The 58,013-nt window shown below is 43.9% G+C and overlaps 2 protein-coding genes across 3 annotated transcripts; both read right to left on the bottom strand.

Annotated features, from left to right (window-relative positions):
* Positions 1 to 1,693: 1,693 nt before the first annotated feature.
* LOC144108318 (uncharacterized) lies at positions 1,694 to 32,117 on the bottom strand. Its single transcript, XM_077641582.1, has 8 exons — positions 31,824 to 32,117; positions 27,108 to 27,217; positions 24,763 to 27,034; positions 22,942 to 23,355; positions 18,362 to 18,775; positions 9,743 to 10,214; positions 8,422 to 8,558; positions 1,694 to 3,720 (listed from the first exon to the last, which is right to left on the bottom strand). Exons 3-6 carry the CDS (start codon positions 24,830 to 24,832, stop codon positions 9,823 to 9,825), a joined length of 1,290 nt encoding a protein of 429 aa, XP_077497708.1. The 5' UTR covers positions 24,833 to 27,034; positions 27,108 to 27,217; positions 31,824 to 32,117; the 3' UTR covers positions 1,694 to 3,720; positions 8,422 to 8,558; positions 9,743 to 9,822.
* A 6,453-nt stretch (positions 32,118 to 38,570) lies between these two features.
* Positions 38,571 to 54,529, bottom strand: LOC144107031 (uncharacterized). 2 transcript variants are annotated; one of them, XM_077640013.1, is made up of 5 exons: positions 54,446 to 54,529; positions 52,145 to 52,620; positions 51,257 to 51,467; positions 45,783 to 45,881; positions 38,571 to 39,624 (listed from the first exon to the last, which is right to left on the bottom strand). In XM_077640013.1, the coding sequence occupies exons 2-5, from the start codon at positions 52,618 to 52,620 to the stop codon at positions 39,244 to 39,246; spliced, it is 1,167 nt and encodes a 388-aa protein (XP_077496139.1). In that variant the 5' UTR covers positions 54,446 to 54,529; the 3' UTR covers positions 38,571 to 39,243. The 2 variants fall into 2 exon arrangements, with proteins under 2 accessions (XP_077496139.1, XP_077496140.1); XM_077640014.1 differs by lacking the exon at positions 45,783 to 45,881.
* Between the last annotated feature and the right edge of the window lie 3,484 nt (positions 54,530 to 58,013).

Raw genomic sequence — 58,013 nt, 5'->3', positions numbered from 1 at the left:
ATAAGTAGTGAACATGAGGAATACTAAGACAAAAGAAAATAGAAATTTAATAGGCACCCCACCAACATCAACACAGCATCTCAATTTAGGCTGCTGTTATTCAGTAACAAGTGGACACCAAGAGCGGAAGGAATAACCTTCACAACCTCGTTTAGAATGATAAAGTCGTGATTGTAGCCCGCGAATTGTGCATGCTGCATGCAGATGTGTGATGATGTGAAAGCCAAAGAAGATTTCGTTTCCAAACCGTCCTTTCCGGTAAGGACGTCACGAGTCTGAGTCTAATGGTTGGAAGATTTTTTAATGCAATTTTTTTGGCTATAAATGTGTCTTTTATTGCTGGACAAACACCAACACAGCCAGGAAGAGTTAATTATTACTTAGAACAATAATTGCAGGGAGTTGTGCTGAATTGTCCTCCCTTTGAAAACTAGCCAAAAGGGCACCTTGAGCTAAAGGGTTTCCACAAATGCTAGGGTAATATAGAAGCCAAGAAATAGGCACAGCTCTGTCAAACGCATGGTACGACAGGTGAAGACTGGCAAATAACCGGAGTATATCTGCATACATTTCTTATCAAGCTTTAATTCCAGGTGGTTGAAGGCAATCTTTATGCCATGCTTGATACCCCAAGTCTTGCTGTGGTTTTTTTGCAGATAACGTGCATACAAGTCAATATGAACGATATTGAGAACTTGGAAATGAATGCATGATGATGCACATTGGAGATGTATTCCTGTGTGTACACACACACATACACACAGTCAAAAATGCAACAGGCAAGAAATCAGTCGCAAGGTGAAAAACGATTTCAGGCACAGAAAACGAAAGTAAATGCATTTACTCACAAAGTGCAGAAGATTTGACTTGTTGCTGTCACAGTTTGTGTTTCACAATGGTCCGAAATTTTGTACAAATTCTTTGAACATAAAGGTGATATGATCTGCCTTTAATTTTTTTTTTTTAAGGAAATAAGTTGATAGTGGCTTTCTAAGTTCCAGATACAATCTTCTACGCATAAGAGCAGCATTATGTATTCTTTTCATGAGAACTAAAGATGTCAATCAGACATGCAAGCTTGATCTCAATTGAAGACAGATTCATTTTTACCCTTCAGTGAATGGCATTGGCAAAGATGTAAAATGGTTAGTCATGAAAGGAGATAAAAAAAAAAGCAGTAGCAGTGCATATTAACTGCTAACATTTCATGTCATCATAGTGTCCCAATTTAGCAAATGTTAATATAGCAATGATTAGCCAAGAATCACAAGTGAGCATACAAGAAATGAACAAACAGGCCAGTTACATACTGAATTCACCACCACAAAACGTGCTTGCCTGTGAACGACTGCCAGTTTATCATGCAAGACTGCTCGACACCTAGGGGCCCTATAAATTTCTAAACGTAAGCAACAGAGACCCACTGTGGCAGCAAAAGATAGCTGCACTGAATTTACTAGCAACAACACATTGTCCTTACTACCCACCTCCTTTATTCAGCACGTGCTAGGGTCAACAGGTGGTGTAATAGATGCAGCTTGAAGAATATACCTGAATACTGTCTTTCAGACTTGAAGCCATGACTACAATAAGATACAAGATACTTCTTACTGTCAAACTTTCGGACAAGGCCCAGTTCAGGGTGCAGGGAAAAGAGAGAAAATCTAGATATTAATAAGGCACATAAGTTAGCTTCAGTGTATGCGTAAACTTTATTTTTTATTGAAATTAGACAAAACAAGAGCCTGGTGCAAAATTAGCTCTATTGTTCTTCAGTTATCAGAACGTGTATGACAGTTCACTATAGCACACAACACAAAAATGGAGGAAAACATGACAGCATAACACCTTAACAACATCAAGGAAATGGCAGAAGCAACCATCCTTAATGTGCATGCTAGAACAGCAGTCTCCACATGAATGAACACACGAGTAATGAGAGTCAAAATTTACTTCATTTCTGAGTGTTTGCAGCCTCACCTGTTCTTTGCTACATAGTTTATAACTCCAAAAGAGATCACATGCGAGCAGAAATACCATACCATGGATCACGACATGAGACTGGCGACATATGTGATGAGAGTTATCAAACACAACAGCTTCTTGCTGATAGATTTTCGTCAGCCACACGAAATTATGAATTTTAACTGTCACTGCAACTTGACATTGGTTATGTGGCCTGACAGTTGTTTCCCGCTAGCACGTGTGCTGCCTGCGTTACTGAAGAAACAATACTCTTTCATGACATGAAATTGTGCCAGGATTATTGTGCACCTAATAATAAACATGGGTCATTGTAGACAGATAAGTCACCCCACTGCTTATTGCATCTTTCTGTCCACCACCACATACATTAAAATGAGCATAAGGATCAATGCAGTTTGTGCAACAAAACAGGGGCGGTAGAGCTTAAAATTCATGTCTGTATTTCTATGCATTGCACAGAAACAATTACTACAAAGGCCTTGGATAAGAGTTTAGAAGCTGTTGCAAACTTAATTTACATCCATCTAGCAATGAATTCAATAAGCATGGAATAAATGCCATCCTTGTTGTCATGTAAAAATATGTGACAGCTAAACTATAGCACTCCTTTACTGAAGGCTGCAAATGAACAAGCAATGACCAGTAAATAATCAATCAATCAGTGACCACTAATGAATGAGTACTAAGTTTAAAACAGTAAGCAGAGCAGAGAGAACACAGCTCAGTCAAGAGCAGCACATTTCATCCACTACATCCGGTAACAAACTTGGTTACAAAAAATAATAGCAAGAAGCAGTTAAATACAAGATTAAAAATCAAATATGCTTAGTACCAAACCAAGTCTTTTTTTTTTATTTGAAGTGCATTCACAACACGCCTATAGTGTGAACTCTGAAGAGAATGCTTTAAGGCCATTCTCTCAAGTGACATGGCACAATGGTGGGAAGGGAACTGTAGCGAAATTCACATTCTAGACATGTATTTAATATGAAATAATGAAAAGTGACCATAAAAACCAGGACTGTCCTCATAATCCTTTCAACAAAGATTGACAACATGTAATGCCAATAAAAATTTATAGCACACAATGTTGTTTTTTTCAAGTTGCTTAAAATGTAGCACATAAAAAGACCTTTGCCTTTGCCTGCACATAATAATAAGAGAGTAAAAAAATGACAAACAGACACAAAGCCCAAGTAGTTAGCCAAAGCATCTCTCCATGGCCAGCACACTCTTGCAACAAGTAACAATCACAGCTCACAAGGTTAACAGCAAGTCTACTGACAAGAATTCAGTCAGAAAGCCTTCTACAAGTTTGTGTTTGTTCTTGGTCAAAACAGCATCAGAAAGTACCATGCTTCCACAGCACCTGACAAACAGCACCTGCTGGCAATGCCTATTGTTACTGAACATCAAGGCATGCAACCCCTACATGAGCCATTGGGCAAAGGCGACATTGGAACGAAATTACACCCGCAAATGTTCCTCTCATTCACACAGTTGACACCGCAACCTTTCTCGCCAGTGCGGTACTAGGGTTGCTCCATTACATGAGGCCCATCTAGCAGTGGCCCTACTTGTGAGGGCGCCCAGTAGTGTGCATCGTCAGGTGGTTCTTCATGCTGCTCATGAGATTCGTGGTGTAGCTGCACTTGGGGCACCGCAGCAGCAGCCTTCCGGGGCGAGAATTTTTTCCCACTGTCAAGCTGCCTCTGCTGCCCGCACTGGCAGCGCCTGGACCATGGAAGACATTGCATTTTCATCGACAAATTTATGGTTTGCACCTGACAAACCTGTTGAGCTCGGCAAGGTGACAACATCATAAAAGCATGGGCTCACCTATTTCTGAGCTGGACAAAGGAAGCTTGAAATCAGACACTCATCAAGAAAGGAAACTAGAGTCAAACACTACTCACAACTTATTTATTTTGATAACTGAGCCATCAATATTCAGGTTACAGAAACATGCACAGATGCACCCCTCCGTGATTTTTGAAAGCCCATACTGTATCGACTGGCCCGCTGTTGTACAAGTTAGTTGCGAGCAGTGCATGTCTATGGATTGTATACTTTGAGTGTCTGAATTTCACGCTTTCTTTGTCTATCAAGTACTACCAACTAGCCACACCAAAGAAGACCTCCTAATACCTCTCAGCATGTATACTAATGGCAAACATACTTTTGTTATAGGCTTGCACTCATCACTAGCTAGGAGGCTTGCATCAAAAATGAAACAGTAAGCAAATAAACAAAGAGTTTCAGAATGAGAAGCATTTCAGAGGGTCACAATGATGTCATGTCAACCCCTTGGGTCACTACAGCTCACGATCAAGATACTCTGACTAATTTATAAACCTGACCAAAGCTCAATACCAGTGCACCACTGAATCACTTTAGGTTAGTGTATTACTTGCTCAAGAAGAGGTGGGCACAATACACTTCTCGTGTTATAGCACGAGGTCAGGCCTATACCTCATAAAGCAGTTTGACGATAAGCTCCTGTGAAGGAAAGTAAATAAACCTAAGAGAAAAACAAAGCACGATAACTACTAAAAAAAGATGAGGAGCAAAGCAAAGTACAATTATAACTATCAATGACTGATGGGATTACAACGTCATAAACAAGTGCATGTAGCAGCAATAAGTCACGGAGGAAAAAAAACCTAAAGAGCAAACAAGCACTCTGTGAACTGAATCATTCATAAAAAGAATCATATCAATAATGCCAGTGTGTGCCTCTTGTTCGCACCTTATGTTAAATATACAAGCAGCCCAACAAGTCTCTGTTCTAAAGCAGTACATGATATAAAGCAAAAAGAAAAAAATAGAACAACAATTTATTTACTTGCTCATTTATTCAATATACAGTAGAACCTTGTATTACTAAACTCACATATAGTAAAAATACAGGCATATTAAAGTAAACTGCAATCCCATTTCACCTTCCACTGCAAATTTTTTTTCATTTTATTATAAATACATCTTTAATAAAGAAACAGTTATAGTAAAGAGCGTTCGACCATCGCAACCAAAATCCCGTGAAATAGTGACGCCGTGGCACAAGATCAGTCTAGGACATCTCAGATCAACAAACACATAAAGGCGCATTACACACAAAAATACAAAAAAGAGGCAAGAACAATGCAGCAATAAAATTAAAGCGACTGCTAGTGAATGTACATTATTATGCAGGAAAAAGAGCCAAAAAACAGACAATACACTGTGAAAAAAAAGAGCACAAAATTAACACATGATGAAAGACGATAGGAAGCAGGTGTTTTCGCCTGTTTTCCCTTTTTTGTACTGGTATTTCTTTTTAAACAATGTTTAACAAACCCAAGCTCGTTATTTTGTCAACAGTGATTCCTAATTATGCAACTTAGCTCACTTAACATGCGCACAACATTCATGGTACTCTGCAGCAGCATTGCATTACAAACTTCCCCCGTTTTAAAAAAACAAGTATACCACAAACATGCATATGCATGTACGCTTCAATTGCTGGGTTCAAAAAGATCAGCTTCACTTACACTGACACACCACTTACAAACGGTGCCCCCAGAAGTGTCAGTGACCAGCTGTCAATTAGCAACATTAACTAAGTTGATTTTGAGGTAATTATGCATCCTGTGCCCAGGCCAGGTGAAAAAGTTTAATTATAATGTTCTTCTAGTTGAAAGTCACGGTTACTGCCTGAACGTCAAAAATAAATTCCAGACAAATACTTGTTCCAGTATGAGGCTGTGTTTTCTTTCTATTTGGATGGCAACAGTTGTCTGTAAACTGCACAGATTTCTGCATGGACCCTGGAAGCTGTGCTCATACAAGACTCCAATATAACTAACTGGCTTATAAGTTTAATGTTGCTGATAATTATGTTCGGAACGTGAGCATTAAATCAGCAAAAAGGTAAAAGCAGCAGAATGATTTTAGGAATTAAAACCAGAGGTTATCATGAGGCACACTGCTTTGGCATGCTAAGCTACACTGATAACCAGAGAAGGTAGAGATTAATCTATGTAAAAGACTGCCACGACATCACTAGCAGCAGTCAAAACATGCTTAAATCAAGCCTAGTAAGGAATGCATAACAGCGAAGAGTAGCAAGCCAGCGTACAGTCTCAATAAGGGGACTATGCCAGCTAGCTACTTTGCCAGTGAGATTCTTTTTTAACCATGGCATCGGCAACACCATTTTGCAGCAGTCTACAATGCCCAGGGATCCACCACTCGTAAAATAAAGGTCAGTCAGCTCCACAAAATTGCTCATCAGCTACCCACAATTCAAGTCACTTATGAAAAGTGAGTAACTGCTTCGAAATGCGCCATATGAGAAGAAGGTGAATAAATTTTATTACCTTCTGCACACAAAATGGAAGATTGGGAAATTTGCTTTGCCAGTAAACCTTAATAGCTTGGACTGATTCGAAAATGCACTCGAATGCTTAGATCAAACATGTTGTGTCAGTAGCATTAAAAACTCTGGGGTTACTAGAACTCCCCCTGGTTACTAGAAATCATCTAGTCACTGACATGTGCAGCCACCCTCCATGCTTCAAGCATATGTGACAGAATGCAAGCAGATGTACTGAGCTGTTGATGCATGCAAAAGTCTCTGGCTGCAACAGCAGTGAAAAGAAAAAAAAGCTGCAGTTGTTTGCCTGACAAGAAGCACCCAGCGCTGCTTTATTTACACTGGTAATACAACTTAAAAAAACAACAGACAAGCAGAAAGGAACATACAAGATGAGTGCTCGTATTCTAGTATGAATCTTTACCCAACTTGCCGAACTCGATGTTTAGCATTGCTTTATTCTTTTTCAGAAAATTCCAAGACAACAAGGTAACTGATGTTGAACTCTATAATCTCGATTATCAATGAGGTGCGTGAAATAAATAGCATGTTGCACGCATGCAATTCTTTTAAGGCTCTCACATGAGGCACAATACATTCTGCAGTAAATGGACTGAAAATTTAAGAAAAAAAAAGAACAATGCATAAAAATTCAAAGATATGATCACAAGAGAAACAGAACACATATAACATATAATGCGACCTGCCCCCAGGAAGAACTCAAAAGTATAACGGAACACCATCAAAGGGAGTAGACAAAGAAAATAGCAAAGCAGCAGCGACAAAAGTTAATACAGGACAGACCAGTGCCAGAAAGCACGCTGAATTTCATGTGTCCTATGCTATTAGGACAGGTCAGTGCTTCACATTTATAACAGCCCTATATTGTAAATCCTCTCAGTAATGTAGGCAGCATGGAGTTTTAATTGGCATCATGTGGGAGCGGACATAACAAATAGTAAATGAGTGAACAAGCAAAGCCATCAGAAAAACTTCCGAAATCAGCCTCTCACATTAGTCTATCTCTGGTTTTCTATCACTCACACAAAAAACAGGACCACCTCAGTCATTGCAGCTTGGTGCGGTAATAAAGTTACAATAACCCAGAAAAATGTGACATCACTATCAAAGAAATATTGTGACCATGAACTCTTATGTACCAATGGGAAAAAGTCGAATGTGACGTACTTGAGCAGAACGGAAAGATTTTTGTTTGTCACAGTAGTCGATTAAAGCAACATTTAGAAAGTGGTCCCTCCATTCTGCACCATTCTCAATTAGGTTAGGATCGTAACTATCCAGGCAATTCAGATACATACTATCTCCTCGATGAGCAATATACCACGAGCACACCTACGATTCGGCTCAGTACACATGCTCCACCGCCACTATCTGCTAGTGACAGTACCAACTGTTCTTGCGGTCTTCTAAACAAATACTCTCATAAAATAGATGTAGTTGTCAGCCAACTTCCCCAGCTCACCCAAGAACATCTGCTCTCACTTCCGTTTATTATGCTCTCTATGATACCTGTGTAACGAATGATGCTACAGAGACACATTAAGAGCACCTTGTCGAGCTCACATAGGCACCACTACAGGGCACATTACACCACATGCTCATTGTTGAAGAGCGTGCTCTTAAACATCTCAGAGAACAAAGTGGCGTTACACAAAAGCTCACGAGCATTCGTGAATGTCTTTTGGTGTCCCCTACTCCGTCTCTCGTCCGTTTTTTTTGCGCTGCCTTCTAAATAACATGCATAACCAACTATCCCGGCAGCTTGCTCTTCTAAGATGTCAGCAGTCTACAGAAGAGGCTGCATGGTGCCTCTTTTCGTGGGACTTCATATTCGTCTTGCGAGCAAATGCCTTGGGGCAGAAGCGGCATTGGAACGGTCTTTCCCCCGTGTGCGTTCGCATGTGCTCGACAAGGGTAACCTTCTGTGTGAAGGCCATAGAACACCAGTTGCACCTGAATGGCTTTTCGCCTGTGTGGATGCGAACGTGTGTCACCAGGTGGGACTTCCCCAAAAAGCCCTTGCCACAGTAGCTGCACTTGTATCGGCTTCGTTCGCTCACGTGCATCCTCCAATGACACAGCATGCGGCTCTGATGAGTTGTGGAGTAGTTGCACACACTGCAGCGCAACAGCTCCCCTGTGCCTGGGCTTCTTTCTCCGAGTGGCAAGCCACGCTCGCCACACACGGCAGCACAACCTGCACCATTAAAGTAGTGCACATTAACTCAGAAATGAGGTGTACATCTCTCAGCAACACTGGAAGCTAATTTTGCCCTCAAGAAACAAATCAGTAAATGCCGCTGAAGTACACAGCAAAACACACTGCTAGGTGAGGCACATTTGCACAAAACATTTGGAAAACTAGCTCCAGAAAGATTCAGTCCTGTCATGCTCCTTGTCTGCAGATTTTTATTCTTAGGGTAGAGATTCATTCTTAAAAGGCTTATTGATTGAACGAGCTGGCACACCACTCACACCCACCACAATGCTCGCTTATGCAGAAACTGGCTGAAAGCCTAAAAAATAGTCTTGACTGGCATTCTGCTTTTGAGCTAGCCACGAGCTCAACTGCACATGTCAGCCTCTATATGCGAGTCGTTATCGGCTTTGCGATCAGTGCATGTCACAGAGCTATCAAAAACTTTTATCTCACCATTAGGACACTGCTGCTATATGCACTAGCTTGATAAAGAACCGACAATATGTAACCAAGAATGTAGGTTATGAAACCTGAAAGTAAAGCCAAGTTTGGTGGGGGGGGTCACCTATGTATTTAAAACACTGAACAAAGGCCAGAGAAAAAATACAGGAAAACAATGCAACAAAACAGGGGCAAATGAGGACAAAAATATTTGAGCTACAACAATAGCAATGCTGCCTTCGAATGCATAAGAATACCAACTCCAAGGCATACCAGTTCCAAACAACCACAGATGGCACACCTTCAACAGTGCTTGCACCTGTGACTCACTAGGATGCTATTTTCACAGGCCACCTGGTGAACATGTCAATTTCGAGTTGTTTGCAGTTATAAGATTTCAGCATAAAAAATACAAGCCTATATTGTTTCAACCCAAACTACAACATAAAAGTAGACCAAGTATCTTGTGCACGATAAAAAAAATATGCTTAAATGTAAACATCTGCCCCACATAAACATTCCATCTAACTGCAATGCCCTTCCATTTTGTCATGCAAGTGCTGCATGGAAGCTGAGGCACAGGCTACCCATTATACCATGTAAGATGTAAGAACTCGCCTCATGGCTTGCATTTGCCCTCACTCACACAGGCACAAGACAGCATAGGCCTAGGATACTGACACAAGCTGCTGTAAGGCAAAAGACAAAGACACCAGACAGCATGGGCCAAGTATACTGACACAAGTTGCTGGAAGCCCGTGCCGTTGCTGTATGTTGGCAGTTTCCTGAAGCAGCGTCTGTCCTTGCATTCCTCTTCATTTCATTGCCCTACAGTCGGCACCCACGTGCCTGAGCAAAAGTGAAACCCAATTCTTTTGCCGGCATGTGCTTGCAAATGTCTCACTAAGCTCGCCTTCTGGGTGAAAGACACGGGACACAGCTGACATTGGAACTGTTTCTCGCCGGTGTGGATGCGGATGTGTTTTTTCAGATGTCCAGTCTGTCTGAATCTCTTGCCACAGTAGCTGCACTGGAAAGGGCGCTCGCCGGTGTGCGTCCTCAGGTGCATCTTCATGTTGCCGCTGAAAGGCGTGAAGTAGTTGCACACGGGGCAGTGTAAAAGTTGCCCTTTGCCAGCCGTGTTTTCTGCGAGTGGCAAGTCGTGGTCATGACGCGTAGCATCCAAGCCTGCGCCATGAAAGACAGCATACTCTTACCCACATATGAGGTATATGTCTCTTAGTAATGGCAGATGCTAGCACTGCTGTTCAGGATATGAATCAATCAACACCGAAGATGCTCTTACACTACTCATGTCCATCACGACATTAGAAGATGCAGCACTGGCTGAACTCTGTCAAGGAAAACACAGCCTTTTTTTATTAAAATTACGCTCAAGTGGACATATCAAATTCTAAATTTTAACCACTATGCACTCTATGGTCAGTGTTTTGTCATATGAAAGGCAAAAGTAGAGAACATATAATATAACTCGCTTTGCATCATAAGGGTTTTGTCATTTAGAAGTCTTTCCTGCACAAATACCTATAAAATGTGATAATTAGCAACTTAGAAAATAACCAATAAAATGTAGGAGCAAAACCAAGTGCAAAACAAATTAAAGGGTTGGTACATATCATCCAAGAGTCGGCTAAATAGAGTCAAAGAACTGATTGACGACAACATAAAAGTTTACCAAAAAGTGGTAATAGAAAAGGCAGACATCAAACAGCTATGAAATATGATGGCTTAGTGTCACGAAAATTTCGGGTCACTTTTATGTCTCACACATTGTAAGTTAGCACTAGGCAAATAAGCACACAAGAAATGAATGATTATACAAGAGTGGCTATCAAACAATGAAGGAATGACAAGAATGTAATAGTAGCACAACAGCCCTGTGACTTGAAGACGTTAACACTTCCACTTCAAGCAAGTGCACTGCTACAAACGATTGTGCTAGGAATTTATGTCAGCCTATAATTTTAAAATATTATTGCAAGTACAATGGGTTGCTTCACACAATCCTCAGCACCATAATGCAACGTGCAATCCCCGAAATGGGCATTCGTTCTGCCCAAGTGGCCAAACTCACCTACCTATTCATAAGGGCACCATTTCACTTAGTAAACTGCAGCTGCAATAGACCAGTCTCATGACTTCGGTGCGCGTACACGCAGTTCTTGTGGCAATCATGCTTGTAGTTGTCAGTCGCAACCAGCCTGTACTGGGCTATACACATCTAACACAACACTTACTGAATGTCAGGTACTTTTATCGTAAATCTACGAAGCACCTCTATCATTGAAATTACTGGTTTACAAAATGCTCGTTCAAACCAAGGTAGACAATGCTGCATTATTACAGGACCAAGCCAATTTCTTTTGATGTTTTTAGTAAACTGACACAGAACAACCCTGTTTGTTTCATACTTTCAAATTATAATAAAACTGCAAGTATAACTGCTATGAAAGCAAGCCTTGAACCGCCACCACTCACAAACTACTTCGACGCAGCATTTTGTATGCTATATTCTGTGACCATCAAGCTTCACAATTGTCTCAGTTCATCTCCTCTTGAACAGACTTCACTCAAAAAGTTGGAATTCCTTTGTGCAATGCTAATCATTTATAACAGTCATTTTTGCCAAGAACATCAGAAGAGTGGAATCACTCTCCCACACAAACTGTTGTCAGCATACATACAAACGCATAGTTACAAGATTTCAACATCAAAAACACAAGTATACATTGTTGCAATGTGAAGCAGACAGAGTAAATAAACTGCACGCTATGAAAAAAATATATGTATATTGAAACGTTCACTGCCTATACAATAAAACTCATGATTAGAGCAAAGCGTTCTCTCATTTACTTAGAAGCATATCACAAAGAATGAAATGCTCAATGTACAAAGGGTGACACATGCAACATTTATTAAATATCAGTGACTTGGTGCTGAAAATTTGCTCTATAGAGTGAAATCGAACTAAACACACATCTGCTGCCTTAAAACATGATGCATACAATATAAATGGTCAGACTAATGGAAAGCAAACAATGTTCACACTCAGGGCTGTATTCTGGAAGTGTCTGAACATGTCAATAGGTTTGGCTTAAACTGGGCACATTCCCTTGCTTCAAAGAGGAGAAACGTTGCCACCGCCTTGCGACACATTGGCTGCGCTGAACCTTCCACTGCTCTTAAAGCTGAATGTTTTTGCTTTCGACCACTTTATTAAAAATCGTATTTATTGCACTTGCATCAACTGCTCTTGTAATGTTCGCTTTGCATGACAACTATTCACGCAAAGGCAAGTGCAGTTTCAGCCGAGATAACACAACAGGAAAGACGGACCACCTGTCATCCCGTGGTCCTCCCCTCCGCAACATATGGGGCTCCAACCAATAGGCGCTGAACAAAGTAGACATTCCCAGAATACAGGCCTCAGACACATTTGTAAATGGCTATGCAAAATTTAAATTGCCAAGAACAAGAATATTTCCTTTCTAACAGTCAACGTAATAGCATTGAAACGCACCTCTTATACCAATAAGGAAGCTTACAAAGCTAGAAAAAGCAAAAATTCTAACATATTTCAAACATGAGTGTACTTTGGACTTGCACCTTAATATGAGCACTAACTAGTATTACACGCTTGAAATAGAGGGAAACACAGTACTGCTTTCAGGCAGTTTTTGCTTCACCAATGTCATGTATTCTTTGCAGTCTCTCATCACAGCATGGAAAAGCCAAGATTTCTAAACTATTCCAGACTGAGGAGCAAAACGTAACGTGCAACTGCACAGTTTCCCAGAGAACTCAGGTACAAGCTTGAAACAATCAAAACACAAAATGTTCATTGGCCAGATTACGAATGCTGCAGGACAAAGGCTCTTCCCAACTAGTTCCAATTATCCTTGTCCTGTACCAGTTGCGGCCGCCTCTTATATCGGTGAGCGTCCTAATCACATCTCTCTGCTCGACTTCCAACTGTTTTCTTTCTCATGGTATCTATTCTGTTACCGCAACCCTTTCAGACACACATTATGTTCTACTATCGAGAGAAGTCTGAAAATTCGTGTGTGTATACTATTTAGAACCCCTTATTTATCAAAATCAACATGAATAGCGCAAGTACTTTAGGTATTCATCCATTCTGAACACTTCCACACTCATGGAATTGCAGCACTGATCTTCCATCAAATATTTTTCTTAACACTCGAAGCTATTTCCATAAGGAAACTCAGCTATAGTGTCCTTTAATAAAACATTCTACTGTGTAAGAGAAGAAAGGAGTGACAGCACCAGAGAGCACTTCATAGGCACGCTGCAGAACTTCGTGCCGTCCATCTTTATTTCTTGTTTTTCGAAAAGATTCTTTCTTCTGGACATGAAATGACCCTGGCATTCTGTCCAGCAGGGATCTGAAATGCAGCCAGCATCACAGATTTCATGAAAGTAGCGATAGACACTTTGAAAAAAATTTTGCAAAGTGGCATGCACAACTGCATTAGCTGTGCCGCAAAGGGATAACAGAGAATCAGTTAACCTTTCACTGCATTAGTTAGTCCCCCCCAAAGTTATGTTTTCCTTTAAACTTCTGCTGGGATATTTAACTTGCGGCTGTTCCCTAATCCATGTTGCATTTCAGTCTCCGAAGGTAGTTTGCTTTGATTAGCTTGCTGCATCATACTCAATTTTTTTCAGTGTTCATTGAAAGAATGGTTAGGCTCATGGCAATATCCATTGTGCTTCCAACAATCAAACTTTTTACTACAATGATACGAATCAAAAGTGCATGCCACTTTGCAGCGAAAAATGTAACAAACCAAAACAAGGGCGAAGTGCCCCACCAGACACTTTCATCCAATGGTGTTGCTCTTCCATGCTGTTACTTGCCTTCGGAGAAAGCCAAGGTACAAGACTTCTATTTTCTCCCCAGTAACCCTTCTTATGACCTGTATTTTCCACAAAGGCACTGGATAGCATGTACAAAGTAAACTGCCACAGGTTACTATTGCAGTTTTAGTCACTGAACCTTCATAACTACCCAAAAGCAAATGTTAGTGGGCATAGGTTAAAGCCATGTAGAATTGCTGGCATTGAAACAGCTTCTCGCCAGAATGGATGCCATTAGCTTTCCTCAGCTGTCCAGTCTGGCTGAATCTCTACTTGGCACAGTGGCTGCACTGGAAGGAAGTCACGAGTGTATGCCATCAGATGTAGCTGCAAAGCAGCAAGTTTCATGTGCAATTTTACAGCGAGGAGCATTTATTCTGCCAAACAGACACTATGCAAAAAAACAAGCCACAGTGGATGGCTTTGTTTTTGATCACCTGTCAGTCTGTTCTGTGCAGCAAGGCCATAATTGAATATGCACAGATAGCCTAACCACTGGTACACAAAGCCATTCTATATGCTGAAATCTATCTATTTGGCATGATGCACACAGATACGCTTCGATTGGAAAAGAAATCGGCAGTGACCTGCCTCGCAAGAAGCCCTCAGCAGTGCTTTATTATTAGACGTTAGGATCTCAAGGTGACTTGGCCACACACGGTGCCTTTAGAATCTAGGTCATCGCCGATGAGGCTTGTGAAATAAGTGAAATGCTGCATGGATGTCATTCTGTAAAGATTTCAGATGAGGCACAGTACAAATCAGCAACAAGCTGCAGTGAAAATCTGAGAAGAGAATGATGCACATATGTAAGAGATTCATTTCCCAGCATAAAGGGATTAAATATGTCATCACAAACTGAAAAGACAGGAGCCATAATGTTAACTCATTGATTTTTATTTATCAGAACGTATAATGCTGCTACCATCACCGACAACTCCCAAGTTGAACAGAACGCACAAGGCCACCACATGCAGAAGACGAAGATTCAAGTAGGAGCTGTGATCACATTAAAGTCCACATCAGCAAACACACCACAGATTAGTCATATGAGTGAATACAGGAAGTACTTGTAAAGTCAAAGCTTGAAATTTCGAACTCTAAGGGAATATGCAATCTGTTTCAATAATGGTGAGTTTAAATGAAAAAAAAAAAAAAGAGCATGATCAAACAAGCTGCTGATACTCTGCGTAGCAGTGGTAACTGCAATTGGAGATGTGTCAGTACACACTAAGCCTCTCTCACACATACACAGCTACCCAGCACTGAGGGCAAGTGATGAACCTGTGGTGGCTGCTATGTGCACTGGCACATGTCAGTGCCAGTTTGTCATGGTTGTCATAATTACGTAGTCCTCTGCCACAACAGATATGTTGGAAAGGAGGGAGAGGTGGGGGAGAAAGGAGCGGAGTGGCGGACACTAAGACAAGTGGCCTTACTTACTATGAAATTGATAGGGCAACGTGACCGCAGGCAACAATATGCACCATGTGCTGACTGCAGGTGGTTATGACCGATAATGCGAGACCGTACATGCATGCAGCACCAGCAGCATTGTAGTAACCGTACACAGCAGGCAGCCTCGTGATCAGTCATGACTACTGGTGTGAAACCACTCGCACCGAGCTAGAGGCAAGTCATTGCACTGTCCTGCTTTGCCAGCTGGGGCAGTTCAGCTACGCACCTCATTCGAATTAACCACTGCACAGGCTCACGCATTCAAATAACCAGGCAATTTCTGTGTGCAATACACGTGATTATGATGAGACCAAAGCATCATTGAATAAACCAGACCGTCTAATCAAGCTACTTTGGATTAATGAGGCTTCACTGCCACAAAACAAGTTGCTTTTTTCACAGACTTTCTCATTGTAAGGACAGGCCAGAGCTTGCATATTCGAAGCAACCCTGCGTTAAGATTTTTTTCTAATGTAGGCCAACGACACCACATGAGGGTAAAGACAGCACACAGCAAATACAAGAGAAAAGACATGGATACAATTTCCAATATTTTGGAAACAATAGTCTACATTAATATATACTGGTATTACTATAATAGTATACACAAGTCACATTACTCTATACTCCATTTTCCACTGTCCATTCAAAGAAAAAGTGAATCGTATTAGGGCGCACTGATACAAGCACACCTCTTCAGGGCAAATACATCCATTTTTAAGTCCAAAGGTGTCACTTTTGAGCCTATAGACTGTGCACACCTGTGATATAGACCTGAAGTTTTTTTATTTTTACTTGAAATAATACTTCCAATGTTCAGAAGCAATATTCTCTAGAGCCTTTGCCCATAGGCGCCAAAATATGGCCACTAGCGATAATATCACAGTGGCTGCAACGAAAATGCCGCAGACGGCCCCTACCCTATATGAAAGGCGGTAGCACATGGCATCACAGTACCTTCATTTCAGCAATCGACGCATGAGATGGTAATAGCTGTGGTACCCAGAAAAATATGCTACCTTGTATTAGTAATGCACATCTGAAGAACTCAGTAGTTCTAACAACAAATCTGCCACTGCATGCGCACAGGAGGGATACAGAACACAGTAAAGAAACGGGTATAGCTAGCGTAAGCAAACAGCAGTTTTGACATCAGAGACTACATTGCACTTGCACCGCCCTTTCTCGAACTTCTGCAGTGCACGATCCCAATGACAAAATTGTGCAAGACTTTACGTAGAAACTCATCACAACTTGCAACTAAGTTTATCCACTTTTGATCAGCGCATGTGCCAAGCACTAGGAGCAGCTGGTGAAAAAAATCTGTGCAGTGTTCTTCCCCGCCATAGAGGTAGCCAGCATACAAGAACCCATGAAAGCAACCATGACAATGATACATACAGATGTACAGTTACTATTCGACAAAGCATTTTCCTATGTGAGCATAGTACCAACCACAGGTGCAGGTTATGTTGCCATAACGGAAAGGCATAGCACTGCAAATGAAATATAAACAGATGCCTTGCAAAACAAATGAAGACCACCTGCAATGCTTGCATCCTTTGCTTGTTCACCTAAACACAAAGCATGGGTTATAGAATGTAGCCTGCACACTAAATCAGCCCTAATGTGCTCAGCCTTTGCACCTTGTTCTAACGGCACTGCAAGTCCTCTGTAAAGCCCATTAATTCCATTACATTTCAAGCAGACCTGAAACCACGACATGGGCAGCAATTCTGTTCTTATTATTCTTTTGAATAAGGTTAGAGCTTAAGGCATACATAAGGCCCCTAACTTTCTGTGGAGGAAAATTCCGAATTCAGCAGATGCAGAGTTAAGAATTCGCAAGATTGTGCGGAAAGCATAAGATGCATGAAATAAATATGCAACTTTAATTTTTGAGCACATTCCTTGCATGCAGCAGCGGTCCCTCTACTAAAATTGAAGGTGGCTGTTGCAACAAAGCATAGTAATGTTTTGTGATATCCGTACTTAGGGACTGGCACTTGTTTGATAAAAGATCTCCATAACGACAGCAATGAAACAGTGTTGTGGTCACTTTTTCAATTCCAGCCCAGAAAACAGAACATTGAAACTTTCACCTTGTTCATCTTGCTTAGTAAGAAACAGTGCAAGGTTTCTGTACCTGGATTTAATTTCTCGAGAAGTTTTCAGATACACTTGCCACTCAGCACCTAGGACAGATGGCTCTGGACAAAGAACAAGCACGCTTGCAAACTCCCAACGTTTTATCTGATAGAAACCTGACCTGCAGCGGATCCTCCGTCAGCTATGGTTGGCCTGCACAGTTTCGAATGGATTTTGTCATAATCGTAATAATGTTTCTTTTAAAGCTTTCCCGAGGTCTCGCACTCCCCACATGTTGTATTCATGCAAATAAGGTAATTTATTCATTTTCCCATCGCTCTGTAATTCCTATTGACATGCGTACAACAACTGTATAAAAAAATTAGAATTTGGCTGCCAACACCATATTCAGTGAAAAATGCTTAAATACGCGACTTTTCGCGGAATCGCGGACTCGCGGGAAACTACGGGCCTTAGGCATACATCTGTTTTCCCTTCCAACCCCACTAGCTATGCCTATAAAACGCCATAGTTAACATACCTCTTTCGCATTATCCACTAAGCAGTCCATCAAATCCTACAGTACCCCAATGGCTCCCCTTACATTACACACACTTACGGCCATCTTATACACCCCTGCAGGTTTTTCTTACCATGACACCTGCACGCAGATACCATAGACCAACGTAACAAACCAGCTTGTCTTTCGCAAAAGTGCGCTACCACAGGCCGCACTACAAATACATGATCCTTGCCAAATAGCACACTCTTGAGCACCCTGGTAGCCACCCTAGTTTGAGGCAGTCTCCACGTAGACAAACTGGTGAACCCATTCCTCGTACAAAACCTGCTGGCAATACCAATCACTGCCAAATGCTGGCAGAATATGCCAGCAGTTTATGGAGCAGTGCTCCTTCCTCCATGGTCCCTCACTTCATGGTACCTCATTTTTGATCTCAGGGCAAATGCCTTGGGACAAAAGTGGCACCGGAAAGGCTTATCGCCCGTGTGCGCTCGCAGGTGTGCAACAAGGGTTATCTTCTGCGTGAAGGCCATGGGGCACATGTGGCACTTGTATGGCTTCTCGCCTGTGTGAATCCGGAGGTGCGTCACCAGGTGGCACTTCTTCACAAAGCCCTTGTTGCAGTAGCTGCACAGGTGAGGGCGTTCACCCGTGTGCGCCCTCTGGTGGTACTGCATGTGACTACGGCGCGCTGTGGTGTAGTTGCACACGGCACAGTGCAGCAGCTGCCCTTGGCCAGACCTGCCTTCTCCGAGTGGCATGCCATCTTTGTCGTGCACAGCAAAGAAGCCTGCACCGTAAGAGGTGGTACATGTTCACTCAAATAAGCAGCATACACTTATCGGCAAGTCAACCACACCCTCTGAAGACACGTCAGTAAATGCTGCTGAAAATACTTAGCAAAATGTCCTGCAACACAAATTGGGGCTTGCGCAAGTCATTAAAAAAAATGGGCACTAAAAAGGCACAGTCCTGTGTCTCTCTTGTCAGCAATGTAACTTTGCAGAGCATTAATGCCCATCATGATGCCAAAATAAACAACATGTCAAAACCTATTAGCCTTTCACAGCTTTCTGTTTTGAGTTTGGCACCTATCTCCACGAACATATCAGCATATTTACATCTGCCACTGTGCGATCTGTAAGCCATGTACATCATGCAGATAACAAAAGTACTGCATGTTACATTTTATCTGACATCACACCACCATTGTTTATACACATAACTGAAAAAGACAAGTGAGAATAAGCCGCTGAGACAATAAGGAACAAGGCTTGAAAGTAAAGAAGTTAGACAGTCACCTCTGTTTGTTTGAAACGCTGAATACAGATAACAGAAAAATATTCGAAAGCCAAGTAAAGAAAGATATGCATGAAGACAAAGATACAATAGCTTTGAAATTCCCTCACGCTTGTTTTATTCCGGTGAGATAAAATTATGGCTACAGTCATGCCGCTCCCACTGCACAAGAATGCAGACTTCAAGGGCCAAATGAATTCACCTATGTGGAACACATCAGAGCTGGCACATTCTCAACAGCTCTTAGCAATAGGATATCACTTTTGCTTGCTGGCTAAAGAACGTGGCAGCTTTAAACAGCTTTGCCATACAGCATACATCACCTCAACCTCAGGGAAATTCCCCAATGCAACTATTGCGCTGAAACACTCTGGCTTATTGTGACCAAGATCTCAAGTCAGTATCATACTATCTGCAACATCGACAGCCCCAAGTTCAGGTTTAGGTTAAGGGGGTTTAATATCCCAAATCAACTCAAGCTATGAGAGGTGCCATAGTGAAGGGCACCGGAAATTTTGATCGCCTGGGGTTCTTTACCAAGCACTGACATCGCACAGTACACGGGCTTCTAGCATTTTGCCTCCACCGAAATTCAACTGCTGCGGACGGTTCACACGAGTGGGGAGAAGTTTTGACATATGTCATTCGTTCGCAGTTGCCAACTTTGTTCGAGAGCTTGAGCTTTTGTGTTGCTGTAAGTTATGTGAAAATATTGTAAATAGCCACGATTTTTCATACGAGCAGTTTTTTTGAGACAATAAATGTTCTTTACGAATCAAGTCCTTGGAGTCCTGCATTCACTCTTATATTTTTAAGCAGATGTTACAGTGAATGAAACAACTAACCCTTCGGCTATATAAAGCAGAAAAATAAGATATAGTTTAGGCGCAGGCTCCCTATTTTTTAACTGGCGGCATATTACATCCCATAAAAAATATTTATGGCTACGCCACTGCAGTGCACATTACAGAACCTGTGACGGTAGAAACTTATCCCAAGTCCTTCCCTATGACACCTCTTTCCCCCTCTCTTCCCTTCTTTCACTCCCACTTTCATCCCTTCCCCCACAGTGTGGTTGAGGCAGCCACCAAGAAGAGTTACCAAGTCTTTCCTTTCCTGAAAGCAAATTTTCAAGTTTTCATAAAAGCTTTTCTTTTATGAGATCATGCTTTTATCCCAAAGCAATGAACCAATCGAATTTTGCTTCACAAACTCAGCATTATTTGAAAACATGAGCGCGTGGATTCAGCCAAGTCTTTTTGTTCACCTACGTAGCCAAGCGACAAGATTTGTGATCAACACTGCTGTCCAGAGTTAGGTCACAGCACAAAAAGTGCCCTCAAGTTTCATTCTCAAAAACACGCTTATATCTAGTATACTGACTATACAATTTCATTGACAAGATGCAAGCTAAACTATAGTAGCCAATTCTGCCAGTCAAGGTGTTTCAAATACAGCTGCCAATGACACAACCGTTGAAAGAATGAACCATGAAGCAGACCAATGTCCATACATGCTATTGAAATTTCTTAAAGAACAGGAAAAAAAAAAAGACCAAGTGTGCAATGAACTCAAAGTATAGTTCGTATCACAGATGTTTGAAGTCATGAACAGCTTAACATTGAAACAGAAGACATTTGCACAATATGTGAACACATCTATGAAATAGCAGGTGCAATCAAATTGAGTGCCACTTCAGAAAATGAACACGCAAATAGAATTAGATATCGCACAAAGAAATAACGCAAAAACCTGACCTAACCTAACCGCAATAGTGGATTGATAAAGGACATTTGTGCAAGCCGAAGCTCCACAAGAAAAATTTTAATGGTAAGGTTCCCCAATACTTCTACAGAATAGTAACAATTTCAGTTTTCCACCACAAACTATAAGCACTCAAATGCTATAGTCACCTCAAAGGCAAAAGAAATAGTTATACAGTGAAATCTGTTCTCGACAAGTCATTAAATGTGTTATATTGCATGCACGCTTATGTACTTATATCTTATTCATTCAGTGCTCCTTAAACGGTCCTTGTTTAGGATACTGCATAAGAGGGGACAAGGGAGCGGGGACAAGGAAAAAGTATTGCTATGCCAATTGCAGTTACAAGATTTCGGCCCCAAGAAAACAAACGCCTGTTAGAACGTAAAAAACAACAGTCGAGTTAAGCAACTCTACGCATTACATAAAAAAAATATTTTGAGGTTTGCACAAGTATTCCAAAAAAAACTGACAAGACCATTTTTACTTTTGTCAGTGACTAGTTAGTGGCACATTAGTGCATCAAAGTGTTATTTACATGATGAGCAATACAAAGAAGTCCCTTATGGAATACTAGTCACGCAGCGCTTGCAATTCTCTGAATATTGCAATATCTAATTACATGCACATCTGCTAGCGTGCATGTGATGTGTACAAGAGATGTTAATTTATATGTTTATGCATGTTCAAAAATAACCATATGAAATAAGCACTGCCAGTGAAGAACAAGTACCTTTCATCCAGTAATGAAACATGAAAGTGGAATAAACAAGTCAAATGTTCGGAAGATTCCTCGTATATAATGCAAGGTAGCTCACAAAGCAGACAAAAGAAATGATCCCCCAAGTATAACTCGTACACTAGGGCAGGCAAGACTTGCACACCATCAGAGTACCATGAGGCTAGTCTTGTGGTCTTATAAAAACACTTTGCACCGTCTTCTGCTGAGAATTTTTGATTCCTCTAAAGCAAATATTCCTAGCAAGAAAGGAAACTCACCAGAAACTAGATTGTCTAGAACTATTAAGGCGAAAACCTTTAATGGCTCATACTTGCGGTCATGACCTTGTCCGGTGTCAGGTCATGTCGTGTCACCGTCAACTCGATAAGAAAAAAATTTGTGCACAGCGGGATTTGGACCACCATCCTTTCGTTCCGCAGCCGAGCGTGCTAAAGGCTACGCTACTTCCTCCCAACGCATATGTAGTTCTCCTTGTCTGTGGTTAGAGCGTCATTCTAATAACGCGAAGGTCATAGGTTCGATCCCTGCGCAGGCCACGGTCTTCTTTTGGAGCCCGTTGTGCCATTGGCGGTGCGGGCTGGGCAACATTATTTTTCTTTCTTTGTTTCTCTGCCCACACTAATATACGTCTGCGGGCAGGGCAAATGTTTTTTCTTTAGCCCAATCTAACCTCTCTGTCTAGCATAAGGATGCTGGAGAGTGTTTGCGGAAAAGCGTCGAATCAGACTGATGCCTCCAAAACGCCCTCCAGTGTCTCCAGAATTTAAGATTCACAAAAAACTGTGTACTCAATCGACATCTGAACCACACATCAGTGACACAAGCAGCAACACCGCGCTAAAGGCTTTCACCTCTCTGCACTTTAGGTAAACAAAGTGCCCCCCAGAACATCTGCAGGCTTGAGCATCAAAAGAAAAAAAAAGCGAAGGAAATGCAACCCGTGCAATTCAAATATAGAACGTATAGAGAGATACTTGGGATCACGGCAATTTCCCATGCCTTATTTGAATAACCCAAAATGTACCGCTAATACAAACTGAAAGTCTATGCCACTTAGCTTTTCAATTAAGCCTACGCCAGCACTTTTTGCAGCACATGCTCACGGGCACACTTTACGAAGACAGCAGGCACTAGCTGAACACCGACAAAGTGGCCGGAGCTTTAAAAAAGTGCGCTGCTCCTCCCATGCTTTTTAATTTCATGGTTCGTCCGTAGATATCCGCGAGCAAACGCCATTGAGCAAAAGTGACACCGGAACCGTTTCTTGTCCTCGTGTGCTCGCATGTGTCGCACTAAGCTCGCCTTCTGGGTGAAGGTCAAGGGGCACAGCTGGCAGTAAAACGGCTTCTCGCCCGTGTGGATGCGGCTGTGTTCCACTAGGTGGGCTGCCCGCTTGAATCTTCGGCCACAGTGGCTGCACTGGAAGGGGCGCACGCTGATGTGCGTGCTCAGGTGATCCTCCATGGCAAAGATGAAATTTGTGCAGTAGCTGCATTCGGGGCACTGTAGTAGCTGCCTTTCAGCATGCAGGTTTTGTACAGGTGGGCGGACGTCTTCGAGATGCGAGATCGCTGGATCTGCACCAAAAGAGATCATGTGTCCTCACTCATACATGCTGACGCCAAACATAATCAATGCCACCCATATACACTGAAAAAAAAAAGAAAAGAACACGCTCATAGTGCTCATTTCCCCTTATCACAGCGGCATTGTGTATCACATCTCAGTAAAGTTTACCATCAGAAATTAATAAGTAAAGAAAGCTGCAATTAAAGTTAGGAACAAAACAGCTAATCGGCTGTCCTTAGTCAGACCTTTACAGCAGGCACTATAGACAAGTAGATGGTTTATGGTTAATAGTAGTTTAACGTCCCAAAGCAACTCAGACTATGAGGGACGCCGTAGTGAAGGCCTCCGGAAATTTCGACCACCTGGGGTTCTTTAACGTGCACTGATATCGTACAGAACACGGACCTCTACAATTTCACCTCCATCGAAATTCGACCGCTGCCGCCGGGATCGAATTCGCGTCTTTCAGGTCAGCAGCCGAGCGCCATAACCACTGAGCCACCACGGAGGCTATAGACAAGTAGAGTAAACTGGGATGACAACATAACTCCTGTATTACCACCCCAGTATGTCATCACAGTGTCCAATGAAATATGTGCTACATGAATGTGCATCTTGTTCTAAGTGCAATGCTATATGTCCTGAGTGTTAGGGAATTTTATACAGTTATGCTTCTACCAGGAAAATTGAGATATTAATAGGAACTCGAACTGTGCTGAATGAGGCACAGTGTAGCAGAGGACTCTGGATTAATTTTGACTGCCTACATTTCTTTAATATCAAGAAATACCTCAGCACACAAGGCAAATTTCAATTTCAAATAGATGCAAATTACCTAATTACTAAAATGTCCAGCTGCTCAACGTGCTATATGCAAATATGCCTGCAAAGTGCACGCAGCGATCTGGAGCTGTTGTTGCATGTAAAAATCTCTGGCAGCAAATTCAAGAATAAGGAGCTGCAGTGATCTGCACATCAGGAAGACCACAGCTTTGATTTGCCCTTTCCCACAAGGATTGCAAGGTGATGCAGTAATAAAGGCACAGTGTAGAACTTGCAACACTCCCAATGGGGGTTTACAAAATGAGCAGAAAACTGCATGCACATCACTGTCAGGTTTAAAGATGAAGGATATCACAAATCCGAAACAAAAAGCAGCAAAAATGCACAAATGGGACAACAGTGCACTTAGATGAAATTCATTTCAACATACACACAGATCACTTACCACCAATTCAAATTCATCAGAACATATCTACCATCATAGACAACTCAAAAGTAGACAAACGAAAGGCATTATTATGGTCAAAATTTTAAAAAGCAGTCTTTCACATCAGTCTAGAACTAGTTTTCTATCACCCTCTCGTCACCAAGTTCTTCAAGCAGGTGATGCGCACTGTGGTGTAGCCACATACACGTTGCAGTGTAGCAGCCACTTTTTCCAATGTACGTTTTCTCGGATGGTAAGCCGCACTTGCAACGCATCACGGCCAGCTCTGCACCATCGTAGATAAAAAGGTTTCAATTTTACCAGCAATGAATGATTCACCTTCTGCATGCACACGGTAGCAGTGCAGCACACACTGAAGAAATGCCATATGGTAGAATAAGGCACTGGCAGCATATCCAGCACATGAATTCATGGGAAGTGCACTTTATTAACATTACTGTGTGTATATGTGTATGTAAGCCGTCCAGCAAAGTGCACAAGGCTTCCCCTAGGAGCCTCAGTGCCAACTTAAACAGTCAGAGTACAAGATTGGGCACATGTATAGGGTGAGCACTGAAAAGAGGCTTATAACAATAAAATTAGGTCATCATGACGGTACATGAACAGCCCAACAATTACAAAATGATCTGTCCATCAGTAACAGAAAGTGGCTCACCTAAAGGAGGAAACTGAAATTACATGACAAGGTGCTAGAAGATTAACATGGAGAAATGTTTAAAAATTACTTAACAACAAATTCTTTTAAAGTTGGGCAAAGAGGCTGCCTCTTGCCACGACAGCACTCAAGGCATGACATAATGCACATTATAAAAAAAATAACCATTTAATGCCACATTTCTTGATGAGACAGAAGAAAGCATTAGCATAAAGTATTCGTTTCCTTTTCTTGTTTCGCCCTCTCACTGGGGGGCCGCATATTAAATATTTGGCAGCGGTAGCAAACAACTGTGCCATGAGAAGAGAGTACAAGAGCAAGAGAACAGCTAAGAGAAAAGTTAAGTTCATTATGACTTCTTATCAGTAGTAAGACATTCATACATAGCTGACTTACATTTGTAAAGACTACAACAAGCATTTGTACCAAAGGCAATGGCTATCGCTGTACGTGTAGCTGTGCTCAAATTGTCTGCTCTTGGACTGCCTTCATTGTTGCTCCATCTCTCTGAATAAACCCCCCATTTTACGCACTGTGTTTTACAAGTTTCAAACTTACAATAAAAGCAAAATACAGGCACCATGTTACATCACAAAACTGTAAATTGTAAACTCTGGGGTTTAACATCCTGCCAAAGCCACTAAGTCCCCGCCGTCGGTCCACACTGCATTAAGGGGAGCAACCCTGGTACAGACAAAATGCCCAACTCCTTCACACTTTCCGTAGACCCCGTCCTCTAGATATAATTTTTTTACAAGCCAAACCATACACTGTGGTCAAAGAGACATATTGTATAGTGAAGGGCTCTGGTTCATTTCAACTACAAGGAGGTTCTTTAACATGTGCCTAAGTTTCAACACACAACTGCTTTTTTCAGTTCACCTAGGTAGATACTTATTCACAACAGTTATTTATCACTTTACCCACAACACTAGCATAGCACTGCACTAGTTACGTACTCCGCATTACAGCGGAGGGGAAAGAAATTCCAAGTACAACAAACGCAGGTGGAAAGAAAAAAAAACAATGCAGCACAATTCAAATCTAGTCGATTATACAAACAGCATGAATATCATAGAGATGAATCAAAAGATTCGTTGGACATGGCGGACACTAATTCCTGGAGCAACCTATTTTATTGACTTATGGTCTTTGCAGAAAACAATACATTTAGTATATCTGTACTGCTTTTGATTTCTTTCAAAGGCGTGAACTTATGCTCAGCAGCTTATAGGCTCAGCCACTTGGGCAGGCAGACATAAGGATGCTCCCAGCCTTAAAAAAAAAAACTCCCAGAATAAAAAAATACAACAGGAAAATAACACTCAATGAACAAAGGCGGCTCTTACAAATAAGATATCAGCTATACCAAAAATTGGACAAAAAGACAGCAGCTGTTCACTAATCCTCAGTCAGTGCCTCTTCCCCCTAAATTTAAGTGTTCTGCCTGAAGCAGATACTGCAACATGCCACAAGAGCAAAATGCACATCTGAACATGCTCCATAATGTGACTGCAATGTCCAGGAATAATGTTCCATGTTCAGGAGTAATGTTCCAGTGTCTGTGCACACTGCCAACCAGTGCAGGGCCATCACTTGCAGCTCATCAATCTGGGTGAGCTCTTGGCGTCACAAACAGGTTGATGTACTCACTGACAAAAGAAAGTTCACAGGCTGTAGTTTAACATGGGCCATACACTCTGGTTAAGCAAATGGCTTAAAAATGTGGGAGGCAGTTCTTTTGAAAGTTTTTGCCACCTTCAAGTGGTGCTCACTGGCCCATCGATGATGGCTTTGGTGCCTGCAAAGTAGAACAGATGGGGAAACCTCCACATCAGAAGCCCCGATGATATTGTCCACTTAAGCAGACATACTACATATTGGGGAGCTTCCACCTGCTTGAAAGATGAACCGATGGCATTCAGTGGAATGGCTGACTTGGGCATTTCCAGCAGTGCTGTGCAAGATGCTAATTTGCTGGGTCCTTTTACCAGAAGCCATGCAAAGAGACAAGCACATTTTCTGTAAAAGAGCTCAAAGTAAGCGCCAGCATTTGCAAGTTACTTCAACAGCGGACTTATGTGGCAATACTTTGAAGATGCCTCCTTGAAAAGTTCCTCTAAACTGTCAACACAGTATGCACGACTCTGCAGATTTTGTTGCAACTTCCTAGCAAGTCATTAAGTACGGCATCTATTTCTCACAAGTACAGCTGGTTATAAAACTGACAAAGTGATATCTAAGCTCGCTAAAAGAGTGCCAGCAAACACAAGCATGTGCACCTGTGAATAAAAAACACATACTGCATTCCTAATTGGGCTCGTGTCAGCCTAACTACAGGTGTAAATGCTTAACTTTCCCACAGCTTACAGCCCGCTGTGAGTAAACAGATTTAATGCAAGCTGTTAACAAAAAGTTATAATCACAAGTTATTCAATTGGTTTTACTGCTAATTATTTAACAGACTATCTTACTAGCCTAGCCATAAAAGATAAAAGCCTGAAACTGCTGCCACTGAGCACAGAACAAGTTTAGGACACTTTGAATGCATTGCCCTTCTTGTCTCTTAGCACATAAATCAGATGTGCGCTCTAAGAGACAAGACAGGGAAATGTCATCAACAATTGTAAAAGACAATTAATGAAGCCGAGGAGTTCTACACAGATCTTAAAAGTAGCTGAAGTAATCAGGACGATAAATAAAGAAGCAGCAGAGCAAAGTGGACATTCTGCTAGTAACGAAGGAGAAAGTAAAGAAGCCCTTGAAGCAATGCAAAGGGGGAAAGCAGCTGGTGAGGATCAGGTAACAGCAGATCTATTGAAGGACAGAAGGTTAATTGTGCTAGAAAAACTGGCCTCCCTGTATATCGCAATGCCTCATGACCTCAAAATACTGGAATCTTTGAAGAACATTAACATTATCTTAATCCATAAGAAAGGCGACGTCAAGGACTTGAGAAATTACAGACTGATCAGCTTACCGTCCGCTTCCTACAAAGTTTTGGGACTGTGCTGTAGAAGAGCCACATGTGAAAATACTGGAAGATATCTACAGCGGCTGCGCAGCCACTATTAAGACAATTAAAAAAATCCCCATAAGAAAGGGCGTTAGGCAGGAAGGCACAATCTCTCCAGTGCTACTCACAGCCTTGTTTGTTTACAGAAGGTATTCAGAGACCTGGATCGGGAACAACTGGGGCGTTAATGGAGAATACCTTAGTAGCCTGCTATTAGCTGATGACATTCCCTCACTAAGTAACTCAGAGAACGAATTACAATGAATGACCAATAACCTAGACAAGCAAAGGTGGGTCTAAAAATTAATATACAGAAAAACTAAAAGTAATGTTCAACAGTCTTGGAAGGAAACAGCATAGGTAGCGAGGCGCTGGATATGATAAAAGAATACATATTTCTTAGAGCAGGTAGCAACCGCAGATCCGGACCATGAGAGTGAAACAAGCAAAATAAGAATGGGTAGAGTGCATTTGGTAGGTACTTGCTTTAGATTTATTTTAGCCCTGGGGCTATATTGGGGGCTGTGACAGGCATCAGGTTTAGAGGTAAATGGTCTAATTAGTTTTATCATTAACTAAATACATTAATTAACTATTCTCATTGTTATATTTTGGGGCAATTTGAGGCAAGTTATATTTTCAAAACTGCGGGTCGTGAAACAGCCTAGATAAGAAAAAAATTCGTCAAATTTATAGAGCAAGTAACGAGGCTAAAAAAAAGTAATTCCAGTAAATGGCTTTACTGTAAAGGGCCTGCCACACTAGGCCAAAAGCTGGCCGATTTGGTCTGCCCAAACCATGTCGTCTTGATGTCTGGCTCTATGTCACACTGCGCCGACTAAAACAGTCGGGCGAGTGTCGGCGTCGGCGCCAGGTCTCCCACAAGACGGCAGTTGGCCGATGGTCCGTCAACTCCCATGTCACACTTGCGAGATAACGCGCGAGACCTCCCGCCGACTTGGCCCTTTCTCGTTCTCACTCTTCTTTTGTCATTTAGTGTTATGCGAAATTCATCGGCCAGGACGCTTCACTTTTAACTCATTTAAATAAATCCCACCATAGTAGAACAAACTGTTTAAGAATCATGATTATGAATCTAGATTGAGTGCAGCCCAATACTGAGCGGCACTGATTGCTGGATCAGAAAGGCATGGCTCGAAAAATAAATCCAGTCGCTCGTGGGTAAACAAGACGGGTGAGATTATTTAAGGCTAAAAAATAAAAATTCTCACCCACGCGGATTCGAACTAGGGTCCTCCGTATTGAGAACCTACTACTATACCCACGACACAAGCGCGTGTGACGTAGATCGCTCCGCCCCGCGCTTTGCGTCACACTGCTGATGTCATCTGAGGCACAGATGGACGGGCCGGTGTTCTCGCCGCCAGCAGTTGCGCTTGCTTCGCTCCGCTGCCTCGCGGATTGTGGTCACACACGCGACATCCATGTCCACTTTTTCTTCGGAGGCTTCCTTCACTCCTCAATGCTATTCCGAGGTCGATGCTGTCAAATGCCACAAACGAAAACGGTCACGCAGTCGATTTGAGGCCGTACCGTAAGCTCAATGACAGCGCGCACTGGGATCCGACGCGGCAGCAAACCGCGAGGCCGCGAAGCAAGGCGAAACTGGCAGCGAGACCCGCCGTCCGCCCGCGTCTGAGCCTGGGGTGACGTCAGCAGTGTGACGCAAAGCGCAGGGCGGAGCGATCTACGTCATACGCGCACGCTGCCGCTGCGTTCCGGCGCGAAGCCGCCTACAGATTTACAAACTTGTTGATCTCATCTAGCCTGTTTGGAGCAAGCAAATGCATGCCAGCTAAAAATAAAAGCTAGAAAAATAAATTAGAGTATTTAGTTCATTCATACTCATCATCATCAGCCTGACTACGCCCACTGCAGGGCAAAGGCCTTTCCCATGTCTCTCCAATTAACCCTGTCCTTTGCCAGCTGCGCCCACGTATACCGGCAAACTTCTTAATCTCATCCGCCTACCTAACCTTCTGCCGTCCCCTGCTACGCTTGCCTTCTCTTGGAACCCACTCCGTTGCCCTTAAGGGCCAGCGGCTATTTAATTAGGGATCTAATTAAAGCGTTTGCATTGTGATCGCCGTAGCCCCCACTATCCAGCCCCAGGGCTAAAATAAATCTAAAGCCAGTTGCCTTTTTTTTTTTAATTCGGACCCTCTAACAAAAAAACAACAGACAGCTGTATCTTACACCGGCATAAGCGGGTCAAACGAAATTGAGAGCAACGCAGCCAGCTATGGAGAAGAAAATGATGGGTGTAACGTTAAGTGGGTCCGGGAACAAATGCAAGTTAATGACATCCTAGCCGAAATCAAGAAGAAGAAATGAGCTTGGGCAGGGCATGTAATGCGAAGGCAAGATAACCGCTGGTCGTTAAGCGTAACGAACTGGATCCCAAGAGAAGGCAAGTGTAGCAAGGGGCGGCAGAAAGTTGGGTGGGCGAATGAGATTAGGCAGCTCGCGGGGATAATGATGGTCGCAGCTGGCGCAGGACCGGCTTAATTGGAGAGATATGGGAGAGGCATTTGGCCTGCAGTGGGCGTAGTAAGACGGATGATGATGGCGGGACATTTCGGTCCTAAGGCGTCTTTATTCTAACTCCAATGTTATGACTTTTTCACTCAACGTTTCAGCCAGGTCCTTAATGTACCCATCTTAATACCCTCATTTATGAAAAGAATACCATAAACAGCATTCTTTTTTAGCATCCTTGCTTTCACAGTACAACTTTTTCTTCGATTATTAGCGTTAATTTCTCTAGCACTCGTTGACTGTGCCAAAGAGTATTTATTTGCAGTGATTTCATAGTTTAGACGTTTGCATTTCAAAATTCAGGGGTCCGGGTCTCGTCCATTCAAATAATTATTTTTGTTTTGCTTAAATTTTTTTCTCCAGATTTACCGAAATCCAAGGTTAATTTGTTTTCGTCTTAGGATAGGTCCGTCCGGAGAACATACTAAACAACAAATATTCAGTAGTCAACCATATTAAGTTTGAGCTTAATACGAGTTTTCGCAAAGGCAAGTGGATAAGACCATGGGTTCATTCCAGCAACTTCATTTTTAAGGGCCCTTGGGAATTTCAAAGCGGAGGCTGATTAACATGCTCAGTGTTGCTGGCAAAAAAAAAGAGCAAAATACAACGCAAAAGAAATTGCAGTTGACAACGTGACAAACTTCACAAATATGCACCGCTGTCATCCTCTAATACACTTTATTCCGGGCAACTTTCAGATAAGCAGTCGTAACCCCTCTGCAAGGTGTCATTTCTTTCGTTAGCTACGCACTGACCAGTGCGTAGCCTGAGAAAAAATAACGCGAGAGCGCCCCATGACTCCAGTTGATTCGTTTTCTAGGGTAATTCCCTTAGCAGCACAATAAGCAATCAGTTCTCTGCTAGTGGCGAGCTGGGGGGCAAACTGTGAAGTCACATGGGGCAGCGGCCCCCTGAAGGGAGAACCAATCCAACAGCCTGTATTAACACGGGACGCCCATTAAAAAAAAAAAGCGAAGAGAATATAAACATGAGTAGTGAAACATGCACCGACCATTCTGCAGAATGAAGAGCTAGCGACGGTTTTGGAAAACCGCAGCAGGTCCGCATACCAAAATGTCTGTCCGTATCCGTGCACCAAAACGGCCCGCAACGAACTGTACGAATCCCACGCAGAACGACAGAGCACATTTCACTAGCCACAACCTCATATGCACTGAGACTGAGCGACTGAGCTATTCATTGTGAGCCATAGAGCTACTACTATGAGCCGCTCAACATAGCTTTCCGTTTCGACAACTGTCAACTCCTTCCTCTTTCCGTCGCTATGTCGGCAGCCATGTTGAGGGCGCTTGATTCCGTTCTCTGCTAGAACAAACCGCAACTGGCGGCGCGAGGGCAACGTTGATCAGTGCTTCGAAGTCTTTTTTTTTCTTTTTCTGATAATTTTTATTCTTGGCTTCACTTTTTGTTAGGATCTGGGTGGCTCCGGTGATCTCTGTATGAAAAAAAAAGTGACTTCGAACCTATCATCATCAAAATCGTCCAGCTCCGCTGCGCCGCGAACGCGTCGTCTGCTAGGCAAATAGAACGTGGACAGGCGTTTTCCGTAACCGGCGTATTGATCGTTTTTGTATAGAAAATAACAAATGAAAGTGTTAGTAAATTTAAAATGAGAACTGGTTCAAATGAGGGTTTACGAAAGCCCTCAAAGCGTCGCGTGACAGTTGCGTAACCGGTCGCTTTCTTGAGTTACCGTGGACAGGCAACTGGTGGCTGAATGGGCGCAGCTCGGAGGTGGTTTGGTCGGCGCTGGAGAAGAAAAAAAAACGGTGGTTCGGTGGTTCTAATGTAATATCTGTTACGGGTCCCATTCTGGACCCAATATATTAATTTTTTTTAAATATGAGGAGTGCTTCAAGCACTCCGGCACGGGTCGGCCCGGTATTGCACTGCCTCCGGGATCGGCCCGGGACATGTTAGCGCGCGCGCGTCTTTCCTTACCTTTCCTCTCCTATCTTTCGACTCTCTTACTTTCAGCACGTGGGTGCGGTTGCGGCTCAGCTTGAGCCAGTGGGCAGGCGCGTGCACTTCCCTTTTCATTCTTCCTGACAGCAATAGCAGCAACAGCAGGAAAAAACGCTCGGGTTATGCGAATGTCGAATTATCGAATAGCCCTCTAAAACTGAAAAAAAAAATTAAAATGTATTTGTTGATAACCTGGGCGATGGGAACGGGTGTTGTGTGTGTGCCTCTTTAACTTGTCCTGCGTCAGTTTCGCTGGTTCCACCACCTGTGCATTATGAACCAACTAGCCCATGAGTTTACTCTATTGAGCAACAATACGCATGTGACGTAATCTGCTTAACTTCAAATTTTTTCACGCGATATGACGGTCGCCCACTTAGGTGGTCACAATTCACCGCCATGAAACATATACGTGAACAGGACGCACTGCGCGATGATCAGTTCGCGATGCAGATGTACTGCGAGGAGCAGTACAGTACATCTCCATCGCGCGATATATGTAGCTCCGCAAGCGATTCGCTGTGGGGCTATGGCTGCAGTTGCAGTTACAAGTGCGGTCAAAATTTATAGCACAAAAAATGCGCGCCACAAAAGATAAAACGGACATCTAGTCATCATGACGTCGTCATTGACGGGACTCATCCTAGGCGTCTGATCGATCCTCAAAGCCATGACGCCATAGCTTGAATGCAAAAAAAAAATTGAAAATTGGTTTTTGGAAAGCCAATTGGAAAATTGGTTTTTGGAAAGCGGCGAAATTATTCCGGAGCCCTCCACTACGGCACCTCTTTCTTCCTTTCTTCTTTCACTCCCTCCTATATCCCTTCTCTTACGGCGCGGTTCACGTGTCCAACGATATGAGACAGATACTGCGCCATTTCCTTTCCGCCAAAAACCAATTATTATTATTATTATTATTATTATTATTATTATTATTATTATTATTATTATTATTATTATTATTATTATTGTTATTATTATATCTCGGTAGTTAACGGAGAGCCGCCCTTGTCGCGCTGGCCGCTTCCGCCATGGAGCACTGACAACTTAGTCGGATGATGATGCGGTTTGTTGGCTCACAGAAAACCAGCCGTATTCTCAGTTCTGGAACACCGTACATCACGTTGAGTGTCTAGGATCGTTCAATTGGATATAGTGTTTGTAGCTTTCTCGTGAGTTGTGTACATCTTGTTCTTCAGTGAGACCTTGCTGCGGCAGAGGGTACTTCCTCCGTCCTAGCTTGCATTGTTGACGTACCCTAGTACGTTGTAAGCGGGCTGCGAGAACCGCTTAAGGTCCTTGGAAGTGACTGCATGGCCAGCCACCCAGTGCGCCTGCGCAGTAGGAACTTCAGTCGCGTTGCGAGAGTGCCACGGAGGGAGCCAAGGCGCGCAGCGTCGTGCTCTGAACGCTGCACGTGTCCGCGAGGACAGAGCCAAAAACGCGTGGCGTGCCGAGCAGAGGACGAGGGCCATCGCCCGAAAACGTGCTGCACAACAACTGAGACGCTCAATTCGTCCCAACACATTTCTCGCATATAAAGCATGCTCTTTATCCCTCCTAAAGCAGAAACACAATCATCGCACTCTCACGTGTTGCAGCCGCATTCGAAAGCAAATGCAGCAATTTTAAATGTGCAAGTGGACCAGCTGTAGCCCACATTAAAAATGGTCTATAGACTTTCTATGGACTTTTTATAGACACTATTGCCTTCCTATAGACATTTCCCTTTATCTGTTCGTAGTCTAGCTATAGACTATTACAGACAAAAGTCTTGTAAAATGTATGGCCATAAATCTATAGATTGCCTATAGACTGTCTATATGATTTTTCTGTAGAAAGTCTAACGACTTTATTTACAAAAGCGTATGGACAGTGTATTGACTTGAAAATTTTTTGTAAGGGAGCCCTAATCATCCGCGTAACATTCAATATTTTCTGTACAAAAAACTGAGCAGTCTAACTGGTAGTCAATGTGCTGGGAGTAATTTATTGTATTTAACGATAATAATGCAGAAATTTATTCTTATATTTTATGGCAATGTTCACATTCCTTGCCTTCCCCTCACACTAGCCGGGGGTAGAAAAAAAGATCCGCTGTCTGTTTTGTCTCATAAATGGACACTGAGTGCCACTCCATCTAATCGTTGTTTTTCGTAAAAATCGATTCCGTGGATCTTTCTGCGTACATCGATCTTTGTCAGGCAGGAAAAGGCGCATTTATGCGGAACGCAAACGGCGCCCATGTGCTGTGTGACGCCAGTGCACGTTAAAGATGCCCAGGTGGTCGAAATTTTTTCTCGGCGAAAGACCCACACTATATCACATCCCATCGGCCTGTCAAAACATTGACGTGGTCCCCAAAATACAAAACCCGAGTGAGGAGCAATGGGAGACTCTGCTGTCCAGCGACCGCTGTGAAGACCAACATGGTCTGGTACAGCGAGTTCAATTGCCGGCAGCAGTGGACAGCGGCGCCCTGGACTGAGGGCAACCGTCCATTGATTAAAAGTGGACGAGCTCGATAGAGAAGACTCCTGGGGATACAACCAAGGAGAGAACATCTCTGAAGATGCCCCAAAACCTGAGAGTATAATAAAGTATTCTCCTCCTCCTGGACCCCTCTACTACTGCACATCTTTCTTCCTTTCTTCTTTCACTCCAGCTGCCGCGGTGTCTGAGTGGTTATGGTGCTCGGCTGCTGGCCCAAAAGACGCGGGTTCGATCCCGGCCGCGGTGGTCGAATTTCGATGGAGGCGAAATACTAGAGGCCCGTGTACTGTGCGATGTCAGTACACGTTAAAGAACCCCAGGTGGTCGAAATTCCCGGAGCCCTTCACTACGGCGTCTCTCATAGCCTGAGTCGCTTTGGGACGTTAAACCCCCATAAACCCATCTTCTTTCACTCCCTCCTTTATCCCTTCCCTTACGGCGTGGTTCAGGTGCCCACCGATCGAGATGTAAGGCAGTTACTCCGCCATTTACTTTTCTCAAAAAACCAATTTAAGTGCTGTGAAATTTTCGTTTAGAATTTTTCCGCCACGCAACTCATTCCGGACGTCTACATTGAAAAGGACTCCGTTAGCAAAGTTTTATAGTGAACGGCTATGTAGCCTGGCCTCTGGGATCCACGAAAGAAAAAAATTAGTAGGGTTTTAACGTAGTTAAACCGAATAGACGTGCGAAAGCATGCGTTTAGCCTGGTTGGCTCATGGTTTTGCTTTACTGGGTCATCGGCACGTCTGCCGACGCTATTAGTTCGATAGTAGTGTTATAGTTGATGAAGACGACGTCGTGCAATGCACAGCGCTATACAGAGTGCTGCAGTTTAACACAAGGCGAGATCGGCTGCACCGTTAGCACCGTGCTCTCATACAGTGGCCAGCAAAGCTGATCTCTTCGCTCCGCCGCAGGTTCGAAACCCAGTCTCGGCAACACTTATTTTATTCGTTTGTTTACTTTATTTAGACTCACAAGGTAAATTCAAGGCAAAACTTCAGCAGTGAAACGGCCTTTGCAGCTTTGGCCGGGAAGGAGAACTTTCGCTCTAAAAACTGTTTCTAAACAAACTGACGAGAGGAGAGGGAAAGGCGCGAAGACGCTGAAATTCAAATTTTGACTACAGATAACTCAGCTTCTAGAAAGCGCATTAGAAAATTTCTTACTAGACAGCGAAACAACGAAAAGATCCAACATAGGATCTACTGGGTACCGGGACACGCCGGAGTCGAAGGCAATCTGAAGGCGGACAAGCTAGCTCGCGAGCTTACTATCCGAGCTGGTGCGTCAAACGCCTCGGACGGCCCGGAGATAACGGTAGAGCTCACGTACGCAGCTTTCCTCAACGTCATCAAAGGCAGAAGACGCAAATATCCCCAGCCACATCCTCTGCTAACACAATATGCAGCGACATGTTGGAGAAGACTCCAAACAGGAGCCTTAATTCCACAACCTTCACATTCTACATAAGATGTATCCGGAGCAGTATAGGGATACATGTCCGTGGTGCGGGGCAACCCCCACGCTGTATCATATCACATGGGAATGCATACACAATGTAGCTTTCCGAGGTAACAAAGAGCCAAATGCGGAGCAGTGGGAGGACCGGCTAACCAGCAGCCAGCTCAAGGTCCAAAGAGACCTAGTGAGCCACGCATGCCGGATGGCCAGGGACAGTGGTGCCTTGGACTAGGGGCGCCAACCACGCTCAGCCTGGAAGACATCGGCAATATTCGGGCAAGCAGCAAAACTCCTTCATTAGAGCAATAAAGTTTATTCACTCACTCACTCTAAACACGCGCAGGTTACTTGCGAAATTGGCCGGCGGTGACGACACATGTGGTTTACGTTGTCTGCATTTCTAGCTTAAGAAAGATTCGTGCTCATTGCAGGCCGAGTCTTTGTCCTTAGCATGTGGCAATTTATTGGTGCAAGGCACCTTCATCTTCAAATAAAAAATCAAAATCAAAGACTATTTTTTTCTAACCAAAGAAGAGGAAGCTAAGGTAGAAGGCCTGTAGCGCCTGACGAGGCCTCGGCTTCCTTGTACAGTTTGCAAAACAGTGCAGCGGTAAAAAAAAAAAAATTAACGTGTTACAAAGCAAACAAAAACTCAACGTATTACAGAGCAAAACAAAGAGAATGGGGGTCGCACATTGCAAGAAACATGATAACAGCAGAGCAAAAAAATATGACAAAAACCAGACTTCGCTTGCACACAAAAAATAAATAGGTGAAATATGCAAAACGGTTCAACGGTAGCAATATTGATCAGAAACAAGAAAAGGGGCTGTATTTGTTAGGTATGCTAAGATTGTGTCCTCAGTGTATGCCTAATTGACAAGCATATACTAATTACGTTGCTCACAGCTCTCTGATCTTTTTTCAATGAGAGCTTGCAGTTAAAGCAACTCTGTTGAGAAAACAACGATTACGAGAAAACTCTCAATACTGGGCAGAACGGTATATAACCTTTTAGGCATTCTACACCGCCATATTTTTTATACCTTTGTAAAAATCTACGGAAAACAATTTCTTATACCTTGAGCTTGGGGCATGATAGCCTTAGTCTCTTATGCGCCATTGAACTCAACTCAACTCAACTGAAGCATCAATAGCAAATATAGCCAATAAACAGTGCACACGCTGTCTTCACTCTTGTTTCACATGACTTTACTGATGTGGGGTTACACTTTCATACAGTTTTGTGCCAGCTGTTTTTTTTGTTTTTTTTTAATACGGACACATTACGCGTTCAGTGAACTTGTCAGGGCACTGCAGGTGTTTTCATCTCAGGCCGTGGCTGCGTAGACGTCGAGTGCGCCATAAAAGCCAGTTCGGAGGACCAATCAGCAGCAGTAGCAGCCCAGTTAAACCAACAATTGTACAGATGCTCTCTATATGCTTTCCAATTAATCGTGTGTCTGCAGCCACTGGAAATCTCTCTGCAAACTCGACAATCTCATCTCACAACTGCAATTTCGGCCTCCGCTGGATCGTTTTTCGTAATTTTATTGCCGGCACTCTGTTACGCGAACAGATAATCACTTAAATTCCCCACCCCCCTTTTTTTGTGTCCCACACAGTTCAATTTTTAATTTTAATTCCGAGTAGGTTATAATTATTTCGAGTTTTGTTCTGCAACTCGTATTGCTCTTTTTTTTTTTGCCTACAATGGTTACACCGGTAATTTTCTGCTCTATGGTACGGGGAGAAAGTGGATTCAGTTGTTTGAATATAGATATATACGAAAAAATACAAATTCATTAAAAAATATTCATTCCAAAAATTCATTTCAGCGGCGGCCATTATTTTGAACCAAAGGTCACTAATGTCGTCGCTCCAAGGATGCGAAGCTCGGACAGCTCTTTTAACTGAAAATGTCTATTTTTAAAAATTCCTAACACTGTTAATCCAGACGAAGACAAGTTTCCTTGCCGAAACGTTGGCACAGAACCCTGAGGTTTTCCCCTCCCTTGTCCACTTTGTGATTATCAAGGACCATCTGACCAACCTCTCTCCCACTAACACTGTTTAGTGAAATATGCAGTTAAGTAGGCGGCGTATAGTGAGCGGCCATGACTGCTTGATTACGATTTGGGAATAGGCTATAAGCGCAGTCGAACATGACACTACGAGTGCGCACTCTGGATTATCTTTACAAAACTTCGCTTTTGTCAAATATGTTTCAGTTAATTCTTTCGCAGGCTGCTCAAAACGTACTTACTGGCGCCGTCTGCTTGAGTAAAGCAGCCCATTAGCCGCATGTCTGCGTTTAGGGCTTTACAAATAACTTCATCTAGGGACGAACACAAAGCAGCATTTTCTTAGGCCTCCTTTCAGACATTCTTTTGTTATAGCACCAATAGATGATCGATATCTGAGTAAAGACGAGCCTTTGGGAAATGCCGAGAGGAGGAAAAAAACTATTGACTGTTAATTGGCTATTAATGTTCGTGAAGCACCGCGCTGGAAAACTCGCTGATGCAATTCTCGCGATCTTCATCTATATATTCCGCTTCCATGCGCAGTCGCTCCGATTCGTTCTGACTGCTTTCTAACACAGCCGTAAGGTGGAACAGTGGCCGGCAATCTCTGCAGTGACTGCAGTGCCTTGCGAGATTTCCTCGGCCAGTTCCTAGCGAGCAACGGTGCTGCCTGAGCCTCTCGTTCAAACACACCGAAGTCTGGCCCACGTAGTGATATCCGCATGTCAGGGGAATTCTGTAGACTACGCCTTTCGCACAATGCACAAATTTCGTCTCGTGGTTCGCGTAGCAGGTGGTGTCCATCCTGCGTCCGGGTTCCATCGGTGATGGACGGCACACCTGCATATACCGGTTGAGGAGGAAGTTTAGAACAAAGTACATGCGCCACAATACATCATTAGCTATGCGGGGAAATATTAAACTATTAATTAGTACTGAAGAGTGAAGATGAAACACAAAACAAGACACATAATATCGTGCGTCCAGAACGTCAACTTTACAGGCAAAGAGAATTTTTTATTACTCTGACCCAAAACGCGTTTGCCATAATATTATGCATTCCGGAGTCCTCCACTACGGCACCTATCTGTTCCTTTCTTCTTTCACTCCCTCCTTTATCCCTTCCCTTACGGCGCGGTTCAGGTGTCCAACGATATATGAGACATACTGCGCCATTTCCTTTCCCCCTAAAACCAATTATTATTATTATTATTATTATTATTATTATATTATGCGACAGCGTATACACTGCAGATCGTTTAGTCGAAAAGCCGTCGGCACTATAGCAGGATACAACTAAAAAAAAACAGCAGTTGTTAACACTGGGCCACGGTCCCCGGCGTACTGTATTACTCCGCTAGCCAGTCACAAAAGTGAACGAAATCAGCTTTTTAATATTTGACTTTATTAAACAAGCCAGGTATCAAAATTCTACAGCTTATAACTTTTTTCTCGTGGTTAGCTTCTTGTTTAGGTGACAAGAGAAGTTTTAACAACGGCCTACATTTTTGTCGTGGAGGAATTCTGTGCGCCGGTCCTGAAAGTGGGCGGAGCTTCACTGCAGGCTTAAGGTGTATCCGACTATTTATAGTAGTCGGCACCGCGAGTCGGAAATAATCGGAGGCTGCGTAAAAAAAAAATCGTGTCATAATTTTTGGTTCCAGTGATTGATGATTGATTGGTGCGTGATAGGCGATGACGAGTTAATGAAATCGTAATTATTTGATTATTTAAGAAATGCAAAATGTGGAAAAAGGGGCTTTCAAAGGTATCAAAATGCTCAGAATAAAAAAAGCAAATGCTTGATTATGGTAATTAAGAAAATTTAGTGTGTGTATCTGAAAAATTAATTGAAAAATTGCGTAAAAAGCGAAAATGCAAAAAAAATACAAAAATGCATTCAAAGGTGTTTCCAACGGGCAAGGCGCCGCGCCGAACGGGCGATGGCGTTCCGTGGACTCAACCTGCAACACGCTGTCGCGTTGCACTCTTAAAGGCGGAGCTTAAGCATCCTTCATTTTTTTTTCTCACTGCAAGGAATTTCGTCTCTAAATATGATCTCAGCCGCAGCCACCCCATCTCTTCCATGCATTAAAAAAAAAATTGCGGTCTAATCCGTGCTACGCCTATAGAATGCCAAACTGCAGGGATTCGTGCGTGCTGTTGAATGTCTTGATTTCATTCATGCCCGTGTAACAAGGCAATGAAGGTGGTCACTATAGACACATTTACTGTGCACTGTTTTCGTTTGGTCGCTTCTATATGCACCTGCCTTATCCCAGCGGCTTTCTCTGCTCGTCGTCCACACCACGAGAAAACTCGCAAGGTTGAAAGGATCCAGAATTTGGCTGTGCGATTTGTTAATGCCAATTTTTCCAGAAATTTTAGCGTCTCCGCTGCAAAGAATAACCTTGGATGGGAATCACTCCAGCAGCGAAGGAAACTTCTTAGACTAAAATTTCTCCACAATATCTTTCATAATAAAACTGGCATTAACCGGGAGCATTATCTGCGTCATCCCGACTATGTCTCACTGCGTCTTGATCATGCCTTCAAAATTAAAGAGATCAGGTGTAAAACGAACTTCTTCAAGATGTCCTTCTTCCCTCAAACAATTCGCGAATGGAATGAACTCCCACATGATATTGCTACCATTGCCTCCCCTGATGTATTTTTTTTCCCTCTTTGCGAAATATGCATTGTAATTAAGCCGTTGTTTTTTCTTTCTTCTTGTTTTTGTTAGTGTTGCCTGTATGCTTGTTTGATTCAGTTGCTTACCTATTTGATTTTTATCTGCATTTCCTGCTTTTTCGATTGTGTTTGAGTTGTCTTGCCCCCCACTGTAATGCCTCACGGCGCTGTGGGTATAGTGATAAATAAAAAAAAAACATCGGAGAGAAGTGCTGGTATGAGCGGAACTCGAAGCCACGCCTCTTGGGTGCCAGGCTGTCGCCTCTAACTATTCTCTTTCTGCAAGGCTGCTGGTGACATTTTCTAGCCGGTGTTTCTATCTGCCTAAACAATATGCGATTCAGCGGACGTTCTGCAGATGGGCACCTGTCATAAGTTATGATGACATAAGTAGCCTACGGAGACGACGAGAGAAAAGGAAAACCAGAAAGGCGCAGAACATGATTAGGTGAGAAACAAGTGATGTTACTCGAAATAAAAAGACGTAGACGAAATAGAGGGCACAAAAGCGCCTTCACTGAGCCACCCGATTCTTGGCCGATCCCCCAGTGTGAGTATGTGCCATCTTTTGATAGGCTAACAACAACAACTGACGCGGCGATGGCGGCAGAGATCGAAAGGAGCGAGAATGGCTACATACTACCCGTAAAAAAATGGTTTTTGAGGAAATAAAATCGCGCAGAATCTGTGTCACATATCGCGGACACCTGAACCGCGCCGTAACGGGAGGGATAAAGGAGGGACTGAGAGATGGAAGGAAGAAAAAATTGCTGATGGCCTAGCTCTGTTAGGCCAGGATATACGTAGCGAAAGCGCGGAGACTTCTGCATCGGAAGAGCGCATTCACTAGATGCGCCTTTATTCATGGTTAGAAATTGAGCCGCCTAGCTGGCTCCCCTATCTGGATGCACGTGTGTGCCTCCCGGACCTTTGATGTTTTGGAAGGAGGGTTCATGCAGGGGTAAGGTGGCCTGGTGTTTTGTGGCGTAAGCGTGCTTACACTTTCCTTTTGGACAATATTGCCATGCAATAAAGAAAAAAAAGAGCCGTCGTGGCGGAGTGGTAGCGTCTCCGCCTTAAACGCCAAAGGCCCTGGTTCGATTCCGAGCTTAGGCACAGGTTCTTTTTTTTTTCAGTGAGTGTGCGGGGGATTTCAGTGGCTCCCATAGATGCCGCCACCGAATGCGTTGGTTAGCGGTTAAGCGCAGGCTCTGTTAAGGCGCGTTTATACTCCATCACAACGCATGCGTGCGCGCTGCACGGCGACGTCACGTCGGTTAAAGCGAGACCCTCTATGCTCCAACTGCGCTTGACCGCGGACGCGTTCGGCGGCCTCGGCGCACTCGGACTGCACTGGCGGAGACTTGGAGCATGTCTCTTATTTCGCGCCGAGTGCGCCAGCTGCCGCCGGCCCGGCCATACCGGTTCGGCTCCGCGGCAAGGCACGCGTTGTGACGTCATGTGCCTCCTCGGAGCAGTGCCACGGCGAAATCGCAAGTTCGCGGCCTGTAAAGATTTCGCTTGAAAAGGTGCCGTAGTGGAGGGCTCCGGAATAATTTCAACCACCTGGGGATCTTTAACGTGCACTGACATCGCACAGCACACCGGCGCCTTACTACTCGTGCTCCTAAAGCTGTTGTGGCCCGGAGCTGAGGCAACACCATACGGCTGAGAACAAGGTCGGTTTGCTTTGCACTAATCGCGCGGTCTTCTGTCGCGTCTGCAAGACCGAACTGCGCATACTAGCAGGGGAGCAGGGGAAGTGACCATTACCAGGGCAGATCCTTCGCATACACCGTTTACGCCGATGGCAATATTCTCTCCCTGCATTGCTCCACGGCGCTCCCAGCAGTCGACCGCACTAGCTGAGCAGGTCGAGCATGGGTCGTGAGCACATTGGAATTCATTTCTTTACACTAACTCGGAAGTCAGATGTCAACATTGTGTGTCTAAAACCCCTTGTAGGAGAGCGGCACATATTTGCCCTACTTGATTGAAGTGCTGGAAAACTGTAAACGGTGCGCCTATAAGTACCATATTATTACGCGCTGAAAACTAGTGGGCTAGCTATGAAATACACCTTTAAGCGTTTTTTTTTCTATTTAGCTAATAGGCGAAATTGGTGTTATGTGTTTTTACAAGTGCGGGCGTACTGTTCGACGACGCAAATTTTGGTGCGAAAAAAAAAACCGAAAGCTTTTTCAGCTCTAATTTTTCATTTGCCAACCACTTCATAATATCTTTCAGAGGCGAAAAAGAGCGCAAAGGAACCTGTACGGGAAGAAGGGAACATGGGTACGCGCTGACTAACAACTAATCGCTGTAGTCATAGCGCTTTCAAGTACATTGGAGGAAATATATATATATATGGCGCAAAAGATACATGAACGACACACATACAAACACATATCGCAAATTTACCACGGTTTAGATTTATCATAAGTGTGGCAAAAAGTGGCGGGTCAAACAACTAAAAGCAGCCAAAACAAACCACTCCTGCCCTTATCCAGCGTTATCGATCGGGTGTTACCGCAAACGTTTCCTTCTGTATGTATCCGAAACGCATGAGATATCTCTTGTGTGCGCGCGTCTCTGTACATATACATATATGTTGTCTCGGTCTTGTTAAGGAACGCCTGGCAGCCTTTAAATTTGCAGCAGTAAATCACTACGCTGCTTCCGGTCGTTCCTTTCAAGGTTTGAGCATGCTCACTCAGCGGTCAGTTCAAACAGCGGCCGGTCTGACCTACGTAGCAATCCACTCGATTGTTGCATCTTGAGATACAACTATCGGGAGACGAGAGATATTTGAAGCGTTCTGAATAGATAAAGAAGGGCATGCTTGCCTTAACACCCCATCGATAAAGCTGAAAAAAGAGATCGGGTATCTTGGAGGGTAGGAGCTCTTTTTTTTTTTTGCCTGCTTTTAGCACTTGGACCAGTCAATCTTTGACACATCTGTGTCGAAACCATAGTAAATTTGTCACTTGTGATATGTATCTGTGTCCTTCCTCTATCTTTGGCGCCATCTTTCCTCTTGTATATTTCAAAGTGCAGTTGAAACACTGATCAATTAAGTCAGCGGGTGTCCTTGTTTCCTTCCTCCCACCCATGCTTCCTTGCGCTGTTTCCCATCTCCTAAGAATATGCACTAAGTAACCCCACAACAAGCTTTATTAGTAGCTTGGTTTGGGCTAGTTGGTAACAGTTCTTAGAAAACATAGCGCAAAAAGGCTAAGCGTAGACAGCTGGGCTAGTTGGTTCACAGTCGCATTATGATACATCGTTCTGGCGCACGAAAAACACGGACGAAGGAAGAACAGACACACAATCGCCGGACATCAACTGAAGTTTATTCACAGAAACCAGTCCTAAATGTACACATGTGACCACCAGGTAACTGATATCAAAAGCACAAAATCGGGAAAACCAAAAGGCAATCAACCAGAGCCACAGGTTCCATATCGCACACGTGCCTTCATGCAAATCGCCCACAATTTATGTGCCTAGCTGACACGATCAACACCGTTAGCCTTCAGATAATCTAGTTCCTTTCTTCTAAGCACAATAGAGGGAGTACTGACGCAGTGATCTTTATCATTGGCAATACAGAGGGCTTCAAAAATTTCCCGGCCTTTCTGAGTCCTGAACTTTCTTAACACACTTGTTTCTTCCAAAAACGCCTTGCATGCTGGCTTATACGAACAACGGCGAATGTGGTCAGCTAAATGACCTCCGCCACTAATCGAAGTTACTGTCCTGCGATGCTCTAGCTAGCGTTCGTTGATACAGCGCCCGGTTTGTCCAATGTAGCGTTTGCCACAGGCGAGAGGGATGTTATACACCACGCCAACCTTGCAGTCGACGAGGGCTTTGGTGTGCCTAATTTTGCAGGCAGACCTCTTTTTGGGAAATTTTTGAAGCCCTCTGTATTGCCAATGATAAAGATCACTGCGTCAGTACTCCCTCTATTGTGCTTAGAAGAAAGGAACTAGATTATCTGAAGGCTAACGGTGTTGATCGTGTCAGCTAGGCACAGAAAGTGTGGGCGATTTGCATGAAGGCACGTGTGCGATATGGAACCTGTGGCTCTGGTTGATTGCCTTTTAGTTTTCCCGATTTTGTGCTTTTGATATCAGTTACCTGGTGGTCACATGTGTACATATAGGACTGGTTTCTGTGAATAAACTTCAGTTGATGTCCGGCGATTGTGCGTCTGTTCTTCCTTCGTCCGTGTTTTTCGTGCGCCAGAACGATGTATCATAATGCGCAAAAAGGACACGGACGACACAAAATCCTGCACGCACCGCATGGCCGCCAGCATCCATGAGCAATTCAGGCGCCTGCAGGAGGCTGGATTCCCCGTAGTCCTTCTGCTGGCAGTGTGTCAAAGCCTTCCGCAAAAGCTGAAAGCCCCCAAGGTTTCTTGTAGTGAGCAGGGGAGTGAAGAGATAAAAGGCAAGACTCCAGTCCAGGTAATACCATATTATCATAGGTTTTCACATAATTTCAAGAAGCTGGCAGCGCGTTATAATGTACAAGTAGTTTTCTCTGCCCCATGTAAGCTTTCCAAGGTCTGCACTAAGAAAATGGTAAAACGAGATGACTGCACGACGAAACATCAAAGTTTACGGAATGTAAGGCGAACGTTGTGTACAGAATTCCTATCAGTTGCGGGCGTCTTTACATTGGGCAGACAGGAAGATGCTTCAATGACAGGGCCAGAGAACATAGATTATGCGTACGCAACAAATCAGGAAGTAACCTGGCCGACCATTGCAAAGCATGTGACACAGAGCAAAAGAGTGGATGCTATCCAAAAATAGATAAAACAGAATTCTTAACATCAGCTAAAGGAAAAACGGAGCGTGAAGTCATGGAGGCGTATTTTATAAGAAAAGCTGGGAAAAAGTGTGTCAGCGCACCTTCTATTCAATTACTGGACAGTGAAGTTGAATTCCTTGATGGCTATCTGTAGGTGTGAACCATTTGTCAAGAATGTTTATGGTGTTGTGAACTGGAACGGTTCCGCTTTTCCTTTGGGTTTTCCTGCTGCTTCTATTCCTTGGCATTTTATTGACTTTTACTTCAGTTGTTATTTCCTTTCTCATATTTGCATCCCCCCCCTCGTTGTTTTAGCGTGGAGCCCTCTACACTCGTGTTTTATACTTCTGGTTTTATCCTTTTTCTACTTAGGTCTTTCTGTATTTTTTCATATACATATATTTCATTGTTTCCTAGTTTCAAACTTTTTCAATTTTTTTCATTTGATTATGTATAGTATCACAGCCCTTATCTGTTTTTGGCCTAAATTTCTGCTATCTTTTACTTCCATTGCCATGCCCATAAACGTAGTTTCCCCATTGTCATTCTGTCTTTCTTCACCACGGGCTTGTCTCAGTGTGGAGCCTTGTACACTCCCCTCATCTTTTAGTCGATCTGTTTATCTCCCTTTTTGCCGCGTTATTTGTTTGGTTCTTAACCTTGACAAGCTTGTAAAGCGCTTTTTGCAGTAAGTTTCAGTACACGATGTCTCTTTTCTTTCAGTGTTCCCCCGGCACCGTGCTTTCATTTTGTTATTTTATCGTAATTTTTTGCTTATTTTTCACACGCTGTAATCCTGATTGTGCTCTTCTTTGCGCATGCTCATCGCTTGATGGTGGTGATCGGCTCCTATATATTAGACGTGGTGGCTTTTCGAAATATAAAGTTGCAAGTTAGCGCCTGTCCTGTCCGCTTCTGTGTCGTCCGTGTCCTTTTTGCGCTATGTTTTCTAAGAAGCTTTATTAAGGCGAAAGCCTTTAATAGCTCATGTTCGCGTCCGTCCGTCCGATATGAACTCGATATAATAATAATAATTGGTTTTGGGGGGAAAGGAAATGGCGCAGTATCTGTCTCATATATCGTTGGACACCTGAACCGCGCCGTAAGGGAAGGGATAAAGGAGGGAGTGAAAAAAGAAAGGAAGAGAGAGGTGCCGTAGTGGAGCGCTCCGGAATAATTTCGACCACCTGGGGATCTTCAACGTGCACTGACATCGCACAGCACACGGGCGCCTTAGCGTTTTTTCCTCCATAAAAACGCAGCCGCCGCGGTCGGGTTCGCACCCGGGAACTCCGGATCAGTAGTCGAGCGCCCTAACCATTGAGCCACCGCGGCGGGGAACTCGATATGAAAAAATATTTGTGCATGATGGGATTCGAACCACCAACCTTCCGTTCGGCAGCCGAGCGTGCTAACGACTACGCTACTACCTGCTATGGCGTACGTAGTTCTTGTATAGGACGTTGGAGAGTGTTTGCGGAAAGGCGTCGAATTTGACAGATGCCTCCCAAACGCCCTCCAGTGTCTCCAACATTTAAGATTCACAAACAATTGTGCAATTAACATCTTGGCCACACATCAGTGACACAAGCAGCAACACCGCGCTAAAGGCTTTCGCCTCACCGCACTTTAGGACAACAAAGTGCCCCCGAATTTTTTTGCTTCGTAATACTTCTTGAAGCGATTTTCATTTCTGACTGAAATTTTCTTATACTTCGAAGGGACTGGCGTATGGATACGTACCACACTTGCGTTTTTTTTTTTTACGAATTCCCAGTAGCCGAAACGACTTCAGAGTAATTTTATGCAATCTCTAGAGTCATATTGATAGCGACTTTACCGTATGTATGATTTTCAGGCGCAATAAAAGTTAATATCTCGCAAATGGTTAACTTGAGCAACGCGCAGACTGCAATTCTTTGTGACGCGTTCTCTCGAGCGTTCGAGCATGAGTTTGTGGCTTCCGTAGCACGTGCTCTCATCCATGCTCGCTCGTGCATGTTGCGTGTGCGTTTTTCACTCATACGTGATTGTTTTTAAAAGCGAAACCTTTTACTATACTCCCCTCCGTAGCTTCTTCACCTTGTGCGCGAGTTCGACCTAGAACCGGGGAGAAACCACGTGACTGCGATGACGTCACTCAGCCCTGCCGCCGAAACCGAGCGCTCCCTTCTGCCTAGTCACGTGACAACCATGACGTCACTCAACAGCAGCTACACCGGAGCGGTGCGCTCGCTCTCTCTACATAGCCTTCGCTGCCTCTCGGCCGGTGCCAATGGTTTGCAACAGCTCTCGACAATTTAACGGCGGCAGTACAGTCACGGATGATCCAGGCGAGACGCCTCGCGAACTACCTGCGTCTCAGAAGTTGCGAAGACGACAGGCCGAATCCGATCATCCAGTGGACGCAGCTCGCCTAGAGGCTGCCGCTCAGAGACAAAGGGAGTAACAAAAGCCAAACCTTTAAAGTTAAAAGCCTGCTAAACCCGGGCTAAACCTCAGTCAATACCACCAAGCAACATCCAAGCCTAGCCAAGCTTTACCAGGCTTAACTGTAAAGCTTTCGCTTTGGTTTAAACCTTTGCCGAAATAGCCACCGCGGTGGCTAAGTGGTCATGGCGCTCGGCTGCTAACCCGAAAGACGCGGGTTCGTTCCCGGCCGCGGCGGTTGAATTTCGATGGAGGCGAAATTGTAGAGGCCCGTGTACTGTGCGATGTCAATGCACGTTAAAGAACCCCAGGTGGTCGAAATTTCCGGAGCTCTTCACTACGGTGTCCCTCATAGCCTGAGTCGCTTTGGGACGATAACCCCCCCCCCCCCCCCCCAACCAAACCAAACCAAACCTTTGCCTAATCTTTGTGTCTTTGGGCTTGCCGTCTTGACCCGCCGCGGTGGCTCAGTGGTTAGGGCGCTCGGCCACTGATCCGGAGCTCCCGGGTTAGAACCCGACAATAATAATAATAATAATAATTGGTTTTGGGGGAAAGGAAATGGTGCAGTATCTGTCTCATATATCGTTGGACACCTGAACCGCGCCATAAGGAAAGGAATAAGGGAGGGAGTGAAAGACGAAATGAAGAAAGGGGTACCGTAGTGGAGGGCTCCGGAATAATTTCGACCACCTGGGGATTTTTAACGTGCACTGACATCGCACAGCACACGGGCGCCTTAGCGTTTTTCCTCCATAAAAACGCAGCCGTCGCGGTCGGGTTCGAACCCGGGAACTCCGGATCAGTAAAACCCGACAACGGCGGCTGCGTTTTTATGAAGGCAAAACGCTAAGGCGCCCGTGTGCTGTGCGATGTCAGTGCACGTTAAAGATCTCCAGGTGGTCGAAATTATTACGGAGCCCTCCACTTCGGCACCTCTATCTTTCTTTTTTTCTTTCACTCCCTCCTTTATCCCTTCCCTTACGGCGCGGTTCAGGTGTCCAACGATATATGAGACAGATACTGCGCCATATCCTTTCCACAAAAACAAACAATTATTTATTGCCGTCGCGTGCATTAATCTATGTGCTCGTGCCTATGCTGACATTTTCGTTCGTTATATCCGCCTGACAGGCGTCATCTGAACACGTGACAACACTAGCAAAGAAAATATAAAAGGAACGCCCGCGTCGAATAAGGCGAAGAGTTTTGCGTAGATATATGACGGACGTGCTACGTCAGCTTTGTTGCCCTGTAAGTACTGACTATTGACCAAGCCAACTGAGTGTATACATATGTATTTAGGAACGCGTTCAGTCTAAGCTTAAGAAAACATGACACAATTCTAACGAATTCCTGCAGTGGAGTAATCCAGGCATAGCACGGATTAGGCCCCCGCATACCCAACATTTCTGGGCAAGAGCATTTTGAGCGGGAAACCGCTTATGACCGCGATTTTTTTTTTTCATATAATTTAAGATTTCACTGTAACATTCAATATATCCGCCGATCACCCGACGGTAGTCTTGTACTTTTTTTCAATTAACGTTCTTGCTTTCGTCAAAAGCATTCCTCATCGGTTTTCTATGGCAGTCTCAACTGTTCGATGCGATCGATGGAAGCACTTTAAAATAAAGACTTTGCTACATATGAGAAGAATGGGCCATTACCTTCAATGTTTCCGTAGCAGTATCTTACAATTTTCAAATTTTTGTCCTAAAACTAAAATGAAGGCCGCATGCGCGAGACAATGGGTCTACCGAACGGGATAAGAAAATTATTATGTTTGCAATATTCACTTTTGCCACTATGTTCACTTTCGTGCCAGAGCATTACAAAGCCAAACTCAGTCTCCATGGGTCCCTCCTTGAGGGCGAGGAACTTAGAAATTGGGCGCGTACGCTTATAGCTTTGATGAGTGTGTCCAAACAATAATAATAATAATAATAATAATAATAATAATAATAATAATAATAATAATAATAATAATAATAATAATAATAATAATTCTTGCAATCATGTAAATACTGGGTAACAGCGGAGAAAAAGCTCTTCCTGGTCAGCCCCTGTTTTGCTTATCTTTGCAGGAGCAACAAATCACATTGCCACATTCACATTATTATTATCTGCACTGTTAACAGACACTGGCACTTACTTATTTATATGCGGGGATTCTTATGAGTTCAAATTGTTACGTTAAGGCAAGGTTCAGGTGATATCCAAACGACGGTGATATTGGCCCTTGGATAATCAGGAAACGTGGGCTCAATCACTCTCTACTTCAGAACATTAGGTATAGGTGGCGTTACGCGAATTCAATTTCACGTGGCTGTGACCTCGAGCTTCCCGAGGTAATTTTCTGCCCTGTATAGTTACTGCCGTCCCCCTCCACTTATAGTGCCTTTCATTTAGCCCCTTCACCATGCTGGTGAGAAAAAGAAAGCCTTCTTGTTTAATACAATACAAGTGTGGTTGTCGAGATAACCTCCGTTTCTCTACCTAGTTAACTGCTTTTTTTGGTCCTTACCTCTAAGCGTTCCGCAAATTCTGAGCGCGAGAAATGCACCTCTGCTTCACGTTCAGTGCCTTCACTTTGCTCCACTCTTTCCGAACCCAGCGGACGGCTTCCTTCAGGGCGGCTCAAATGGTAGTCGGAAGGACGTTCGAATGATGCGGGCCTTCCACAGTGTTCGCCATTTTGTCGCTGGCTGGTTCCGCCGCGCATCGATGTACTTGCACTGCGTTTAAAAGAGAGAACAAGCTGTATGCGTTAGATACTATTGCCAACGCTACATTCTGTAAAAAATAAATTTCATTTTGCTATCAGCTGCAGTTACGGGTGCAAAAGCACCTGAGCGGCCCCCGCGAAATTATATGCATTAATGAAGAAAAAAAAGATAAAAAATAACGGGGAACCTAATTATGGTATGTGTTGGCATTGCGATAGCATTAGAACATGTTTATACCGTGGCCTCTGCTAATATTATGCTTTGTTTATTTATGAACAAGATGGTCAGAACACTAGTGCGCGTTAGTGGGCCAGCCCTCGTCTTCACGCAGTTATAAGGTGGCTTTTTATAACTCGGGATTTTTTTCTTTCTGGAAATATCGAATCACAGAACAGCTTGGGCTGTTCGCCAGACAGTTACACGAAAGAATTGAGCCAATACACGTAACCCTTCGGTTCATATTATAAAATATCAACCGGGTATAACCCCTAGCTCTCTCTTAATTACTTGCATAGCTTGCAATAATGATCCCGCCCAATATGCGAGCTGTATATGTCTCGTGATTCGCAATGCTTTTCTTTTCTCTGAGCTCTCGAGCAGAACGGTTGTTGAAATGCTAGTTCTACCGCTTCTCAAAGGGAATTCCAAGAGAATTGCCTCTGTCGTTAAACTTTGTGGCGTCTCACCTTGCCGAGTTGCTCGCTTCGCATCTTGAATGGTGGGCAATTATAGCTCTTCGCGGGAAGCCTTCTCCGCACTGAGGACACTGCGCCTGGGCGTGCGTACAGTCCCGTGCAAGATGCTTGGAGAGGTTGCGGAGTTTTCCACTGAAAGCGCATCCAACGCGGGTCCCGGTGTCGTTCGGGCAGCGCACATCTCGTTCAGTCAGGTCTCTTAGCGAGCATTCAATTTTTGGCAAATCGGAATACTTGAATCGTTCTCCGTCTATAGGACATCTGGGGGTGCCTTTCGAGATCAGTGTCTTGCAAAACTCGCACACACTGTGGCTGCATGGCAGGAGGAACACCAGCGATGGTACGACGCCACAGAGCTTGCACACTTTAGTCGCGGGCAGACGCTCCTTGAAAGTGATGGCACACGATGGCAACATCTCGGGGAATCCCGACAACTTGTACGTTCCGCCTCGAGTCGACGAAGTCATCTGGAAAGCAGGAAAACGTTGTAGATAAGACAGGACATTACGTCGGAGGTTCCTACATTACTGGTTGATTCGAAAAGTCACATGCCCGGTACACCTGCAGCGTAGCACGCAAGAGTACTTCACGAAACTTTTCTCGCGCATGCCAACAAATACTCATGTCCAGCAATTTCGAACAAAGATTTCGGAAATTGGGAATTTGTAAGATACTTTTACGGTGATATCGAAGGTAATGGTCCATTCTTCTGATATGTAGCAAAACCTTTCTTTTGAAGTGTTTCCATCAGTCGCATCGAACCGTTAAGACTCCCAAAGCAAAACCAATGGGGAACGGTTTTGACGATAAAAAAAACGTTAATAGAAAAAAATGCAAGACTGCCGTAGGGTTATCTGCAGATATGTTGACTGTTATAGTGAAATCTTACATTATACGAAAAATCTGCGTTCATAAACGGTTTCCCGCTCTATAATGTGTTCGTCCAGAATTGCTGGGTATACGTCACATTCACATCTTATTGGTCATGTAAAAGCCCATACTTGTCCCCAAACAATAAAATTACTTGATATTAGTGACGTTCAATGTGATATGTCACAAATTCTGTAATGCTATCATTTCATTTTCCCTCTCGCTCTTAGCCGCCGCGGTGGCTGAGTGGTTATGGCGCTCGGCTGCTGGCCCGAAAGACGCGGGTTCGATCCCGGCCGCGGCGGTTGAATTTAGATGGAAGCGGAATTCTAGAGGCCCGTGTGCTGTGCGATGTCAGTGCACGTTAAAGAACCCCAGGTGGTCGACATTTCCGGAGCCCTTCACTACGGCGTCTCTCATAGCCTGAGTAGCTCTGGGACGTTAAACCCCCATAAACCAAACCAAATCTCTCGATCTTATAGGGGTAAATAGGGTTTGATGATGATGGTTAAAGGATGTTTGTCGTTTTGTAGATTCGATGCTGCTCAATCACGTTGCTCGAGGAAACTTCTAGAGAGGTTAACTTTTTACCTTATGGTAGACAGAAAGAAGCGGAGGGGTTTCACTATTATGAGCGCATGTTAACACACTATACACAGGACAGCTATAGCGAAACAATTAGGCATCGGCCTGCCGTGTGCATAGAAAATGATGGGGGTGGCGGGACACATCATTTTTCTTTGCGTCAAACAAAGAGATTTTTTTACACAGACAGTAAAGCATTTCAGACCACGTTACGCACATTCTTAAGTCACCTTCGACTTTCCAGCGCAGTTTCAAAACGCCTTCGAAACGAAACACTCATGGCGTTTTGAGCCTGCGAACTAAGTACACATTTGAAATTTGTTCCCACTCGAAATCATATCTCGGTCGCAAGTATTTTGTGAGGTGACACAAAATTCTCTTCGTCAAGAGCCCTGAACTTAAGAAGAGCACAATAATATCGACTACCAGACAACAGCCAGATGCCTGTCACGGTGATGGTTCTTTCATATTAGACAATTTTTTAATATATAAAATTTTGGTCATGAACACATGACTTCTACTTTTTGATGTAGGCTTTAAACGAATAATGACTGGAGTTAACTGCAGGCCAATTAACTTGTCCTTCTTATATTGGACGCTCCCCAAAATGTGGTACACAATCACAATGCGATTCTAGCCTCAAAACTTTTCGGCAGTCATGCACAAAGATATTACGGCCGAAGTAGCCGACGTGAAAAAAAAAAATTGTATCTATTATGGTTCAAGCCAGGGCGATCTAATTGTTCCAGTTTGTATCGTGGACACGACCAGTGCTAACTGGCGACTTCCTGCGAACATCTCTCACTGGTACCGCCGAGCAACAAAGTTCATACTCACTTTCGCGTCTGGAAAGGTCCGCAGTCAGTTAGAAACTGAAACATCTCGCCTGAACGTGTCTCACATTTATAGTCGGTACGAAAAGAGTGAGGGTGACTCAGAACAGGGTAAGCACTATCTGGCGCTTTACCCGCTATCATGCATATTGTAAGAAGCAAATGTCAATGATGCCGAGATAAACGCTGCGTCAGTGACCCTAATCTTTTGCAGCTTCGTCTGCACTCTCTTTCTCGTCTTCTTCTTGGTTGTGGCTATCTCGACACGCTAGTATCTATTCCGGGTACGGGCAATCGAAGGATATCGAATGGCGGCGAAGCTTTCTTGTGTTGCTGTGGACAGTATACTCAGGGTTGTGAGTTACCGCGTTTCCCTGTCCATATCTGTCCAAATGCTGATATCTGTTGCAAGGTCACTTCGAGCTGCCCACTGGCGCCCTGTGGGGAGGTTGTGCTCGGCATGAATCACTGGCAACTATATGTGTGCGGATGAGATAAATGCACGGATTCCTCTGCAGACGTTGCTTACATTTATCAAATCTCAACCCAGTGGTGCGTGAGTTACAACTTCGATGAATTGATGAAAGCCGTGTCCCAGTAGTGCTCCGGGTCCTCCTTTTACTAGTGGTCTACTGTGTACTGTTGCGGACGGAAGTGGTTTCCGGAAAGGCGGCGAGCTATGAGATATTCTCCCAAGATATAGTGATTAGATGGCTCCACTCCAGCGTTGCTTTTCAACTCTTGCAAAGCCTACAAACTGATATCAGCCCTGTAAATGCATCTCTTTCAAAAGGATGGTACGTGGTATCTCCATCTATATACAAGAAAAAATTGCGTCGCCTTTTTAAGCGTTTATCTTCTTGAAATGCATCCCCGGAAATGAGGTTCTCGCATTTGTGAAGCAAAAATTATCTTTTGGACTTTCGCATATAGCAAATCTGTTTTTTCTCGTAAAGGCGCCTGGATAACAACAGTCGCAGAGGACACAGCTTCGAAGATACGCCAAATTCACAGAGGAAGAAATGCAATGAGCGGGAAAATTTGGTTCGAACTCTTGCCAAGCGCCGTAGTCTCCTTATAAATGCACCGAGGAATACTGTGTGAAATGATAAATTCTTAAATAATCTCATGAAATGCTCTCATCGAACATCCTCCTGAAATTCGGTGAACTTGAGGCCGAACGGAAGTCCAACCACTCAGAGACGTTCCGAACTATTCTCTTGAATTCTGTTCAGCTGCAGTCACAAAGTTAGCGGATGTTGAAATAGCAGAATTTTCTGCTGCGTCTCTTTTGAAGACGCCTGCATCTGTGGAATCGGCTTTCCATTGTAAACGAGAGCCCCCGCGACCACAGTGCAGAGGGAAATTGGAGAGGGTCTTTTGAAGCACCGCCGCCGTCTTCACGGGACGGTGGTGGAAATTGTATTTATTGGTCAGGGTGTGGGGGACTTCAGCCTGGGAGTGGAGCCCTCAACGGCCCTCGTGGCCTCCGCAGCCCGGGTGACCAGCTGGCGCTGAACAACCAGGTCGGGTGACCAGAGGGCACACTCCCAGCCGGCTATATTGGGAACAGGCAGCCTAGGGGCTGCCCGAATGGAAATAGAGTTGCATGTTCCCCGCATAGCGCGCTAGCGGTATACGGTAAAGGCGGTGGTAGCGCACGAGGTTAAGGTACGTGCCGGTTCGAAGTTGGCGAAGAGAAACGGACTCCTCGCCGCGGAGGCGAGGTTGAACAAGGGAGTATACTCCGAAAATGCTCCAGAATCTCGGAGAAGACCGGGGGTATGGGTCGGAACTCACAGACCCCCAGAGGCGCCCGATGTCCCACAGCTGCCCGCACTGCCGCGTGGCCTAACAAAGGCGACTTTCAAGGATGGCGGTGACGAGAGCCGGTTAAAGTAATTACGGCGTCGCTATGACATACTGGCCCACGGCGTGAGGAAACAGAACCGTACCTTATCTTGTTTACCGAGGCGGCAAAGGGCGCCCGAAAAAGAAATTACGGCGACTCTATGGCAATGCGTGGGAACTAATTTCTTATTCTTGTCCTCCGAGCGCCCCGATGTCTTTCGTATAGGGGCTACGTGGCCTTTTCTCTTTTGCCGCCGCGGTGGCTGAGTGGCTATGGCGCTTGGCTGCTGGCCCGAAAGACGCGGGTTCGATTCCGGCCGCGGCGGTCGAATTTCGATGGAGGCGAAATTTTAGAGGCCCGTGTTCTGTGCGATGTCAGAGCACGTTAATGATCCCCAGGTGATCGACATTTCCGGAGCCCTTCACTGCGGCGTCCCTCGTAGCCTGAGTCGCTTTTGGGACGTTAAATACCCATAAACCAAGCCAAACCACTTCCATTTTATTGCTGACGGTCGACAGGCAGTGTGAAGAATTTGACTAGCAACGCGAGCGGGGGGGGGGGGGGGGGGGGGGGGGGGGGGGTACGCGGGAGGCGAGTTGGAAGAAAGCCCCCGACGGGAGAAAGTGCGGATACCTTTACCAGAGAGAGAGAAAGAGTTATGTCGTATTGCTTTTGATTTGGTTTGTGTTGCTAGCGGGACTCTTGGTTCGAGGCAGAGCCCAGCCCACGGGGTATTTTCCACCTCGCTAATTGAGGGTTTAAAAACGAAAGTGAACGAAAGCACTCCAGTCCGGCCAAGTCCGAGCTGGGGCTGCTTGCTTAGCATGTAGACTAACCAGTTAGTTCGATGTATAAAATATAGCAAAGTTTGTTCTTTTTGTGAATTCATTTCTGCTTCTTCCAGTTTTACTCTGTGTGTGTATATATATATATATATATATATATATATATATATATATATATATATATATATATATATATATATATATATATATATATATATATATATATATATATATATGCTGCAAATATATGTATGCTCTGCTATTATCATCTACAAGCACGCCCCCTGGTCTTCTTCCACGCCCAACTACACGAATGGAAGGGTTTGAAAACTTTCCATGAAAGAAAAGAATTCATCAAATTACTTGGGCATTCGAATGCTTTCGAATGAGGGCGAAAATTCTTTGTGCTCACGTCATCATGCGTCTATAGGGTTGTGTGTCCCACTGCGTTTCCCTGTTCACGCCACTCGGAAGCCGCAGCGCCACCCGGCTTCGAAGTGACTCTGATTCATTTATCTATTTTCTTCTTGTACCCCCAGGGCCATATCATTACAGATCGGAGCTCATTGCATAGAGAGAGAGAGAGAGAGAGAGAGAGGGGGGGGGGTAGGTTGAGACTTTGTAGAATAGTGCTGGTCTCTCCCACGCGATTGTTGTACCGCGAGTTGCGTTACATAGAATAAAAAACGATGAGTGCGAATGGTGTTACAAGGAAGTTCAATTTTGCCCGAGGATTCGCCAACCAGGCTGTGGCCTGCCCAAACCTGAGGTCGGCCAGGGAGCGCATGGTCACGTGTCACGACATAACTGTGCGCTATCGTAAAAATAGACTTAAATACCCCCCCCCCCCCCGATAAGTCTTTGACCAAACCTCAGCAGGTGTCCTGGAGACATCTCCAGAGAAACACTTTCCCCAACCCTTATAAAACTCCATT

Source organism: Amblyomma americanum, chromosome 10 (assembly GCF_052857255.1).
Source record: "Amblyomma americanum isolate KBUSLIRL-KWMA chromosome 10, ASM5285725v1, whole genome shotgun sequence".
In the NCBI taxonomy this organism is placed as follows: domain Eukaryota; kingdom Metazoa; phylum Arthropoda; class Arachnida; order Ixodida; family Ixodidae; genus Amblyomma; species Amblyomma americanum.
Note: the sequence above shows the minus strand (reverse complement) of the source record. Positions and strands in the feature narration are given on the sequence as shown.

Bases quoted from the DNA above. Each gene is read 5' to 3' on its own strand.
- LOC144108318 (XM_077641582.1), bottom strand. From the start codon at position 24,832: ATGCGTTGCAAGTGCGGCTTACCATCCGAGAAAACGTACATTGGAAAA. The intron at 18,776-22,941 runs AAAGCTCCGGCC...CATGTACCACCT, and splicing joins GAGGAGCAGCGCACTTTTTT to CTTACGGTGCAGGCTTCTTT. The intron at 10,215-18,361 runs GCACTGCTCCAT...TATGTGGGTAAG, and splicing joins GAGGGACCATGGAGGAAGGA to AGTATGCTGTCTTTCATGGC.
- LOC144107031 (XM_077640013.1), bottom strand. From the start codon at position 52,620: ATGACTTCGTCGACTCGAGGCGGAACGTACAAGTTGTCGGGATTCCCC. The intron at 51,468-52,144 runs GTGAGACGCCAC...TTTTAAACGCAG, and splicing joins GAAGCGAGCAACTCGGCAAG to TGCAAGTACATCGATGCGCG. The intron at 39,625-45,782 runs GTGCGTGCAGGA...CGGTATATGCAG, and splicing joins TGGATGCTGGCGGCCATGCG to GTGTGCCGTCCATCACCGAT.